We start from the raw sequence: 72,089 nt of genomic DNA on the forward strand, positions 1-72,089 counted from the left end.
AATTATCCTAGCTGTGTGGCCTTGGGCAAGCCACTTAACCCCATTACCTAGCAAAAAAACTGAAAGAAAGAAAGAAAGAAAGAAAGAAAGAAAGAAAGAAAGAAAGAAAGAAAGAAAGAAAGAAAGAACACCATCTTTGATTGGTTCAAATCATAGGTTCTGATAGACTGCAGTCCAGGAACTCAACAGATCTGATGACCTGAGCTACTATTAGAGATCTTTGAAATAATATGGATGATGAGAGAGGTGGTACAGGACTAGAGAATGGCAGATATCATCCTGACTTGCAGAGAAGGGATGAGAGTTGAGTCTACAAACTGTCAGCCATCTCATCTGACCTTAATTTCTGATGGAATTCCAGAATGTATTTTTAAGCCATTTTCTAAATTATTAAAGCTATTTTCCAGAATGGGTTTTTAAATCTGTTTTCTCTACTTCTCACCTCCTCTCCTTAAATGAAAAGAGAAAGGCAAACAAAAGCAGAACCCTGGTAGCAAGTAAATATATGTATCCATCCATCCATATATATATACATATATATATATATGCATAAACATACACACATTCATATATACATCAAGTAGTCAAACAACACAAATCCTGGCACTATTGAGTTCTTTTTCAGTCATATCTGACTCATTCTGACTCAATTTGGTATTTTCTTGGCAAAGGTATTGGAGTGGTTTACTATTTCCTTCTCTAACTCTTTTTACAGATGAGGAAACTGAGGTACACAGAGTGAAGAGACATGTTTAGGGTCACACAACTAGTAAATGTCCCCTCACTGGCCGAGTTCAAAAAACATACTTCTTCATCTGTCTCTGGGGTCCATCATGGCTCTATTAAGTGATACATAACATGTTTCTTCATGAATTCTCTGGAATCAGGATTAATTATTGTCTTGATGAGCTTCTTCATGAGATTTCTTCCATAAAGCCAGAACTATTTGGCTTTCCAATATTGTTGCTATTTTGCAGAATGTATTGCAAAACTTCAGTATGACTTCTAGAAAGACAGGTCATGCTAAGCTCATTTCATGATCTTCTCTTCATAGGAACCTATTAGATTTAGTATTAGGGTGAGTATAAACCCTATGTTAGTCCTATATAAAATGTCTATGTATTATATGGGTACCATATGGTACATTTAAAATACAAAAATATTTTAAGGATGATTTCCCATAGGTTTTAGCAAAGAATTTGACAAATTTTCTGATGCTTTTCTTATAAGTAACATGAATATAAGTGGTCTAGATAATATGGTAGATTGTGAACTATTGCCTAACCAAATGCATTAATTCATTATTTTTGCTTAAGATTTGATATCGTAAACCTTAAACAATTAAGGTTAAAATAAAATGACATAAAATACAGGTTATAAGTGAAGTTTTATTCTCTAGAATTTACCATGAAACTTACAGGTAGAGGCCTTGGAGGTCTCTCAATTAGTTTGCATAGTATTAGGTTAACACAATTGCTTATCAAAATACTAGCATATGGGCAGTTAGGTAGTGCAGTGGATAGAGCACTGGCCCTGGAGTTAGGAGGACCTGAGTTCAAATATGACCTCAGACCCTTAAATAATTATCTAGTTGTGTGACCTTGGGCAAGGCATTTAACCCATTGCCTTTAAAAAGGGGGAAACTAGGTGACACAGTGGATAGAGCACCAGCCCTGGAGTCAGGAGTACCTGAGTTCAAATCCAGCCTCAGACACTTAACAATTATCTATTTGTGTGACTTTTGGCAAGTCACTTAACCCCCTTGCCTTGCAAAAACTTAAAAAAAAAGACTATCATACTTATAAAATACTGTCTGATGAATTGTTATCTCTTCCTGAATTTGAAGTGTAATGAAGGTAGGGTAAATTTTTCAGTTTTTCTAATCATTTGTCTTCTTGAGTTTGTAATTAATATAGGAGGAGATGAGATTTTAATCAGGAATATAGTTTGAAATATTTACTAAACTTCCTGATTTCCCCCATTTTGATCAAAGATGATGTCATAATGTCAACTGTAGATCAACTAAAGAGGTGTAGGAAAAAAAAGAGTATCATATTGGAGGGAGAAATAGCTTCTTTTAGAGACATAGGACTGCTAGAAAAATGGAGTGGTGACATTAAAGTCTGTCTATGATGAGCATATGTATGGATGACACATTTACAGGGTCAAAGGGGCATGTTACAAAGATCAAAAAAGGAGCAGTCCCCTTTGATTAAATTACCAGTATAAAGAAGAAGCACCAGAGGGAGAAAGTAAGCAATAATATAAAATTCTGGTCCATGTCTTTTTCTTCTGGAGACATCAGAGATCCTTCTATATCTCCAGGTTCTATCAAAGACCACCTAAAATTTAGGTTATTTGCAGGTATCTTCCTTTTTTGTTAAAATAAATATCTCAATAGAAATCAGGTCAAAATTTAAAATATTGGAATCTCTTAAACCATGGAAATTACAGTTTGATTTGCCAATTGTCACACAGAGAACTTGCTTACAAATAGAAAATTTGAAAACCAAACCAGTTTTTTATAAACCGATTTTATATTTGACATTATTAATTTGTTTCCTTCATTTGGAGGATGCTGTTTCGCTAACAAAATAGGTTCCATAATAATGATTCCACTACAAAAGTTAAAAACATTTTCCTAAACATTTTGAGTTTGTAGTGTACACATTTGATAATCATTTTAGAACAGTGTGCATCTGAGGAGGTCAATGAAGTTCAGTGAAGTACCTTACCCCTGTCAAGGACTAAGCTAACCCTAGTCCTGGCCTGAAAGGATTAAGACTTTGAGCTAAAGCACCTACTCCCATCCCATTGTCAACCTTACAGATACCACTTGAAGACACTAAATTGACTCCAGGATGGTAGTTACACATTCTTTAAATCCTCTCCTGCACTACCCTACTCCTCCCTCATCCCTTTCTCAGCACATACCCAATATAAAACCCTGGCCTTATCCCCAGGTAACTGCTGATTCAGCCTGATTGTCTTACTAGTGGCTGCCATTATCAGCCAGGTTACAATGGCCTTGCAACTCTCCTTTATCTCCCTCAGCTTTGCTACTTTCTCAGGGAACTCAAACAATTTTCTTATGAAACATTGCTCATGTTATTGTTCAATTTCCTTGTTACTTTAATATCCACAGTAATGCATAAATAAATTTCTTTTGTCCCTAAATTCTTCTGGGTCAGAATTGATCTTTTAAGTGAATTCTTTCACATTGCTTGAACCCCTGAAACCTTTGCTGATCATGTTTTCCAGCAACATATTAGTGGGTGATTTATAAAAAAAAAAGTTTTAGCCTTTTTTGTCCATATTTAAGAAGTATCGAAAAATATCTTAGCTGAAAATGAAATTCTCATTAATTTTTTTTTTTTAGGTTTTTGCAAGGCAAACAGGGTTAAGTGGCTTGCCCAAGGCCACACAGCTAGGTAATTATTAAGTGTCTGAGGTCAGATTTGAACCCAGGTACTCCTGACTCCAGGGCCGGTGCTTTATCCACTATGCCACCAAGCCGCCCCTCATTAATTTTTTTTTAATAGACCACAGGTCACTCTTCTTTGGAAATACTTAGTAAATTAGTGTTTTCTTTCCCTTAAATAGAAATTGAGATAGTTATGATCTAGAATTATATTGTGATGTCACAAAAATCTTTATCATATTTGCTTAAATTATTCCTTAGCATTTTGAAAAGTTAGGAGATCTTAATTCTCACAGGAACATGTAACTGATAACAGATACCAAGGTTATACACTGGTCTACCTGGATATTAGAATTTACATTAAAATGGAATAAATGAACATTATTTTTCTACTGATTATCTGATGTGATTATAGTAATTTACCATAAGGAACAGGAACATAAGAAAGGAAAATTTTCCTTTTTATTTAGATGTCAGTTTCCAGTTAAGATTATGTGAATGATCAAATGCCTTGAACTAAATGCCATATCTGCCAGGTGACACATTTCCAGTTGGGTTTAAAAATCCATCCTATTCTACAGGGAAAGAGTTAGGGGTGGTGAGGAGAGGAGAGAAAGGGAATGAAAAGGGAAGAAGGGCCTGATAAAAGAGAAGGCTAGGGTATAAGTGAAAATAAATTGAAAGTTAAAATTTAAAAGTTAAAGGGGAAAGGAAGCAAAACATTGGTGAGGAGGAATAAGAGGAATGGAAAGACAAAAGTACAAACAGAGAAAGACCACATGAAAGGAAATAAAGAATTGATAACCTTAAGTGTAAATGTGAATGGAATGAACTTTCCCATAAAATGGAAGTGGATAGCAGAATGGATTAAAATGGATTAAAAGCCAGAATCCTACAATCTGTTGTTTTCAAGAAACACGTCTGAAGCAGAAAGATACACATAGTTTAAAGGTAAAAGGCTAGAGTAAGATATATTATGCTTCAGCAGAAGTAAAAAAGATAAGGGGTAGTGATACTGATCTCAGGCAAAGCAGAAACAAAAATAGATCTCATTAAAAGGCTTAACGAAGGACATAGGCAATGAAGTTATATTAAACGTATATGCACCTATATGCATCCAAATTCTTAGAGGAGAAGTTGAGTGAATTACAAAGGGAGATAGCAAAACTATAATAATGGGGGACCTCAACCTCCCTCTTTCAGAACTAGATAAATCTAACCACAGAAACTTAAGAAGATGAATAAAATTTTAGAAAACTTAGATATGATAGACCCCTGCGGAAAACTGAATGGGGATAGAAAAGAATATACCTTTTTCTCTGCAGTACATGACACCTATACCAAAATTGACCAAAGACTAGGGCATAAAAACCTTACAATCAAATGCAGAAAGGCAGAAATAGAAAATACATACTTTTCAGATCATGATGAAATAAAAATTATATATAATAAGCACCATGGAACTATAAACCAAAAATTAATATGAAACTAAATAAACTTAATTTTAAAGAATGAGTGGATCAAACAACAAATTGTAGAAATAATCAACCATTTCATCCAAGAAAATGACAACAATGAGCTGACATATCAAAATATATGTAGCCAAAGCTGTTTTTAGGGGAAATTTTATATCTCTAAATGCTTTTATGAATAAAATACAAAAAAAGAGGAGATCAATGAATTGGACATGCAGCTAAAAAAGCTAGAAAAAGAATAAATTAAAAATCTTCAATTAAAATACTAAATTAGAGATTCTGAAAATCAAGGGAGATAATAATAAAACTGAAAGCAAAAAAAAACCATTGATCTAATAAATAAAATGAAGATTTTTATGAAAAAAATCAATAAAATATATAAACTTTTAGTGAATCTTATTTTTAAAAAATTAAGATGAAAACCAAGTAACAAGTATCAAAAATGAAAAAGTGAACTCACTTTCAATGAGGAGGAAATTAAAGAGATAAATAATTCAAAGCTATTTTGTCCAATAAATTTGATAACCTGAGTGAAATGGATGATCATTTACAAAAATATAAACTGCCCAAATTAATAAAAGAGAAAATAAAATACTTAAATAATCCCATTTCAGAAAAAGAAATTGAAAAAACCATCAATAAACTCCCTAAGAAAAAGACTCTGGATCCAGATGGATTTACAAATGAATTCTACCAAACATTTAAGGAGCAATTAATTCCAATTCCACATAAACTATTTTAAAAATAGAAGAAAAAGTTCTGCCAAATTCCTTTTATGACACCAATATGATGCTGGTACTTAAACCAGGATGAACTAAAAAAAAGAAAATTACAGATCAATCTCCCTAATTGATGCAAAAATATTAAATAAAATTTTAGCAAAGAGATTTTTAGCAAGTTGTTACTAGGACAATAACCATGACCAGGTAGGATTTATACCAGGTAAGCAGGGAAAACACTCAACATAAAATAACAAACCCAACAGAAATCATAAGATTATCTCAACAGATGCTGTAAAAGCCTTTGACAAAATGCAACATTCATTCCTATTAAAAACTAACAAAGTAATAGCAACTGTGGGGAAAAATATTGAAGCAACTTCTTTGGTGAACTTATGATAAAGAAAGCAACTCATCCCAGAGATAGAGCCATTGGAATCTAAACACAGATTGAAGTGCATTTTTTTATTTTTTTCTCTCTCACTATTATTGAGGTTTCTCACCTTCTGGGGGGGGGTTATGTTTACTCTCATAGCAAGATTATTGTAATAGTATAAAATAAATAAGCCAAGAAAAGAAAAAAGAAAAAAAGCATTGAACCATATAAATGCTGAAAATTTTAAGGGATTTAAATGAAACTGTAATTCAAGAATACAAAAAACCCTAGCAAGTATAGGAACAAATGGAGTTTCCTTACAACAATAAGCAGTATCTATCTTAAATTATCAGCAAATATTATATGTAATGAGGATAAACTAGGAGCATTCCTAAAAAGGTCAAGGATGAAACAAGGATGTCTATTATCATCATTACTATTCAATATAGGATAGAAATGTTAGCTTTAGCAAGAAGTAAGAAAAGAACAAGAAATAGAAGGAATCAGAATTGGCAATGAAGAAGCAAAGCTTTCATTCTTTGCAGATGATATGATGGTATGCATAGAGAATTGGAGAAAAGTCATGCAAGAAACAACCTGAAACAATTAACAAATTCAGCAAAGTAGCAGGATATAAAATAAACTTACATAAATCATCAGTATTTTTATATATGAACAACAAAGACCAAGAGAAAGAGATAGAAAAAGAAATTCCATTTAAAGTAACTGCAGACAACATTAAATACATGGAATCTACCTCCCATGACAAACCCAGAAACTGTATGAACACAATTACAAAGCAGTTTTCACACAAATAAAGTCAGATCTAAACAACTGGAAAAATGTCAGTTGCTCATGGTTACATTGAGCTAATATAATAAAAATGGCAATTCTATTCAAATTAAATAGCTTATTCAGTGCCATACCAATCAAACAGCCAAATAGTTATTTTACTGAGCTAGAAAAAATAGTAACAAAATTCAACTGGACCAAAAAAGGTCAAAAATATCAAGGGAACTAATGAAAAAAATCTATCTTGCTCTATGATCTAAAACCACATTGTAAAGTGGCAGTCATCAAAACTGCCTGATTCTGGTTATGAAATAGAGTAATGGACCAATGGATGAGGATAGGAATAAAAGAAATAGTAGTAAATCATTATTGTAATCTATTGTTTGACAGACTCAAAGATATTAGTATCTGGGATAAGAACTCACTATCTGACAAAAAATTGTTTGACAAAACTAGAAAATAGTATGGCAAAAATTAGGCATAAATCCACATCTCATACCCTATATCAAAATAAGGTCAAAATGGATACAAGAATTAGACATATAAGGTGATACTATAGACCAAATAATAGATCAAGAAATACTCTGTCAGATCTATGGAAAATAGAGAAATTTATGACCAAAATTATAAATTGCAAAAATGAATGATTTTGACTATCCAATGCTGCCAAGATAATAAGGAAAACAGAAAACTGGTAACAATTTTCACAGTTAGGAGTTCTAACAAAAGTATCATTTCTAAAATATATAGAGAGTTGAATCAGATTTATAAGACCCCAGTTGATAAATGATCAAAGGAAGTTTTCAAATGAAGAAATTAAAGATATATATATATATATATATAACCATATGAAAAAATGCTCTAAATCATTACTGATTAGAGAAATTCAAATTAAAACAATTATGAAGTACCACCTAACACCTATCAGATTGGCTAAGGTGACAAAAAAAAGAAAATGATCTATGTTAGAGAGGTTATAGGAGGATTGGGACATTAATGCACTGTTGGTGGAGTTGTGAATTAATCCCACCATTCTGAAGAGCAAAATGGAGCTTTGCTCAAAGAGCAATAAAATTGATCATACTCTTTGACCCAGTGATACCAATACTAGTCCTATATCCAGAAGAAATCCTAAAAAATGGGAAAAGTCCCATATGTTCCAAAATATTCATAGCAGCTCTTTATGTAGTGACAAAGAATTGGATATTGAGGGAATGCCCATCAATTGGGAAATGACTGAACAAGTTATGTTATATGAATGTTATGGAATATTATTGTTCTATAAGAAACCATGAATGGTTGAACTCTAGAGAAGCATGGAAAGATTTACAGGAACTGATGCTGAGCGAAGGGAGCAGAACCAAGAGAAGGTTGAACACATTAACAACATTGTGAGCTAATCACCTTTGATGGATGCAGCTCCTCTCAGCAGATCAGAGAGCTAAGACAACCCTGTAAGATCAGTTATGGACAATGCTATTTCATCCAGAGGAAGAAAAACAAAACAAAACAAAACAAAAAACCCTACAGAATCTAAATGAGCAAGACATTTATTTTTTTAATTTCTCATATATTTCTTTCCTATCTCATAATTTTCTTTCTTTTCCCTTAGTCCTAACTCCTCATACAGAAAATGACTAATCTGTAAACATGTTAAACACAAATATATATGTACAATGTTTACCAGACTGTTTGCTGCTTAGAGGGGGAGGGTAGGAAGGAAATTATGTAACTTGAAATATGCATATGGATGAATGTTGAAAAACCTTCATGGGCAGCTAGGTGGCACAGTGGATAGAGCACCAGCCCTGAGTTCAAATCCAGTCTCAGACACTTCATAATGACCTAGCTGTGTGGTCTTAGGCAAGCCACTTAACCCCATTGCTTTGCAAAAAAAAAAAAAAAAAAAAAAAAAACTAAAAAAAAAAGAGAAGAAAAAGAAAAACTTTCATAACATGTCATTGGAATTTGGAGAAAAAAAAGATTTGGGGCACCTAGGTGGTACAGTGGATAGAGCACTGGCCCTGGATTCAGGGAGACCTGAGTTCAAATGTGACTTTAGACATTTAATACTTACTTAGCTGAGTGATCTTGGGCAAGTCACTTAACCTCATTGCCTTGCAAAAAACAAAAACAAAAAAAGGCTATTACAAAAAGTCAGCATGGCTTCTACAAGGACAGATCATGCCAAACCCATTTCATGGTATTCTTCCCAGGATTACCAGAGTAGAAGAAGCCTATTACATTTAGGAGCAGCTAGATGGTACAGTGGCTAGAGCACTGGCCCTGTAGTCAGGAGGGACCAGAGTTCAAATTCAGCCTCAGACACTTACTGCTTGCTTAGCTGTGTGCCCTTCAACAAGTCACTTAACTCCATTGCCTAGGGAAAAAAAACAAAAAAAAAACTATTACATTTAGCATTAGGATTACTGGTAGATTATTAAAATGTTTAGAGATAATTTCACTTAGGTTTTAGCAAAGAGTTTGACAAATTCTTTATGATATTCTTTTTTATTTTATTTATAATTACTTAATCTTATTGCAACTATTTATTAAAACCAACTGAAAAATTATCACTCTAATTATTTTCTTTTAACTATTTTAGTTGCTCATCCTTCCCCTCAGAATTGAGATTTTGCTAAGTAACAGAGCACTTTTTTAAAAATTTAATACCTAATGTACAACTGAATTCATTTAAAAGTTGTCATAATTATTGCAATTGTCAGAAAAAGTTCTGGGATGGGATATATAAATACACTGAGTAATCAGTTTCAATGTAGAGCAGATCAAATAAATTATTTATAATAAAACATGCTTGACTTTCAAAACATTCTCAAAATTAAGGTGGTAAAAAAATAACCCGATATAAAGTTGTTTTTTTCTTATTTTGGTTGTATTAGATATCCTTTCATTCTTCTTTCTTTTTTGTTTTTTAACTAAAATTGAAAATATTTCTATTTTAGACTTAAAGTTCTAATCCAATTTTGAAAATTGTATCACAACTACTAATTATATTATAATGAAATAATGCTAGGGTAGTTTCTTATAAACTAAATGAATACAACACATTCAATTTTGAATAATGGGTATCATGGAAACAAAAAATAAATGAAATAAATAACTCACCAATTATAAAACTTTATGGTGTCTTTTATTTTGATCCCAATGACAATTTCAAATAATCCCTCACTATACTAGCATGTATAACTTAATCAAATATCACCAATAGGGTTCATCTTCTTTGACACTTGCCCTTATCAATGGATTGTGCCACAAGAGGAAAGAGACAGGGATATAACTGCATTAGATCTGTTTGGTTTCGTCATTAGCAGTCAACTTTATGGCAGGATGCAATAGCCTCCCTCAGAATGACAAGGTGGGAAATGTTCTTAGTTAACAAGATGGGGTACCTTCACCTTTGAAAGGTCATCCTTTCTACTTTCCCAAGGACAACATGCAGGGTCAAGATTCTTGTACCTGGATTCAAGACAGAATAGAACCCAATTGAAGTCCCAAGAGACTCTTCCTCCAATAGCAAAATTTCACTAATTACCATTTAGAACCAGATCATTTTATTACCTTTTTCATATTAAAATCTCCTCTAGGATTTTTTAACTACTCACAAAGTTCATCTATTAACAACTATCAACCACCATCACCCCCATTCCTTGGTTTGCAGATAACCAAAGGGCAGAACATCAGATTATTTCTAGAATACAATGGGATGAGAATGCTATGAGATTCTCCTAGCAGAATCCATTTAGATAAAGTGGTCATAAGTGGAGACAATTTCCTTGATGAAAGTTACAGTATAAGAGAGAGTTGTGGCTTTAAAACTAGGAAGTAGTTCAGCCTTGTTCAAGGACTAATTTGTGCACAATAATCTTTTTTTTTTTTTTGGTAAGTGCTCAAAGTGGGATGCAAGTTAGCAGATGCCTAGAAGTAAATGTGACTTGAAAGGGAAGTTGACAAGAGGCTGTCATGATCTGATATTATTCTTAGAGATCAGATGAATATATGTGAATTAGAAAATATGGTTGATTTTGCATTGGCTGACCAACCAAATCCATCAATTCTCTAAAATTATTTATTAAAGTTTATTTGTTAATGGTTTGGATACCAACTTGCAAAGAGATCACCAGTGGCATGCCCTGGGAATTGATGCTTGGGGATATTGTAACATTTTCATCAATGACATTTAAAAAAAAAAATATTCACCAATCTGTGTATAAAAAAAAGTGGATGGGGGGTGGCTAGGTGGCACAGTGGATAAAGCACTGGCCCTGCAGTCAGGAGTACCTGGGTTCAAATCCGGTCTCAGACATTTAATAATTCCCTAGCTGTGTGGTCCTGGGTAAGCCACTTAATACCATTGTCTTGCAAAAAAAAAAAAAAAACCCTAAAAAAAAAGTGGAAGGTGTAACTGCCACTTTAGATGAAGATTTCAGGATTCAAAATTCCAGTAAGGCAAACTAATTAGTGAGAAATGTAAAGTCTTACATTTGGTTCAAAAAACAAATATCCACATTTTTAAGATGAGAGGGACCTTACCAGACATCTAGTTAACCTAAAAAAATATCTAACAGATTTGAAAGGCACTTGTTAGGACATACAGTGGATAGAGCATTGAGTCTGAAATGAGGGACACCTGAGTTCAAATCTTGCTTCCAGTATTTACCAACGGGATGACCCTGGCCAAGTCTCTTAACCTCTATTTGCTTCATCTTCCTGATCAGTTAAATGGCAATAATAATATTATCACTTACAATCCAGGGCTGTTATGAGACTAAAGTAAGATATTTATTAAAGACTTCACAAACCTCAAAGGACCGTCATTATAAATTTGGGTGTGATGGGGGGTCAAAAAAAGCTCCTGTAATCTGGTCTATTCAGAGGGGTTCGTTTTCTAGGAGTCTAGAGGTGATTATCCATTGCATTGATAAAGAAGAGAATGTCCAGAGAGTGGTTGGTGGCCATGGTGGATGGTGATAGGATCATGTGATAAGGGGATTTGGGAAAGAAAATTAGGGTGTTTAGCCTGCTGATGAGAAGATTGAGAAAGATCGATAAATGCAGCAAGCTTTGATAAATGTCTGTTTCTTTATAGATTGATGTTACCTAATTTTGCCCAGGTTCTCTCCTAGGCTACTCCATAATCCTTTTAGTCATATCTTCTTAACTAGCTGTCATATTCAGAGAATCATCAGAATTAAAAGATGAAAAAAAGGAGCCCTTCCCCTCCCTTGCCCTGAGAAATCGAGTGTGGATGGGACACAGAGGGCAACTGTTTATATAGCAAAAGAAAAAAGTGAAAGATGAGGGGGCAGATTTTGAAAAATCACACTACTAGAGACTGTGACCAATAGGAAATTAAATCCCCAGCTCCTCACTGGACTTATTTTTCTCTCCCTAACTGTCCAGGGTCAGAGAAGGTAAAACCACCCAATTAGTCTTGACTGGTAAACTGAGGATTGCATTCTGGACCAGTGATTTGTTGTTCAGTTGTTTCGGTCGTGTCTAACTCTTTATTTGGTGTTTTCTTGGCAAAGATACTGGAGTAGTTTGCCATTTCCTTCTTCACTTCATTTGACAGATGAGGAAACTGAGTCAATCAAGGTGAAATGACTTGCCTAGGCTAATAAGTACCTGAGGTAAGATTTGAACTCAGGAAGATGAGTCTTTCTGACTCCCATCTACCACAGTGCCCAGTTGCCCCCAGGTCTGTGATACACAAGGAGAATGCAAGTGCTAAGGAGTGGGTCTGTGTTTGTCTTCCATGATCTTCGGGGTAACTAACTCACCATCTAGTTCTCTCCTCCTTCCCTGATAGCCATCCTCCTAACTCCTGATTCACATCTCCTTCTGTCTCATTAGAGATTGCTTGTTTCAATATCAAACCCTTCCCCCTGATGCACCTTCCCTCTCTGGCCTTGAAGTTTCTCTTCTGTATAATTCAGAGGTTGGGCCAGAATCACAGAATGCTGAAACCAGAAAGATACAGTAAAACTATATTAGGTGAGGGGTGGCTGGTGCAGTGGATAGAGCACTGGCCCTGAGTTCAAATGCGACCTCCGACACTTAATAATTCCCTAGCTGTGTGGCCCTGGGCAAGCCACTTAATACCATTGTCTTGCAAAAAAAAAAAAAAAAAAAACTATATTAGGTGGACAGAGCACTGGCCCTGGAGTCAGGAGAACCCGAGTTCAAATTTGACTTCAGACACTTAATAATTAGCTAGCTGTGTGACAGTGGGCAAGTCACTTAATCCCTTTGCCTTGCCCCCCTCCACCAAAAAAAAAAACCTATGGTCCAACCTTCTCATTTCTAAGGGGAAAATGAGTTCCAGAGAAGTAGTCATTTGCCTAAGTTTACATAACTGGCCAATGGCAGAGCCTGGCTGAGGGTCTACTCTAAATTCTTCCTGTGTCTCAGATTATCCTCCTCCAGTACCATCCTGGCTTCCCTCAGAAGATGGTGGATGCTTGATAAATCCAGTGATCCTGCCTCACCTCCATCCCCTCTGGCAGTGTGGGGATAGAAAAGTCCTCTGAACTTGCAATCAGGCAGGAAGGAGGGAGAAAGTAGGAGAGAAGAGAAGGGAGTGGTTGGGTGGAGCTCTGTTGGGACTGGTCCATATATACTCCTACTCAGTTTAGCCCTAATCAAAGATTTCTGGATAAGAACTGAGACAAACATGTGGTGTTGGACCAGAACCTGGACTCGCCCCTTTGGAAGACCCAGATGCCATCAGTACTTTCCCAGGATCTAAGCAAGTCCTTCTCAACCTCCTCTCTGACACAGGTCATGTACAGAAGCAATGGTCCCAGGTAAGTCAAAAAAACTCTTTACCTCCACCAACCTGCTCCTTCCTGACCCTGACCCTCTCTTCCTGTAGCTTCCCCTGCCCTGGGAGCTTAGGAATTTCCAAATCCCTTCTCCACATATGTAAACCCAAGGGCATGGGTCTTTGAAAGTCTGTGTCAATGAATACTCATCTCCTCTTAATTTATCCCTACAAGTGCCCACTCTGAGGCACCCTCCTTACCCTACTCTCCTCTCTCCTCTCCCTGACCAGGACAGTACCGCTCTCCTATAAGCTGCTGGAAGGCCAAAACACCCACCCACCCCTGGTCTTCCTCCATGGGCTCTTTGGCAGCAAAGTTATCTTTGAATCTTAAGCCAGAGCCCTGGCAGAGCAGACAGGCAGGAAGGTTAAAAAAAAAAAAAATACTAAGTAATTGGAACCAGGTAAAAAGCTGTGAAGAGAGACAAAGGTTGGGAGGGAATAGAAAGGGGGAAAGAAGAGATGTGAGGAAGGGATTGAAATAAAAGATTGTGTCCAGGAAAAATTGGTCCTCGTTCATTGGGTGTGATGTGATAAATGCTAAGAAAGGGGAAAGGCTAGCTTGGGAAGTAATGAGTCCTCCCACACCAAAGTCTTCAAGTTGAAGCTAAAATAGGAGAAATCCAGTTCTTATCTATCCCTGCAAAGGGATAAGATTGGTCTTCCTGAAATTCTGGGAAGATGCCTGCTTACAACACAGGTGTCTTATATACTACATCATCACAGTGGTCAGTTTATCCCAATTAGAACTACAGCAACGAGGCATCTAGGTGGCGCAGTGGATAGAGCACAAGCCCTGGAGTTGGGAGGACCTGAATTCAAATGCAGCCTCAGACACTTGGCAATTGCCTAGCTGTGTGGCCTTGAGCAAGCCACTTAACCCCATTGCCTTGCAAAAACCAAAAAAAAGAACTACAGCAACTGTGTTGTGGGTCACAGTGTAGATGGGGGCACAGGCACTTTCATTTCTGACCCCAGGAACCCTGTCAGAAGGGCAAGGGTGAGTGATTTGCCCAGGGCCACAGAACCATTAGGAGTAGAACCAGATCATCGAAGTCCTAAGCTAGTCCTATTTCCATTCCACAATGGTTCCCACATGAGGTTTCAAGATGTTTGTACTAAAAATTATTTAATAACACAGAAAGCAGAAAATGATTGCTAGTGTATAGTATGAGTAATCAATTAAATTACCCTTGGGCTCCACAAGACATTTTTTTGACTGAAAGGGATCAGTTGAACAAAAATCATCAGGAACCATTATGATAGAATAACAGAGACAATGACCCATAGAACAACCAGTTTGTTTAAGGTTTGTTGTTGAGTTGTGGAAGTCATGTCCAACTTTCTTTTTCCTGTTTGGTTTTTGCAAGGCAATGGAGTTAAGTGACTTGCCCAGGGTCACACAGCTAGGTAATTATTAAGTGTCTGAGGCTGGATTTGAACTCAGGTCCTCCCGACTCCAGGGCTTTATCCACTAGACTAGGGCTAGGTATCATCTAGCTACCCCAATATGAATTTTTCTTGACAGAGATACTGGATCCATTTTCCATTTCCTTGTCCAATTCATGTGACAGATGAGGAAACAGGCAAACAGGGTGAAGTGACTTGTCCAGGGTCATACAACTAACTAGGACACCAATTTGAATCCAAGTTCTCCAGACTCCAGGTCTGTCTTTCTGTGTGTTCTGTCACGCCATTTAGCCTCTTGATTGATGTGTTTCTGAGAGAAACTTGGGGGGCAGCTAGATGGTGCAGTGAATAGAACACCAGCCCTGGAGTCAGGAGGTCCTGAGTTCAAATCCAGCCTCAGACACTTAATAATTACCTAGATGTGTGATCTTGGGCAAGTCACTTAACCCCATTGCCTTGCCAAAAAAAAAAAAAGAACAGAGTGAAATTTGGAAGACCTCAGGAAAGTTCCTGGCTTCTAGTCTCCATCTTTGCTCCACCCCACCAGGATGCTATTAAGAGTCTGCTTCTGTCTTTGAAGCTCCAGGCTAGGGAGAAGGGGAAGAGTCTGGGAGACTAACAACTTTACATCCCCACCCCCTCAGGTGCTGACAACGGATGCCCGAAACCACAGGGAGAGTCCTTCAAGCCCAGATTGTAGCTATGAGGCCATGAGCGCAGACCTGGAGGCCCTCCTGTTAAAACTTGGACTCACACCCTGTATCCTCATTGGACACAGTATGGGGGGCAAGACAGCCATGGTCCTGGCACTACAGAAGGTGAGGATGCCCCACTAAGAAGGTTACTCCAAGATGGTGGTATTCCATATTTCCAAAATTTGTGGCAGGGATCCCTCTTACCCAGAGGGCAAGTTGGGGAGTTGGGATAGAGTTAGATTGTGAGTGAGCAGTGGGATTGGCGTTAGAGAATTTGATTCTGGTGGGATAGAGAAGGGTTCCTTCAAACAGTTTACACATACATCCACACAGAAACACAGACATACATACAAAACTGCATACACACAAAACTGTGATGGATTAGGCAAAAAATTGTGGCTGCAAACTGTGTGACACTAAATGTCATCACCATAGACAACCCTGCATACAAGAATAGAAGGATGGCAACCACAACTACACAAAAGCCATCAGGTAGATAGCTTCGGATATCTAAGTCATGAATTCTCCATTTTTGTCCTGCATTGCCCCTCAAAACCATTTCAGAACCATTTCACACTCATTCAGCCATATTGCCATCTCTGAGAGCACCTCAAGTCACCCTACGATGGGTTTCCTCCTCAGCCTGAGCTTGTGGAATGCCTAGTTGTGTTGGATATCAGCCCAACTCTGACCACAGAATTCCCAGAAGTTTGGACCTGCATAAAAGTCATGAAGTCACTAAACATTCCCAAGGAGCTGAATTTCTCCAAAGCCCAAAAAGTAGCTGATGAGCAGCTCAGTCAAATCATCAAGGTAATTTCCTCTTCCTCTCCTCCAGGGATCCACGTAGGAAAATGAGATGCAAGAGTTATGAAACAACTATTTGAGTTTGGAGTCTCTAAAAAATGGGGGGGGGCAGGGGAGAGATGTCAGGGAATTCAAGGGGCAAGATTTAGGGGAAATGAATGTCAAGAGAAGTAGCAATAGGGGTTCCAGATGTCGATTAGGGTAAGATAAGAAGACAAAAAGAGGGGATAAGATAGGTGTCTGAAACTGGCCTGGGATGGGATGAGATGGTATATGATGAGACAGAATGGGATTGGATAGGATGGGATGGAATGAAAGAGGATATATTGGCATGAGATGGAGTGGGAAAGGATGGGGTGAGATAAGATAGGGAATGACTATACCTGGATGTACTCTGGAAAATGGAAAGGAAGACATGGAGTTCAGAGGGTGCTTAAATTGAGCCCACATTCTCTTGCAGAATCCAATTATTCGACAATATATGCTCAACAATTTCACAATAGTCAATGGACAATACATGTGGAAGGTCAATAGTGAAGCCTTGGACCAGCAGATGGACAAGATCATGGACTTTCCCCAGATCCAAGGATCTTACTCTGGCCCCACACTCTTCCTCAAGGGGTCTAACTCACCCTTAATTCAGTAAGGCAGAGGCAGGGGATGAGGAGGACACACCTAACCTTATAGATTCTTCTCTTTTGGATACTAGTTGGATTCTCCACCATCATTGTTTTGAGCAATGGGGGTTGAGGTTATACTTGGGAATCATAAAAAATAATCTCCCTTCTGATCTTGTTGGACAGCAAGTCTGTTAGCTCATCCAGAGTTCTCTCTCTGTGCCCCCCCCTTCCTAAGCTCCCAATCTATTCGCAACTATCCATTCATATCACATGACCAGTGTTCATACCTGCTTCTGATTCATCTTTAATATTTGCTTTTTCTCCTCTGTTTATCCTCACAGGCCTCGACACTACCCAAAGATCAAACATCTTTTTCCTCATGCTCAGATTCTATCTGTTCTAATGGCGGGTCATTGGATCCATGTTGCTCAACCCCAAGTCTTCCTGACCAGTATCCAAAATTTCCTGTCCTGGAAATTGGCATCTCTGCCAGTTCTCCAACTATGAAAGCCCTGGGAAATGACCAGAATCTGTCTCAACCAGGCCAAGGACAACAGTGAGGGTGATGCAGGGAAAGATGAAGATTATTGTGAACTAACAGAAACAAAATTTGTAATCTTAAAGACTGTAAATCGTGTCAAATTGGGTGGAGATCCCTATTCTTGAGGTGTTTCATTGTTTACTGTAAAATTTGTATCCCGACTTCTTTAGACTTCAACCTTCTACCTAATTCCAGGTCCAATAAGGGGAAGGGGATCAACCTTTTGCCCTCTGGATAAGGACAAAACTATAAAAATCTAGGTGAGACCTCTCCTTGAGGTCAGTCTTCTCTGACTGGTTGGCCCAGTCATGCCTGCTTGACTACTCTTTTTTCTCTGTCTTTATCTACCATTTTCTGTGTTGTAATTTCTTTTAATAAATTTTTGCTTTCTTTCCACCCTTGCTTTCCCCTAGTCTGAATAATGATTCCTCATAGACGGAACCAAACTCAAGTAGCCAGCGACTACAAGGGGAGGGAATTATTATAGGATGGGACTCTCCCACAGGTGAAGAAGTCAAGACTCTGACCTTCCTTCCCTTCAGAGTGGACACCAAAGCTAAGGTTTTGGAGTTTAAGCACTTCTGCCAGCATTACCTAAGTTCTCTCACTTCCATTTGCCATAGAGAAAATGAGTGATTGGACCACACTGGGGTCTGATCAGTGGGTCAACAAACATATTTAATGGCTACTTTGTACCTTTGCTCATCTTCCCAGATTCCATGCTTTTTATTGGTATAGTTTATTTAATCAATGGGGACTGCCCCTTGTGGATCTCTGCAACTTGCCCCTTTGACTATGTAAATGCATGTGACATCCTTATATCCACTCAGAGACCACTATGTTTTGCCTATGCTTTCTTCTAGCAACCCTAGGTCTCCAAGAAATGCTATTTTTCCCTCCAATATTCCCCTCATTTTTTTCTATGCCTCTTTCGTTGATCTTCAGTTTACATAATGACATCATCTTTGAATAAAATGGAGGAAATGAGAACATTTAATAAGTACTCCAAATTATATTTCTGGTAAAAAAATCTGGTTTTTTTTCTGCTGTAAGAAATGTAATGTTGGGGCAGCTAGATGGCATAGTGGATAAAGCACCAGCCCTGGAGTCAGGAGTACCTGGGTTCAAATCCAGTCTCAGACACTTAATAATTAGCTGTGTGGCCTTGGGCAAGCCACTTAACCCCATTTGCCTTGCAAAAACCTAAAAAAAAAAAAATGTAATGTTTATCTCTATGTCTATGTTAATTACAAACTCAGGAAAACAAACTTGTCCTGCCTTTATTTATTGGACTTCAAATTCAGGAAGAGATAACAATTCTCCAGATAATTATTGTATAAGGATGATAGTTTTTGACAAGCAACTAATATTACACATAGACAGGCCTCCAATGATTTCCCTTATCCTTTGTTTTCAAATAAATACTCCTCTCTCTTTCTACTTCCTGTGGTCATTCCCATAATGGGCTCTACCAATGAGTTTCATAGTAAATCTTAGAGAATCAAACTTCATGTCTAACCTGTATTTTCTATCATTTTATTTTAACACTAAAATTTCAAGCTTTTAAAACCTTGGACTAAAAGCTACCAGAATGTAGGACCTGCATTTTTCCTTCATTAGTTCATTAGTTTATTGGTTCAATGGAGATATTTAGTGCTTATTCAAATCTCTGATTGATTGATTCATTTAAGACGTCCAGAAGAAACTTCATTCATCCTTACTATGCATTTGCTAGAACATTTTCTATTGCCATCTTTACTGGAATTTCCTTTATAATCTAATGCTACCTGAAGCCAGGCATTTCTATAAAAAAAAAAAAATTTTTTTTGACTAGTCTAATGGTGCATGTCCTTCAAAAGACAGAGGAAACAATGTGGATAGCTGTTATCCTTAACCTGGTTCTCACCAACAGGGAAGATTGTTGTTTACTAAAGTAAAAATTATTGAGACCTGAGAGGGAAATGAACTGATCGTTCCATGTGAGAAATTTGGGGAACAAGATAGGAAATATGAACCTAATGTGACATACCACCATTGTTCTGGGAGATCAGGTTTTAAAAGCTACCCACCTATGGGTGGGTCCCATGACATAAATTCTACAGGAGTTAACTATTGTAAGAGAACAGTTCTCAAGAATGAATCCTGAAGTCACAAAGGAAAACAATTCTGAAGAAGAAAGACAAGTAGTTGTCTACAGATATAAATGTGGATGCACAGGGAACTCGTGGACCAATTTAGATGTTTCAAAATCAAGTAAAGAAGGTGACAGAGTTCTCTAATAGCAGTGTCAAAAAAGTTAATAGGGAGAATGAACTGAACTCAGCAAGGCATCCTAAAGGCCACCCCCACCCCCAGATTCTTTAAGTCCCAACTAAAATCTCACCTAGGCAAGAAGCCTTCCTTGATCCCTTTTTTTAATTTTGTTTTTTTTTTATTTAAGGCAATGGGGTTAAGTGACTTGCCCAAGGTCACAGAGCTAGGTAATTATTAAGTGTCTGAGGCTGGATTTGAACTCAGGTCCTCTTGACTCCAGGGCTGGTGCTCTATCCACTGCACCAGCTAGCTGCAACTTCAAACATTCTTAAATCCAGTGCTTTCCCACCATTAAATATTTCCTTTTTATTCTGAATATAATTTACTTTGTACATCTTTGTTTATATGTTGTCTCTCCCATTAGACTGGAAACTCTTTGAAGGCAGAAGCTATCTTTTGCCTCTTTTTACATTTCCAGTGCTTCTCCCAGTGCCTGATATATTTAATAATCAATGTTAATAAGCATTGATTGATTGAGCTATCTTTTGCCTCTTTTTACATTTCCAGTGCTTCTCCCAGTGCCTGATATATTTAATAATCAATGTCAATAAACATTGATTGATTGATCTTTTAGCTTTTGGGAGAAATGAGAAGGATAAAAGAGAGAATAAATGTCAAGTGTCTGAGGCTAGATTCAAACTCCCATTCTCCTGACTCCAAGACCAGTGCTTTATTCATTGTGTCACCTAGCTGCCCTCAGACTGGGGTTTGATGAATTGAAGATTTGGTTTTTGCACATTCCTCATTGACCCTGGAGTCACTGCTGTTGTCCAAAGCTCTATGTCTGTGCCTTGAAAGGAACTCTACTTTCTTTTTTTTTTTTGCAAGGCAATTGGGGTTAAGTGACTTGCCCAAGGTCACACAGCTAGGTAATCATTAAGTGTCGGAGGCTGGATTTGAAGGTCCTCCTGACTCCAGGGCTGGATCCACCGTGCTGTAACTCCATTTTCAAACCTATGTAATGAAGTAAATGTGTCACTGATTTTCTTCCCCTTCTGTTTGAGGCGTAAATGCATCTTCTTTTGAGCCATCCCACTATTCTCTGAAATGTTGATTTAGTCCCAGAAGTAGCAATAAGAAAAATGCAATATGGTAGGTGAGGAAACAAGTCACTGAAATAAGTGATCTCAGACCTGAGACACACTTTAGCTTTTTCTTCCTTGTATGAGAGGAAGCATCTCCACCAGCCAACTGTTCAGAATCATGTTGTTACTAGATTACAGCTAATGTCATGGAATCTTTGTTCAGGAATCCATTTAGCAGAGTCAAAAATGCTAGGAGGTAAGAATGGGTGCAAGATAGTCAGGAATCAAAATGTCACCAACCTAGAAACATCAGATAGAATGATGGGTGGAAGTTGTCAATCCAAAGAAATACCAAAGAAACAACACCCACAATGAGAGGTAGGAACCAGGCTCTTTTCCCATGGAAGGATCAGCCCCCAGCATCATTTCTTCTCATGCTTGTACCTTCCAGGCTGACATTTTCTGCGGTCAGTAAGCTTATGCTGCTTGTCCCCCTCCACCATTAGTGCCCTTGAGTCTCATGGCAGCACCACCAATACCTTCTGTTTTTGTTTTGTTTTGTTTTTACAGGGCAATGGGGTTAAGTGACTTGCCCAAGGCCACACAGCTAGGCAATTATTAAGTGTCTAAAGCTGCATTTGAACTCAGGTACTCCTGACTCCAGGACCAGTGCTCTATTCACTGCACTACCTAGCCACCCCCACCAATACCTTCTGAAAGAAATTCCTCGAGAACTGTTATAGGAGACCTTCATCCTATGTCTGTCTTATTTGTACATAATGATTTTCATGTTGTCTCCCCATTTAGACCGTGAGCTTCTAGAGGACAGGACCTCTCTTTGGTCTTTCTTTACATCTCCAGAGCTTGGCAGCGTACATGGCTATGGGAGGAGCTTAATAAATGTTTGGTAACTAATTCCTTTTGCTTGTTTTTATAGAATTATTTGTCTTTCCAGGCAAAATGATCCATTGACTGGAAAGACAGACCAAAAATGGCTCATTGGGAGCTAAGGCCTAACATTAGTGAGCCAAAATAAGAGAATACCATCTTTGATTAGTTCCCAGTTCCCAGTTCCCGGACTTCTGGCCAAGATGGCAGAGAGAAGACAGGCCCAGTTCTAAAGTCTCCTGATCTTTCCCCATCTATGGTATGAAACAAACCTCTTAACAGAAATCCGACCCACAAGACCCAGAAAGAAAAGCCAGGAGAAAGAACATCTACCTCAGGATTTGTCTCCCTCAGCGGCATCGGACAAATTTGGGCAAGTGAGTCTGGGCCTGGAGGGCAGATCAACCCTGGATCAGCCAGTTTGGCAGCTGAATTGGAGCTGGAAGTCTGGGGGCCTAAGAGCTGGACCTGCTGGATCAGCAGTGGGGCTGGATGATGGGGACTTGAGTCAACTAGAGAGCAGAGGCACGCTAACCCTCTGGAGCTTGCCAACAGGGCTGGGGGGGAGAGTTCCGGTACAGGAGAGCTGAGGACACCATCCCTGGGCTCCTGTGGTCTGAGGAACTCGGAGTCTACGCCTCCATTTTGGCTGAGGCCTCTTCCCAGAACAAACAATAGCAGACTACTTCTGCCTCAGGCGCGGATGAGTGAGCAGAAGAAGCAGCCCAGCTGACAATAGGGAGAGGAATGACCTCAAGCCAGGGCAAAGCCCACCATTGGTTGAAGGCAAAAGGATTCATTAGCTCCAACCCCCCCCCCCCCCTTCAAGCTAAGGGAGAAGGCCTCAATCAAGGTCACAGACACTCCAGAGAAAGCAACCAAATCCCAGTTCCAGACAGACTACTGCCCATGTAGGACTCAAAGGATCTTATTGTTTGAGTCACTATCAGAGTTCTTTAAAACAATATGGATAATGAGAGAGAGGTGTCAGAGGACTAGAGAGTGATAGATATTATCCTGACTATCAGAAAAGAAGTGAGAGTAGAATTTACAAACTGTCAGTCAGAGCATTTGACTTGGATTCCTGACAAAACTCCAGAATGCTTTTTAAAGCTATTTTCTAAAATTTGAAATCTATTTTAACCTATTATTTCTAACTTAACAACTCATCTCCCCATTTAAAAAGAGAAGAAAAAACAAAACAAAATCCTGGTATCAAATAAATAAATGTGTGTTTAAATATACATACTTAAATATACATGTAAAATACATGAACATGTACATACACATGCATATGTCTATATTAAGTGAGCAAAATAAATCCTATCATTGTTCAGTTCTTTTTCAATTATGTCTCACTCATCCTAAACCAATTTGGTGTTTTCTTTGCATAGGTCCTGGAGTAGTTTTGCTATTTCCTTTTCCAACTCATTTTTTTCTTTTTTTTTTTTTTAAGGTTTTTGCAAGGCAGCGGGGTCAAGTGGCTTGCCCAAGGCCACACAGCTAGGTATTAAGTGTCTGAGGCTGGATTTGAACTCAGGTACTCCTGACTCCAGGGCCGGTGCTCTATCCACTGCGCCACCTAGCCCCCCCAAAAGAATTATTTATAATGAACCATGGTAAACTTTCAAGATATGCTCAACATTTTCAGATGGTAAAATAAACACATAAAGTTGACTTTTCCCATTTTGGTAGCATTAGATATTGTATCATTCTTCTTTCTCTTTTTTAAAACTAAATCTGAAGATATTTCTATTTTAGGCTTAAAATTCTCAATCTAATTTTGAAGATTGCATCATATCTCTTATTAATTATATTATGATAAAAGAATGTTATAGGCCAGTCTCTTATAAACTAAATAACTCACTAGTTTTTAAGCTTCATGGTCTCTATTGTTTTGATCCAAATGACAATTTCAAATGATCACTCACTATACTAGCATGTGTAACTTAATCTAAAACCACTAAGAGGGTTCATCATCTTTTACCCTTGCCATTATCAATGGATGATACCATATGAGGAGAAAGGCAAGGATATAGCTACATTAGATCTGTTTGATTTCATCAGTGGCAGCCAATTTTATAGCAAAATGCCATAGACAGCCTCAGAATTACCCAGGTGAAAAAGTTTCTTAGTTGACAAGATGCAGATAAATGAAGAAAACCTTACCTTCCTTCACCTTTGCAAGGTCACTGTCTCTACTTTCCCAGGGACAACATTGACCTGTGGCAGGCCGGACTGCAAAGGCATGTGGCATTTCCTTTGAATGATGAACTAACCATCTTTTGCAGGATCAAGATTCTTATACCTGGATTCAAGACTTAGAATAACAGGCAACTTAAGTTCCAAGAGACTCTTCCTCAAACTGCAAAATTTCACTAATTACAGCTTAGAATTAATTTTTTTTTTCATATATTAGCCTCAGTTTTTTACCTACTCACAAATTTCATCTATTAACAACAACCAACCCCCCTGACCCTTTGGTCTGAAGGTATGAGCAAAAGAAGAATATCAGATCTTTCTAGAATACAAAGAGATGAGAATGCGATGAGGCTTCCACAGCAGAGTCCATGTAGACAAGTGAGTCAAAGGGGGCCCAATTTTCTCGGTGAAAGCTCTGGTATAAGAGGGAACTGTGGGGCGGCTAGGTGGCGCAGTGGAAAAGAGCACCGGCCTTGGAGTCAGGAGGACCTGAGTTCAAATCCCACCTCAGACATTTAATGATTACCTCCCTGTATGGCCTTGGGCAAACCACTTAACCCCATTGTCTTGCAAAAAAACTAACCAAAAAAAAAAGAGGGAACTGTGGCTTTAGAACTAAGGAGTAGTTCAAACTTGGTCAAGGACTAACTTGAGTACAATAATAATCTTTTTTTTTCCCCTAAATATCCAAAGGGGTGCAAGTTAGCAGATGTCCATGAGTGAAAGTTACTTGAAAGGCAAGCTGATTAAAAACTACATAAATTGAATAAGTGACTGTCATGATCTGATGCTCTTCTTACAGATCAGATGGATCTATGGGGGTTAGAGTATGTGGCAGATGTTTAGCAAACACATTAATTCGCTATTTTTATTTATCCATTATTCATTCATTCATTCATTCATTTATTAATGGGCTGTATCAATTAGCAAGAAGGTCACCAGTACCATGCCCTGCGAATTGATGCCAGGAGACATTGTAACATTTTTATCAATGACTTTTTGAAAAAGTATTCAAACATTTGCATATGCTAAGAGCTGGATAGTGAAGCTCTCACTTCAGATGAAAGGTTCAGCATCTAAAATTCAAATAAAACAAATCTAATCATTGATAAACATAAAATCTAACAGTTGATTCAAAAAATAAACATTTTTCTGATGAGAGGGATTGTATCAGACAGCTAGTTAGCCTAATAGGAGCTACAGATTTTAACAGGTTACAAAAGCAGTCATTTGGGGGTACAGTGGAGAGAGCATTGGGCTGTAGACAGGGAGACCTGAATTCAGATCCTGACTCAGACACTTACCATTTGGGTGACCCCTGGCCAAGTCACTTAACCTCTGTTTATCTCATGATCCTGATCAGTAAAATGGGGATAAAGAGATCATTCACACTCCAAGATGGTTGTGGGACAAAAATAAGATATGTATAAAGCACCTTGCAGACCGTAAAGGGCTACCATTATTATTGAGTTCAATAATCCCCCTCAGGGCCGTGATAGAGGGGTCAAAAAAAAAATTTCTGCAGTCTGAGGTTATAATCAGAGAGGTTTGTTTTCTAGGAATTTCTGGAGTTTCATTGCAGTGAAGAAGTGGAGAATGTCCAGAGGGTGGTGGATGATCCTGGTGGAGAGTGATAGGATCGTGTGATAAGGGAATCTGGGAGGAAAATTAAGTTATTTAAGACATGATGGTTGTGGGGTGACTAGGTGGCACAGTGGATAAAGCACTGGCCTTGGAGTCAGGAGGATCTGAGTTCAAATCCGGTCTCAGACACTTAATTACCTAGCTGTGTGGCCTTGGGCAAGCCACTTAACCCCATTTACCTTGTGAAAACCTAAAAAAAAAAAAAAGACATGATGGTTGAACACAGCAAATCCTTAATAAATGCCATTCATCAATAGACCTGTTTCCTATCAAATCAGACCAAGTTCTAGAAAAGGTAAGTGAAAAAGATATCTTTACATAACCTGCCCCTTACTAGGGGCCACGATTAATTTGGTTGGCATGTCCTTCTAAACTGAAGGACAAATATTAATGGTACACCTAATCTTGCCTTGGTTTTCTCCTGCTGCTGCTTTGAGTCACATCTTATTAACTAACTGTCATATTCAGAGAATCATCAGCATTAAAAGATGAAAAAGAAGCCCTTCCCCTCCCATAATCCTGAGAAGCCTAGTGTGAATGGGACATAGAAGGTAACTGTTTAAATGACAAAAGAAAAAAGTGGATAATAAAGGGGCAGATTATGAAAAATCATGCTGCTGGAGATGGTGACCAGTAGGAAATTAAATTCACAACTCCTCACTGTGTTTATCTTCTCTCCCTCGCACTGACCAGCAGCGTGAGAAGATAAACCCACCAAATTAGTTTTGACTGGTAAACTGAGGGCAGCTTTCTAGGTCAGTGATTTATTGTTCAGTTGTTTCAATCCTGTGTGACTCTTAGATGCCACATTTCGCGTTTTCTTGGTAACGATCCTGGAGTTGTTTACTGTTTTCTTCTTGACTTCATTTGACCGATGAGGAAACTGAGACAAACATGGTGAAGTGACTTGCCCAGGGTCACACAACTAGTAAGTATCTGAGCAGATCTGAACTCAGAATGAATTCTTCCTGTCTCCAGACCTGGTGCTTTAGCCACTATATCACCCAGGTGTCCCCAGGACAGTGATTAGAGAGAGAAAACAAAATTGGTAAGTCTCAGGGGTGTTTGTTTTCCCCAATCTGCCCAGTGTCAAGATAAAAGAATTTTGATCATGTTACAATTATGACATAGATATTTTACAAACACAGAGACAGAGGCAGAGAGAAAATGACAAGACAAATACAAACAACAAAGAATTCTGGCAAAGCAGTCCATACCAGCATCTGTATTTACCAGTTTAACAGAGGCAACAGATCAGAGGGGAAAGCAATTAAACAAACCAAAGGCTTATTCAATATGCAAATTTAACTGAGACCTGCAGCAAATAAAAAAACGGAGCTTACAGAAAATGCCAAGTAATAGAGGTGTGCTACTCAGAGAGGGCTCCCTTACCAGAGAGACCCAGAATGAACCAGATCAAGAAAAGGGGTCCTGCTCAGAGGCAGAGCATGGCTGAGGGTCTGCCTCTATGCTCTTCCTATGGCTTAGTTTATCCTCAAATGCCTCCATGTCCTCCTGGTACTATCCTGGTTTCCCTAAGAAGATGGTGTTCATCTCCACTAGAAGTGTGAGACATGAAAGCCCTCTGGATTTGGAAATCAAAGGGTCACTGAGGAAGGAGGAAGAAAGAAGAGAAGAGGAGGCCAGGAGAAGGGAGAGGTTTGGGTAGGGCTCTGTAGGACCTGTGCACATATATACTTCTGCTCTATTTCACTTTGATCATAGACTTCTGGACAAGAACTGAGACAAGCATGTGGTGCTGGACCAGAACCTGGACTCGCCCCCTTCGGGAGACTGGGACATCTCTATTCCCCTTCCAGGGTCTAAGGATGGCTTTCTCAGGTTCCTCTCTGACTCAGGTCACAAATAGTAGCAATGGTCCTAGGTAAGTCAAGAAAACTCTTTACCCCCCCTCCAACCTGCTCCTCCTTGGCACTGACCCTCTTTTCCCTGTGGCTTCCCTGCTCTGGCCTCAGTCCTGTTCTTCCTCCAACACAGAGGTTTCCAAACCCCTGCCTCACATGTAGACTCAAGAGAATGAGTTTAAGAAAATCTGTGGAAATGAACACTCAGCTCCTCTCAATTCATCCCTACAGGTGCCCACTCTGAGTCAGCCAACCCTTCCTATTCCACTCACCCTCCTCTCTCCTTTTCCTAACCAGGACAGTACCACTCTCCTACACTCTGCTGGAAGGTCAGAACACCCACCCACCTTTGGTCTTCCTACATGGGCTCTTTGGTAGCAAAACCATCTTTGCGTCTGAGGCCAAGGCTCTGGCAGAGCAAACAGGCAGGAAGGTAAAAAAAAATTCCAAATAACTGGAGCCAGGTAAAAATAAAAAAACAAGAGACAAATTGGGAGGGAACAGAATGGGGGAAGGAAAGGATTGTGAGGTAGGGGCTGAAATAAGAGGTCGTATCCAGGAACATTTGGTCCCCATTCCTTGGGTATGATGTGATTGGCACCAAGAAGGGGGACGAGCTATCTTGGGAGGTGGTAGGTCCTCCAACACCAGAAGTCTTTAAGTTGAAGCTAAAATCAAGGAGATTAGATCGGCTTTTCTGGAAATCTGGGAAGATATCTATGTACAACATAAGTGCCTTATTGATGACTCAGTCAAAATTACATAATTACTTCATCATTCAGGAGTCCGTTTATTCTATTTAGAACTGTAGAAGCACCTGAAGGGGCCCAGGCTCTTTCACCCCCAAACCCAGGGAGCACTGAGGAAGTGACTTGTCTAAGGTCACAGGATGATAAGAGGTAGAACCAGATCATCTAAGTTCAAAGCTGATCTTTCCACTCTGCAGTGGTTCCCATATGGGTATTCATGAGAAAATAATTGCCTACAATTATTGTGACTAATCTATTAAATTATCCTGGGGGGGTTGCAACCCAATTTTTTGGTTGAATGAGATTCATGGAATAAAAATCTTTCAGAACCACTGGGCTATGATCATGGTGAGACAATGACTCAGAAGAACTAGTTAGCTAAGGGTTTGACATTGTTATTTAAGTCATGTTTGACTCTTTATGGTTCCATTTGGGGTTTCCTTGATAAAAAGATACTATTTTTAGATTTACCATTTCCTTATCTGACTCATTTTTCAGATGCGGAAACTGAAGCAAACAGGTAAAATGACTTGTCCAAAGACATACAGTCAGAAAGTATCTGAAACTGGAATTGAATTCAGGTTCTCCTTACTCCAGGACTGGAAATCCTGGTTATTGTCACTATTAGGAAGTATTTTTGTACCTAATGGTCTTAGTCGGTATCACAACTTTGCCCTCACGTCCTCCCTTTTCTCTAGTTCCTTCTTTCCATCGCCATTGCCACCATCTACCCTGTGTACCGACTTTGGAGGTAGATGATGCCCCTGTGTTCTTGACTCCCTGTGTTAACTTGGATAAGTCACTTAACTACCCAGGGTCTCAGTTTCCTCATTTGAAAAATCCCTGCGACAATGATCAATAAACCTTCGATGCCATTGAGAGTCTGCTTCTGTCTCTGAAGCTCCAGGCTAGAGAGAAGGGGAGGAATTTGGGAGATGACAGCTTCATATTCCCACCCACTCAGGTGCTGACAATGGATGCCCGGAACCACGGGGATAGTCCTTCAAGCCCAGATTGCAGCTATGAGGCCATGAGCGCAGACCTGGAGGCCCTCCTGTTAAAACTTGGACTCACACCCTGTGTCCTCATTGGATACTGCATGGGAGGCAAGACAGCCATGGTCCTGGCATTACAGAAGGTGAGGTTGCCCCACTATGAGTGTCATCTTACTCCAAGATGATGGCATTCTATATTTCCAAAATGGATGACAGGGATCCCTCTTACTTAGAGGGCAAGCTGTGGAATTGGAAGAGTCAAACTGTTAGTGGGCAGCGGGATTAGAGTCAAAGAATTTGACTCCAGAGGATAGTTCCTTCATACAGTTTACACACACACACACACACACACACACACACACACACACACACACACACACACACATTCTGATACACTGAGAGAGAAATTGTGGTTTCAAACTGTCCCCACTAAATGGTAACACCATGACCAACCCTACAAACAAGAACAGGAGAGGCGGTATCCATAAACCCTCAAAAGCCATCAGTGGATTTCTTCTGATATCTGAGCCCTGAATTCTCCATTTTGGACCTGTATTGCTCCTCAACACCCTTTCAGAATCCTACCCATTCACTCTGCCATATTGCCATCTCTGAGATCATCCCAAGTCACCCTGTGATGGGTTTCCTCCTCAGCCTGAGCTTGTGGAACGCCTAGTTGTGTTGGATATCAGTCCAACCCTGACCACAGCCTTCCCAGAGGTTTGGACCTACATAAAAGCCATGAAGTCACTAAAGATTCCCAAGGAGCTGTATTTCTCTGAGGCCCAAAAATTAGCTGATGAGCAGCTCAGCCAATATATTAAGGTAATTTCCTGTTCTTCCCCCTCAGGTGTGGAAATGAACTACTGAAGCAACAGAACAAGTTGGGCTTGAGGTCCCCAGAAGTGTAGTGGGGAGATGTCAGGGGAATTACAAAGGGCAAGTTTTAGGGGGAATGAGTCCCTGGCAATAGGTGTCCCAGGTGTGGGTATAGGGTAAGTTCAGAAACCAAATTGAGGGGGGCAATTAGATGGTGCAGTGGGTAGAATGCTGACCCTAAAGGCAGAAGGACCTGAGTTCAAATCCAGCCCCAGACACTTAATACTTACTTAGTTGAGTGACCTTGGGCAAGTCATTTAACCTCATTGTCTTACCAAAAAAAAAATGAAGGACAAACATCATCATCAGAAGTTGGCCTGAGATAGAATGGGATTAAAAAAGGGTATACCTGGGTATAGTCTGAAAGTTCAAGGGAGGCCACAAACTGATCCCACTTTCTCCTACAGAATCCAGGTGTTCGACAATATATGCTCAATAGCCTGAGGATGATCAATGGACAATACATTTGGAACATCAGTAGTGAAGCCTTGAGTCAGCAGATGGACAAGATCGTAGACTTCCCCCAGATCCAGGGAAACTACTCTGGCCCCACCCTCTTCCTCAGAGGGGCTAACTCCAATTTTGTTCAGTAAGACAATAAGAGGGGATGAGGGGGACAGACCTAACCTTGTAGATTCTTCTTTCAATGCCAGTTGGCCATGGTTTTGAAATTCGTGGCAGGTTCAGGTTATGCCCGGGATTGTAAAACGAGGTTCCCTCTTCTAAGTTCCTAATAGATTCTCAATCCTCTTATCACCCATATCCCATGGCTCAGTCCTCACGCCTGCTTCTGACTCATCTTCATTATCTGTCTTTCCCTTCACAGGCCTGATGACCACCCTAAGATCAAACATCTTTTCCCTCAAGCTCAGATTCTGTCTGTCCCAAAGGCTGGCCACTTGATCCATACTGACCAACCCCAAGCCTTCCTGACCAGTATCCAAAATTTCCTGTCCTAGAAAATGTTGCCTCCACCAGCTCTCCAACTTTGAGAGCCCTGGAAATCAGCCAGACCAAGGACACCAGTGAGGGGAGGGAAATGCCATGGGGTGGGACTCTCCTGCAGAGGAAGGGGAAAAGTCAGGACTCCGACTATCATTCCCTTCTGAGTGGACACCAAAGCTAAGGTTTTGCATTTTAATGAATAAAGCTACTTCCAGACCCTCTGCCAGCATTAGCTGTGTTTTCTCACCTCCATTTGTCATAGGGAAAGGTGATTGCACCACACTGGGGTCTTAAGTTTGATCCATCAGTCAACGAACATTTATTATATACCTCCTATACGCCAGCCACTGTACTAAAGCCTGGGGATATAAACACACAAAGAAAGACAATTTTTTACCTCAAGGAACTTACAATCTAATAACAGTGGACAGCATAGAAGAGGAAGTTGAAAATCAAGAGGAGAAGGAGCTGTTGTTACTATAGTTTAAAGATGAATAAAGGAGAGAAGGAAAGGGTTCTAGGTATGGGGTGGAAGAGAGGACAGGGAAAGGATAATGAAGAAATCTAAGTCCCAGGTGGGTCATGAAGAAATGGTAGGTCTAGGTCTTTTCTTTCCATAAAGGTGTTGGAACCCCTCATGGCACCATCCATCAGAGGGAAAAGGGGCTGATGAAGGACCAGGGTGGGTTTCTCCCAGGGGCCACTTCCTTCTCTCTACATCTGGCTTTAATCTACTGGTTGTACATCTTCCTGAGGAAGAAAGGGAAGCAATAGGTTGAATAAAAGGTCTACCAGGGGGTGGTAGCAAAAAGCCCTAGTTGTAGGCACTCTAGAGTGAAGCTGCTATGCCCTGCTATAACATCTCACACACACACACACACACACACACACACACACACACACACACACACACACACACACTTATACAGACCTACTCTCAGCCTTGTCCTCTCCTACCTTCCAGGCATCCACTTCCTCCATCATCATCAGATTATCATTCACCACCTCCAGCATGGCTTGGCTCTGCAGTTGACCAGCTCATCATTTTTCACCAACTTTCCTTTATCGGGAAATAACCAGGCCTCAATCCTATCATGGTCCATAGGGCTTTTCTCTCACACCCTGGTAAAAGAAAATGGAGCAGTTCTGCTAGGATCCAGCTGTGGGTTGAAGCCACCTTCCAGATGTGGAATTGAGGCTTAAAGTCTATGGAACTGAAAGGGACCTGAAAGTCCATCTGGATATTCCCCTCATTTAACAGATGAGGAAAATAAGGAGCAGGGAAGGAACAGGACCTGATCAAAGATCTTTATTCTATTGAATTTCAAGTTACCCATTAGTCAGACAATCAGCTAGGTGGCGCAATGGATAGAGTACCAACCCTGGAGTCAGGACTTGAATTCAAATCTGATTTCAGACTCTAGACACTACTAGCTGTGTGACCTTGAGTAAGTCACTTTACCCTTATTGCCACACATTCAGGATCATCTCCTGTTGCTCTGATTCCTATCTGGCCACTGGATCCAGATGGTTCTAGAGGAGAAAGAGGCCCAGGGACTTAGCACAGCACCACCTCACTCAGATACAAGCCATGTATATGTCGTGGCATCACCTCCCCCAATATCATGGTCTTCTTCAAAAATGATCCACAACAATAATATTAAGTGCCTAGATTATATAGAGGATTGATGCCTGTCCTTCTTTCTCCAAGAAGACCACGCCATCAGGAAGGTGAGGCCATGACATGCACATGAATTGGATTTGAATGGGAGGAATGGAGGGGCTGTGCTAAATCACCAGCCTCACTTTCTCCTCCAGGCATTTAAGTCCAATGGTCAGATATGGATCAGGATGACTGGAGGTGGCTCTGGATGTGAGGTAATCAGTGTTCAGTGACCTGTCCAAGGTCACATGGCAGGATTCCTTATATATATGCCCACCTCTCTAATGTGACCAAGGTCTTGGATCTGAGGAGTCTTGAGGATCCATTAGTCTCTATCTGATTAGATAAAACTCAGTCCCGTTTAGTGAGGAAACTGGGACATGTTGTAGTTGTGGCCAGGATAAAAATGGGCTAGTTTGAGTGAAGAAAAGACTCTCCCTTAAGCCCTCCATGAAAAGTCCTGGAAAAGTGGGGAACAGATTCAGAATGTGGTCAGTTCTCTGGCTTAAGATTCAAGCCCAATGGGTTATATCATGAGAAGATGGAAGGGAAATTTGCCTCCAAATTGATTACAGGGTGGCTGAGAATCGCTGAGGAATTGGGGGTCTTACTTAGAGGAAAGACAGTATCCTCTGAGGCAACATGGCAAAGGATAAAGAGTTTGGTGGCAGAGGCTTTGAGTCCTGGTCATCCCTCAGATTTGTAATTCCCATGTAGTCTTGGGCAAGGTATTGCATTTCACTGGTAGGTTACTGACTCTGGAATCAGAGATCCTGAGTTCATATCTGGACTCTGTCACAGTGCATGTGTGACCTCAGAAAAGTATTTTCACTTCTACTTTCCTCATCTAGAAAATGAGAGGGAGGATTAGACAGTATGATCCAGAAGGTCCTTTGTAGCTCTAATGACTTGAATCAACAAATTTCTGACAAAATGAGGCTGAGAAGAGAGTTCAGTCCCTGAGCCCCAGACTCTGCTTGGTGTCCAAGTCCAAGTCCAGCTACCCTTCACCCACCCTTTTTTTTAGGTTTTTGTAAGGCAAATGGGGTTAAGCCACACAGCTAGGTAATTATTAAGTGTCTGAGACTGGATTTGAACTCAGGTCCTCCTGACTCCAGGGCCTGTGCTCTATCCACTGCACCACCTAGCCACCCCCCCCAATATTTCTTGCAAATATTATTGGAACTTGGAAATCTGCCTTCTACTCCCTTTCCCTCCCAATTTCTCCCCAATTCAGTCAACTGCTAAAATAATCTTCCTAGGGGCAGAGCCAAGATGGCAACAAGAGAGGATCCTGTCTTAGGCGTTCTCTCATAAAACTTTGATACTAAGGACTCTAACTAAATTTTTGAGAGATAGAACCCACAGAGGGACCCAGTGAGGCAGTTCTCCTACTCAAGGTAACCTGGAAAAGGCAGAAAGGTTCTGCTCCCCAGGGTCGGAGGGGCGGCCACCAGAGGGATGGCCAGCCAGAGCAAAAGAACTTCAGCCTCCCGGAGGCAGTCCCAGGGGCTGGGAGCTGTGGCTCACAGCAGCAGGGGAGTTTCCTGACCTACATGGCGGGGAGCACTGGGGCACAAATTGGGAGAACAGAGGAGGACCTCTGCCAGAGTGAGCACATGAAGCCCAGCCCTCAGAGCACACAGAATGCAGCTGCCCAGATCCAGGAAACAGAAGCAGGCAGAGCTGGTAAGCAGGAGCCCCCAGGACATGAGCCCATTGAACCTAGGGAGGGGAGTGAAGAGAAACTGCCGAGTTCTGTCCTCTATCCCTGGAGAAGGACACTGGGGTTCTGACCACATTCAGATCCTGATTGGAGTCTAGGCCCCCCCCCCATAGAACAGCAGGGCCCCCTCCACCTCAGCCCGGTGGCAGGGGGGGGCAAATATGGTCATTCACAGACCAGGAGGGAGGCCAGAGCCTCACATACTGAGACCCTTGTGGGAGTGTCCCAAAAACTCAGGAAGCACCCCCAAAATGGGCTAAGGCTGAGAAAATGAGCAAGCAGAGAAACAAGAGGAACCCCATTGAGAAATACTAGTTTGGGATGTGCTATCCCTGGAATAGGATTAGGAAAACTCTTCCAGCCTTGTGATTGGCTGGGCCATTCCCCCTTTGTAATGGATTCCCTAAGGGCTCCCCTCCACACCCTGTGAAGACCAACACCCTACATTTCTCACATCCAGTATGCCTGAATCTGAGTTCTCTGCCTCTTATCCTAGAATGTAAACTCCTTGAGGGCAGGAACTTTTTTTCCCTCTTTTGTCTTTGCATCCTTCATTTCTAGCACCATGCCTGGGACATAATATTTTCCTCCTGAAAATCAGGAAAACCCTCTCCTCAAGCAATATCCAGAGTCTTCAGGCCAAGATGGGAGAGAGAAGACAGGCACAGTTCTAAAGTCTCCTGTTCTTCCCTTATAAATAATATGACACAAACCTCTTAATAGAAATCCCATCAACAAAACCCAGACAGACAAACCAGGAGAAGAACATCCACCTCAGGATCTGTCTTCTGAGATCATGGGTGAGTCCAGGTGCAGAGGGTGGACTCTGTTGGGAGCATGGACTGATGAGAGCTTAGGAGCCTGATTAGCTGCAGGGCTGGAGCCCGGGAGCTGAGGGCCTGAGAACAGGATTGGCTTGATTCAGCTGTGGGGCTAGAGCCTGGTGGACCTCAGGGGCTTGGGTCAACTAGAGAGCAGAGGTTTTGGTGGTAGGGCTGGAGGGAGAGTTCCTGAGCAGGAGAGTTGCAGAGACATCCCTGAGCCCCTCTAGTTAGGAGGAACTCAGAGTCCACACCTCCATTTCAGCAGAAGCCACTTCCCAGAATAACTTCAATTACAGACCTTCTGCCCCAGGCAACAGAACACCTCAGCTGACAATAGGGAGAGTGATCACCTCACCCCAGGGTTATAACCCACCATGGATCAAAGACAAAAGTATTTGACAGCTTCAACCACTCCCTCCAGGTCAAGGGAGAAGGCCTTAATCAAGGCAACAGACACTCCAGAAAAAGCAACCAGCACCCCCAGCTAGAGATATTGCATTCAGTGAGCAAAACCTCTAGCACAACCTACTGGCCAGCTGGAGATATGGAAACCAGCCCCTCTCCAACACAAGGTCTAAGAATAATGAAGAAGGGCCAGCACAAAGAAGGTCCGTAGAAAAATTCTTGGTAGGAAAAGACACTAACTCAGAGAGACTTAGAACCTCTGAGGAGAATATGACCTGCTCTCCAACACAGAAAGACTTCCTTAAAGAAATAAGGAAGGAGAGGGGCAGCTAGGTGGCACAGTGGATAAAGCACTGGCCCTGGAGTCAGGAGTAGCTGGGTTCAAATCCAGTCTCAGACACTTAATAATTACCTAGCTGTGTGGCCTTGGCAAGCCACTTAACCCCATTTGCCTTGAAAAAAAAAAATAAGGAAGGAGTCTAAAAATCAATTGGAAAATTTGGGAGAGAAAATTAACACCTTGCAACAAGAAAACAAATCCTTGGAAAATACAATTAGACAAATGCAAAAAGAAAATAATTCTCTCAAAACCTCAATTGGTCAAATGGAAAACTCTTTCAAAAATAGAATTGACCAACTGGAAAAGGAGTTGCCAAAGGTAAATGAAGAAAATTCTTCCCTAAAAAAAAAAAAGAATGGAGTCTGTGGAAACTAATGACTTCATGAGACAGCAAGAGCCTGTTAAACAAAACCAAAAAATGGATAAAATAGAAGAAAATAGAAAAAGCAATATCCACCTCTGTTTTACAGTACTTCATCAAATGAGAGGGAAAAATTCAGAGGCAATTAAAGAGCCAAAGAACATGGTTTTTCATTTATATTTTAGAATTATTAACTAATTAATAAATAACAGTAATAGCGAGCATTTATTTAATATATAGCTTTAAGTTTTGGAAAGTACTTTCTAAATACTAACTCATTTTAGATTTTCTTCCCCTTCATATATTCCCTGGCCCCAATCAAACTGGCCTACTTTCTAGTCACAGCAATTAGCATGCCATTTCCCACCTCCAACCTAGAGGTAACAATGGTGATATAGGTGCATCCTTAGGGAAGATATGATTTAATAAAACTGTACTGGGTTGGACTAGATCAGATAGCTAATAGGAAGTTGAAATAGCACATGAATTAGGAGGCAGTTGGAAATTTTGCTAGTGACCCATTCAAATTATATCCTAGGGTACTAGACTGATGCGATTGATGATCCACTTGGGTGCCTATTATAATCTCTAGGTTCTAGGGTTCGATAAGATCAAACAATAACCCAAATTTAAATATATATTATATGTATTTTTAATTTTATTTATTTAATTTAAGGCAATGGGGTTAAGTGGCTTGCCCAAGGTCAGACAGCTAGGCAATTATTGTCTGAGGCCAAATTTGAATTCAGTTCCTTCTGACTCCAGGGCCAGTGCTCTATCCACTGTGTCACCTAGCTACCCCTAACCCAAATTTCAGATAACAGAAGAGAGTGGAGTCCCAGCAGAATTCCAGAATGTATTTTAAAGGGATGTTGAGTGGCTAGGAAGCTGTGATCACAAGGACCTAGCCAGTGAGACTCCAGTCAGAAGACATCATTCCAGGCTAAGCCAGTTTCCCCCACAGACAGTATTACTAAACTATTAGATGGAAAGATTGCTGAAGATAAAGTCTGCCTAAATTTTAGCAAAGATTTTGCAAAGTCTCTCATGCTATATGTGGAGAAGAAGGAGAGATAAGAACTAAGCATAGATAGATTCTACAATGGCAGGATACACACAAAAAAATCATTCAGGAAGGAGCTTTCCAGAGAAATGATTCAGGAATTTGGGCTTGATCCCTTGCTGTTTAACATTTGTATAAATGATTTGCATTTATAAAGGAATAAATAGCATACTTATCATATTGGTTTATGATATTTGTCCTTCTATCAAAGAAGACCACGACATCAAGGAAGGTGACGCCATGACAAACACATGAATTGGATTTGAGTGGAGAGGTGGGAGGGGAGTGCTGTGCTAAGTCACCAGGCTCACTTTCTACTCTGGAGCCATCTAGGTGCAATAGCCAGACATACATCAGGACAACTGGAGATGCCCTGGATTCGAGGCAACCAAGGTTAAGTGACTTGTCCAAGGTCACACAGCTAGTAAGTTATCAAGTATCTGAAGCTGGATTCAGACTTCCATTCTCCTGACCCCAAGGTCAGTGCTGTCTCCACTGTGCCACCTAGCTACCCTTTATTTGCTTATAGCATAAAATCAAGAGTGATAGCTATTCCAAAGGTTTTCCCAAACTATCACAATAGATATTGAATGAGATGACTAAATCAGGATCTAATAATCTAATGAAATGAATTGAAAATTGATCAGCTCTGTTTGTGGTAGCAAAAGAATGGAAACTGAGGGAATGTCCATCAATTGAGGAATGGCTTAACAAACTGTGGTATATGTATATGATGGAACACTATTGTTCTATTAGAACCCAGGAGGGATGGGAATTCAGGGAAGCCTGGAGGGATTTGCATGAATTGATGCTGAGTGAAGTGAGCAGATCAAGAAGAACATTGTACACCCTAACAGAAACATGGGGGTGATGGTCAACCTTGATGGACTTGCTCATACCAACAGGGCAACAATCAGGCACAATTTTGGGATATCTGTGACAGAGAATGCCATCTGTATCCAGAGAAAAAATTGTGGACCAAAGACCAAAGACTGTTACCTTTAATTTAAAAAAAAAATGTTGTCTTATTATGTAATTCTGCTATATCTCATACTATTTGTTTGTTCCTTAAGGATATGATTTCTCTCTCATCACATTCAAATTAGATCAATGCATACCTTGGGAATTATGTAAAGACTAACAAACTGCCTTCTGGCGGGGAAGGAAGATTGGGGGGAAAATGGTAAAACTCAAAATAAATAAAACCTTTCTAAAATTAAAAAAAGAAAAGAAAATTGATAAGGATATATCTTATTAAACAAATCAACTTCCAGATGAAAAAGTATGGCAAGGTAGAGTAAGAAAAAAACCTGGGGATCTTAGTGGACTGCAAACTCAATGTGAGTCACAAAATTACTGTTTGTGGGCAGCACTTCAAGAGGCATAATATCCTGAACTAGGAAGATGATAGGACTTCCATTCCTGGTCACTGATCAAACCATATCTAGAATTCTGGGTGCTACATTATTGGGATTTTTAAAAAATTTACTATATTGCTTAATTTTATTCTTATATCAGAGTCATTTATAGAAAGTTTAAAAAAAAAAACCATCCCCTCCTTCCTGATCAAGACTTCCCTTATGACTAAAAACATATAATTAAGGGCAAAAGATTCCTTCCATCTGAAAGGAAATCAGAGCATCACAGAGAATAGAACACTGGCCTTGGAGTCAAGAGGTCAAGAGTTCGAATTTGGCCTCAGACATTTGACTCTTACTAGCTGTGTGACCTTGAGCAAATCACTTAACCCAGATTGCCTCACATCCAGAACCATCTCCAGTCATCCTGATTTATATCTGGCCCCTGTACCAGATGACCCTGGAGGAGAAAGTAAGGCTGGTGACTTAGCACAGCTCCCCCTCACTCAAATCCAATTCACGTACTTGTCATGACAAGACCCCCCCCACCATGTTGTGGCCTTCTTCAAAAATGAAGGATAAACATTATAATTAAGGGACAGTCAGGTGGTACAGTGGATAGAACACGGGCCCTGGAGTCAGGAGGACCTGAGTTCAAATCCAGTCTCAGACACTTAATACTTACTTAACTGTGTGATTTTGGGCAAGTCACTTACCTCCATTGCCTTGCAAAAATCCCCCCCAAAAAACAAAAAACAAACATATAATTAAGTAAAAACATCCAATAAGTAACTACAATTGACAATGTATATATTATATACATACATATAATATATATATGAATATATATATATATATATATATATATATATATATATATATATATATATATATACAACATTCTGTCCTATTCCCCACTATTCTCTGCTGTGAAGACATCTCATTGGTTTTTCAGGTACTTCATGTTGAACACCCTTTCCATAATCTTTTCATTTCATTGTGGTCATAATATACATTGTCCTTTTAGTTCTGTTCATTTCAGCCTTCAATTTTTCCATGATTGTGTGGAAGTTCATGGTATGAAGGTTTCTGTAGTGTTAGAAAAACTAAGAATTAGTGTTCTAATTATCTTTTGGGTCTGTTATTCTTTGTCTCTCAAATCAAGAGCCTTGTCATGGTAGGGAATATTCTTAATTACTGGATGATTAATAGATCAGTAGCGGGAATAGTCTCAGTATTACTTGATGACTTCACTAGAACAAGGATTATCTTTTTTCCTAGAAGACAGATCTTCCTCAAGGGTGTGTCTGTATTACTATTGCTCTTTCTAATAAATAATTCAAAAACTCATAAAAAAAACATGTACTTTGGTTTTTTAATTGCTTCTGAATTCCTTTATCTCTCATTTTAGAAAATACCATAAAATTATTAGTTATATATCATTTGAGGGAGGGAAAGGCTTTTCCCAGTTTTCAAGAGGAAAATTCTTGGAACTTTTTTCCAAGCTAATATCTTATATATTAATAAAATATCTCTGACAAATTTTAACTAACTCTACAAAGTGCATTGCAATATAAATTCTTCATATTCATAGTTTCTCATATTTTCATTATATTCCTATATCATAATTTTAGTTATTCCCCCAATCAATAGGCACCCACTTTGTTTCCAATTGTTTGCCAACAGATGTTCTCACAAATATTTTCTATGTGTATTACATACATAAGTCATTCTATGTGAGTACATACATCCATATATGTCCTTATACATATATGCACCTGTGTGTGTGTGTATATATATATATGTATACACACACACACACACACACACACACACACACATATATATATATATATATAAAATAGCTTCATTTGACTTCCTTGGAAAATATACATAACAGTAAAATCATGACAACTAAGGTATGAGCCATTTGGTTACTTTCAAGCATTATTCCATTTTCATTTGGGGACAGGGGGAATTGTTATCTCTGCCAAATTGCCAAGCATAAGGAGAAACATCAAAGTTATTTTCTTTTGTATTTCTTTTATTATTAGTGACTTAGAACAAGTCTCTGAATAGTCCTTTATACTTTTCAATTCTTCTTTTGAAAATTGTTTGAGATTGTGGAAAAAAATTATAAAACTCAAAATAAAATCTTTAATTAAAAAAAGAAAATTGTTTGACTGTATGATCCTAGACAAGCCCCCAGTTGCTTAAAAAGTGAGGAAAAGAAACCAGCTCCAATCTTTTAACATTTTTCCCATGAGGTAATGACTCTTAGAATTAATATTTTTGTATTAAATACATATATACTTTAGATATTAGAGTTTTATCACTGACATAAAGATTTTTTCACTCTTTACACTCTCTCTTCTCTCCTATTTACATTGATTTTATTCATGTAAAAACATTTTAATTTTATGTTATCAAAATTATCTACTTTTTTCCCACTGTGATATCAGCTACCTCTAGCTTAGCTGGAAATGATCTTCCTAAAAATTCTTAACATCTCAAGGAGTAGAGATTATCACAAAAGATAACCTCAATGACATGAACAAAATCAATGCAATCAGAATATGAAAAGTGCAGTCAATGGGGAAAATACTTTTGCACCATATAGCTCTTATGAAGAGCTGCGATTCCAAATATATAGGGAAGTGGTAGACAAGAACTACAGCCATTCCTCAGTGTATATAAGTGGTCAGATGTTAAGAACAAACAGCTATCAAAAGAATTGCAGACTGTTAGCCACAATAACAATAATAATACAAGTCGAAACAACTTTCACTTCATATACATCAAATTAGCAATAATCTCAAAAGACAGGAATAGTCAATGTTAAAATGGCTTTTGTAAAAAAAAATTATACTAATATATTATTGGTTGAACTGTGAATTGATCCAAATATTCTGGAAATTGTTTTGGAATTTGCTAGAAAAGTGTCTAAAGTATTCAAACCCCTTGACCCAGAAGTCTCACTGTAAGAACAAAGAGGTTAAAAAGAAAGGAAACATTCATAGCTATGTGATGGGGGCGGGGCGGGGGGCGGGGTTTTAGTAGCAAAGGGCTAGAAACAAAGTAGAAACCCACTGATTGAGTGATAAATGAATTGTGGGCCATGAATACTACAAAGTATCTCTAAGTCAGAAGAAACAATTACAAATTGGGGGGAAAAAAGCAAAATCAGAAAAACAATAAATGCAATGACTGTAATAATGTATAAAAAGAGTAAAAGTAAAACTGTACAGCACGCTCTCCATTTTATTGGTTGATATGTGGATTAATTCTGACGCACTACTTTTTTCCCCTTTTCCTTTTTTATTTTTCAGTTAATCGATAAACATGTATTAAGCGCCTGCTATGTACCAATCACTCTGCTAATTATGAGGGATACAAAAAAGAAGCAAAAGACATTTTTTGTCCTAAAGGAGCTTACAGTCTAATAGGAAAAGCAACATGCAAACAAATAAATACAAAACAAGCTATACATATATAGGATAAACAGGAAATAATCAAAAGAGGGAAGGCTCTGAAATTAAGAAGGATTGGGAAATTTTCCCATTGAAGGAGAGATTTTAGTTGGTTTTCAAAGAAAGCCAGGAATATCAGTAGTTGGAGCAAAGGAGTAGAGTCAGCTGTTCTCAGGCATAGGGGACAGCTAGAGAAAAGAAATCCTCCATCAAGGAGAACGGATATATTGTGAGTTGAAAGCCATATAAAATATAAGGTACAAATAATTTTTTTTTAAAGTTATTCTTCTGGGGCGGCTAGGTGGCACAATGGATAGAGCACTGGCTCTGGAGTAAGGAGTACCTGAGTTCAAATCCGGCCTCAGACACTTAATAACTACCCAGTTTGGCCTTGGGCAAGCCACTTAACCCCATTGCCTTGCAAAAAAACCTAAAAAAAAAAAAAAGGAATTCTTTCCCCAACCATAATTATGAAAGCCTTCTCCTCATCATATTTTGATTTTCATGGGACATTTTTTATTCAGGTTGCTGGCCTATTTTAATAGGTCCTATATTTTAGAAAGAACTTTAATAGGCTGGCTGGAGAATATCCAGAAAAGGGGGCAAAATAATGGTAAAGGGTTCAAGATTGGGAAATGAGTGTCTTTAGTCTACAGAACTGAGATATGAGAGCTAATTTGGCCACCGGAGGGAGCCAATGTGGCATTAAGGAGAGAATATGGATTGGAAAGAGAACACTGACAGTGAAGGACCTTGAAGAAAGGAGTTATCCTTGGAGAACAGAACTGGATCATTGGCTAGAAAAAGTAAAGAGGAAAACTAAGGCTGGGTGGCCAGAATCACAGTGCAATGGGCTGTCTGGGGGGTTTCCCTTCATTGGCAGTTTTCAAACTGAGGCTAAAATACTAGGCAGGATTCCTTTTAAATATGGGTCAGATTAGAAACTGAGGCAGCTAGGTAGCTCCACAGTGCATAGAGGGCTGGGAATTTGGGAGAAATTAAAACCTGGGATCTACTGCTTGTGTGATCCTGAGGGAATCTGCCTCAGTTTCCTCATCTGCAAAATGAGCTGGAGAAGGAAAAAACAAAAGCACTCCAGTTTATATATGTGTGTATGTTTGGACATATGTATATATGTGTGTGTCTATGTGTCTGTGTTTACCAATATATAGTCCAAATATACATGTATATGTGTATATGTGTACATATGTGTGTGTTTATCAATATATAATCCATATATGTATATCTATGTATTGTATAGGTATATATGTGTGTGTATCTCCCATGTTGTATGTATCTACCATGTTGTATGTGTCTGCTTATTTTGTATCTACTATATTGCGTGTGTGCACTGTATTGCATGTATCCACTGTATTCATTGCATGTATCCACTTTATTGCATGTATCCACTGTATTACGCGTGTCCACTGTATTGTGTGTATCTACTGTATCTACATTACATATATATGTGTGTCTATATGTATAGTCCAAAAAGCCCCAAGGGGGGTACAAAGAGCAGACTACAAGTGAAGTAACCGACTAGCACCTGCAAATTAAAAAGCTCCTGCGCTCCCTTCAAAGTCTGAAATTCTTTGATTCTATAAAGACAAAGGTCTTGGGTTGACATTCTAGCTCTACTGCTTACTATCTGGGTGACCTTGCACCAGTCACTTGATCTCTGTGCCTCTATTTTCTTATCTGTCAAATAAGGGGACTAGACTGGATGACATCTAGGTTTCCTTCCATCTAAATCCCTGCAGGAGTAGCAAGGGGTAGAAATCATGAAGAGAAATATTTTGGCTTGATGTAAAGACAAGCTTTAACAATAACAATTGTTCAAAACTGGAGTAGGCTACAGGGTTAGGTAGGTGACTCCCCCTCACTCAAGAGACCAGATAGCCACTTTTCACTGATGCTGCAGAACAGTCTCTGTTCAGCTAAGAGTTGGGGTAAGTGGCCTCCGAGGTTCCTTCCAGTTCTGAGAGTCATGACTGTTAATCCAAGATCCTCTATCCTTGGATGCCTTGCCCTTCCCCTGTCCCAAAACCTGAATGAACTCCAGGATTTGCCATTTCTGATCCCAATTTTTAGAAGAGGTCAGAAGACCCAATCTCCCTGGACCTCAGTTTCCTAATCTGTAAAATGAAGGGTTTAGACTACTTGGCCTCTGAGTTTCCTTCCAACTCTAGATATATGAACTTATAAAATGTGCCCAACAGATCCACTATATTTCTCATGGTCTAACCTTAACTGTCTTCCCCACTGCACAGAAACATTTGATTCAGCTCTTATTAACTCAGAGAAAAAAGAGAAATACTTTCCCCTCTCCCACATACCCCACCTATCCCAGTTGTTTCTCAGGCTAAGAATATCTTATTATTGCTCTGTGTAGGTTAGGGAGATCTAGGTGTTTCTGTCACACACACACACACACACACACACACACACACACACACCCCTTCATTTGGAGAGAAGATCAAATTAGGGATTTGAGTCAATGTTCTGAGACAGGGAAGAGATGGGAAGAGGTTGTATAATGGAGAATAGTTATTATCAATCTTTTTTCCTGGAAAGGTCCTGGAGGGGTCATTCTGTTCATGAGAAACAACCAACCAATCAATCAATAATCATTTATTAAGCACATACCATCTGCTAGGCACTGTGGTAAATGCTGAGGATGCCACAAGAAAAAAAAAGCAAAAGATAATCCCTCTTCTCAAGAAATTCACAGTCTAATGAAGGAGACAACAAGTGTTTACAAGCAAATGATACACAAGAAAAATAGAGACTAACAGAGGGAATTAAAGAGGGTTGGGAAAGGTTTCACATTCATCCCCATAAAAGATTAGGAAAATAGACTTTAGGAAAGGATGGTTTAAAGTGCATCCAACTGTCCATTTCAGTCATTGTCTTGCCTTCCACCCTAATACTGCATCCTGCAGACTATGGGTCCTCCAGAGACCATGCCCTGAATGATTGAATCCATTTAGCTTTGGAACTCTTGACCTGAGGCTTAAACCATCCTGATTGGTAATGAGTGCAGAATTACTCAACCCACCACACTGAGTCATTTCCAAATGACGTTTTACATCCTATCTGGCCATCTTCTAGTGTCTATCCCAGGATTCTAAAACATTAATCAAATCAATGTACCACTGACTTTGAAAAGACCTATGGTTTCACCAGCCATTCCAGTTGTAAAGATGGGCCAGCACATGACCAGAGTCTCTAATGCTACTCCCCAAATGAATGAAGATGGAGGCCCTGCTTCTAGGAACATCATGATGATTTTAATGGAAATGCCATGGAAAGACTATGGAGCATGCATAATCCTTCTACAGGCCTCTTTGACTGGTTGCAGTTGTGGAACCAGAACCAAGGATGCCTTCAAAAGACTTTAATCAGACATGGTCTTCTCTATTAGTGAATCTCTTCCCAACTCATGGTTTGAGACAATGCAATAAAGAGAAAAGTCTTGAGCTCCAGTCCTTTCCCCGGAATGTATTTTTTTTTTTTTAGTTTTTGCAAGGCAATGGGGTTAAGTGGCTTGCCCAGGGCCACACAGTTAGGTGATTATTAAGTGACTGAGGCCGGATTTGAACTCAGGTACTCCTGACTCCAGGGCCAGTGCTTCTATCCACTGTACCACCTAGCCACCCCAAGAATGTATTTTTTTTTAATTTTATGTGACAGAGACAAATCTGGACCTTATGAGTTCAGAAAGATCAGAAGACTGAGCTTTCTGGAAGTCTGAGGAATCAAAGAGTTAAGTTTATTCAGGTTTTCCACAGTCAGCCCAGCATACTGCCCCATTTGACAAAAAAAAAAAAAAATGCTAGGGGCAGTAGCTAGGTGGCATAGTAGATAGAGCACTGGTCCTGGAGTCAGGAGGACCTGAGTTCAAATCCAACCTCAGACACTTAATAATCACCTAGCTGTGTGACCCTGGGCAAGTCACTTAACCCCATTGCTTTGCAGACACAAAAAACAAAAACCAAAAAAATGCTACATAGAAATTATGCTAAATTTGAGCCCACTCTTTCTAGAAACTAAGGTGGTACAGGGGAGAGTGTGCCCCCAAGGTGTTGGGGGAAAATGGTCATACTTTTGTTCTTGCTATATTTTCAAAATAAATATTTCTTTGTAATGCCTTTGCTAATAAATGTGAATTGGTTGGGGGGGGGGGGGAGCATGCTTAGCCCAGAGTCAAGCACATGGTGTTTAATATTTATTGATTGACTGGAATCGGGGCAGGAGTGAGTCACAATCAGCAATGCTGGGGAGAGCAAAACCAGGAAAGGCTCAAGGAGGAAGCTTTAGAGGACAGAGAGAGAGAGAGCCTGAAATACTGAGGGGGGGAGAGATGGAGCAGTCGATCTCTGATTGAGTGTCCTTGCTACATGGGTGGGATTGTCCAGATCCAAATTTCCTCCTTGACCATTCCTCCCCAATAAGTATTATCTCCCCAGGTTAAATGTGAAATGCATAAGGGAAAAGGCTGTCTCACATTTACAGTGCTTTCCCTAGGGCTTACAAGCAGTGCTGGTCTCAGAATAAACCCACGAGAAGGGTCTTTCATTCATTTATTCATTCATTTGTGCTGGAGGAAGGAAAGGGGTCAAAAGAGGAAAAGAGGATGACATTCCCTCTCACCCCCAGGTTCTTTCTTCATTCCCAAGGGATCTATGCAAAAGAAAGAGGGGGATGGAGGGAGGAAAGGAAAAAAGAGAAAGAAAGAGAAAGAGAGAGAGAAAGAAAGAGAGAAAGAGAAAGGAAGGAAGGAAAGATGAAAGGAAGAAAGAAAGGAAGAGAAAGAAAGAAAGAAAGAAAGAAAGAAAGAAAGAAAGAAAGAAAGAAAGAAAGAAAGAAAGAAAGAAAGAAAGAGACGGAGGGAGGGAGGGAGGGAGGAAGGAAGGAAGGAAGGAAGGAAGGAAGGAAGGAAGGAAGGAAGGAAGGAAGGAAGGAAGGAAGGAAGGAAGGCAAGAAGGAGAAAGGAAACTCCTCTTCTGTGGCTGGCTCTCTGCCCCAGTCCTCCTGGCTGCAGGCCCCATTTCCTACCACATAAGCTGGGGGATCTGCATGGCTCATCTCCATGACCTCCAAGAAGGTCCTTTATCCTTCATTACTTCTGTCCCTCCTACTCCAGACAGCCTTCTGTTTCCCATAAGACAAAGCAAAGAATGGGACTTGGGAGGAAGTGGAGTGAGGCTTAAGAAGGCATGAGGCCTCAGGTTGATTCTTCACCTAGATCTGTGCTCTTTCCTTCTAGAGACAGTCTAGAAAGCCTTCTGAAAAGCGAAATTTGTTGGAGAGCTTATTGGATCCCTGAGACCTGTTGAACAGACTTTAGGCAGCAAACTAAATGTACACTGGGCTCTCCCTGTCCCCCCACAACCTTCCCCATGAGCTGGACAACCTGTCTAGCCATAGAGGAGGTATTTTTTTTAGGTTTTTTTCAAGGCAATGGGGTTAAGTGGCTTGCCCAAGGTCACACAGCTAGGTAATTATTAAGTGTCTGAGACCAGATTTGAACCCAGGTCCTCCTGACTCCAGGGCCAGTGCTCTATCCACTGCGCCACCTAGCCACCCCGGAGGGATTCTTAAATTGGGATTCATGGACCTTCTAAGGGGCCCATGGATAGATTTCAGAAAAATCCTGAAATTGAATGGAGAAAAAAATTATATTTTTTGATAGAATTAGTTTTCTTGGCAATGTTATACTTTTATTTCATGCATTTAAAAGCATTATTCTGCGTAGAGGTTCATAGATAATAGAAGTCTTCTCACCAAAGGGTTTCTTGCCTCAAATAAATGTTCTAGGAACTCCTGCCTTAGAGCTGGTATAGAGTCAGAAGGGGCCTTAATCCAATACCCTCATTTTACAGAATGGGAAACTGAGAAGGAAAAGGAGTTGCCCAAACTCATGCAGTCAGTCAGTAGTGGATCAGTAACTAAAACCCAGCTTTTCAACCCCTGATTCTCAGCCTGGCATCTTTCCCAATCCTAACTATGCCCCATCAATAGACATGATGTGAAATGACTTTCTGCCAACCTAGAATATAAGGGATGCCAAAGGCAGGATGGGAGACCAGAAAATGACTTGACAGAAGAAACATGGGAATCCTGAAAACGCACCTGTTTTTGAGGGATGTGTAGGATGTATAGAAGAGTTGGGGGTCCAATCCAGGTTGTGGGACTGGATTTAGCCTTTAGGTACAGAGCCTAGATCAGCCTGGTTCCATTAAGTTTGTTTCAGGAAGTAGAGAGGATTACTTGCCATACCAAGTAATTTCCCTACCTCCTCTTTTCAACTTTCTGGTAGACTGTCCCAGAGGTCTGCATGTAGTCCTACCCATCTCTGAAATCCCATAGAATAGAATGAAATGGGTGCAGTTAGGTGGTGCCATGGATAGAGCACCAGCCCTGGAGTCAGAAGGACCTGAGTTCAAATCTAACCTCAGACACTTAATAATTGCCTAGCTGTGTGACTTTGGGCAAGTCCCTTAACCCCACTGCCTTAAATTAAAAAAAAAAAGAATAGAATGAAACGGAACCTCACAGAACATTCTAGCTCATCTGCAGTTTCCAGAAGAGGAAGGTGAAATATAAGGTTAAGTAATAAACCCATAATTGGATAGAGCACCATATGTGGAGTCTCGAAGACTCATCTCCCTGAATTCAAATCGATTAATTAGTTGTGCAACCCTGGGCAAGTCATTTTACCCTGTTTGCCTCAGTTTCTTAATCTGTAAAATGAGTTGGAGAAGAAAATGGCAAACCACTCCAGTATCTTTGCCAAGAAAATACCAAATTAGGTCAGGAAGAGTCAAACCATGTCTGAAAAATGATGTAAAATGTCCATGATCATACAACGAATCAAGAAGCCAGCTTTTATCAAGTGCATTCTGTTACCAGACATTGTGGTAAGAACTGGGAATTTTTAAAAATTAAAATTAAACAGTCTCTGCCCTCAAGGAGCTCACTTTTCAACAGGAGAAGCAACAGATTCATGCTTACAGGAATAAAAAAAAAATAAGTACCAGACACAAAGTGGGGAGAGATCGAGAAAGGTCATATAAGAAAATGATCAATGTGGGAGGGGATGTGGGAAAACTGGGACACTAATGCATTATTAGTGGAGTTGCAAACTGATCTGACTTCTCTGGAGAACAATCTGGGATTATGCTCAAAGGTCAATAAAAATGTGCATCCCCTTTGATTCAGCAATACTTGTACTGTGTTTGCATCCTGAAGAGATCTCCCACATGTACAAAAATCTTCAGAGCAGCTCTTTTTGTAGTGGCAAAGAATTGAAAATTGAGGGAATGCCCATCAATTGGGGAATGGCTGAGCAAATTTGGTATTTGTATATAATAGAATACTATTGTTGTATAAGAAATCATGAGGGACAGAACTTCAGAAAAGCCAGGAAAGACTTGTGTGAATTGATGCTGAGTGAAAGGAATAGAACCAGGAGAACATTCTACACACTAACAACATGGGGTGACGATCAACCATGATGGGCATGTTCATTTCAGTAGTATAGTAATCAAAGACAATATCCATATCCAGAGAAGGAACTGTGGAGTTTAAATGAAGAGCAAAGCTTATAATCTTAAGTTTTTAAAAGCTGTCTTATGTATTAGGCCATTTTTTTTCTCTCTGTTTTGTTTTCTTCCGTTTGGATCTGATTCTTCTTTTATAACATGATAAATATGGATCTATGTTTAGCTTGGTTATAAATGTGGAACCTATATCAGATTGCTTTCTGTCAGTGGGGGGCGGGGAGAGAGGGAGGGAGAAAAATGTAAAACTCAAAACTTTTCCCCAAAAGGGATTGGTAAAGACTACCATAGCAGAGAGCTGTAAAAAATAAAATATTTTTAAATTTTAAATGGTTTATAATGAAAAAAATAACAAATGGAAGGCAATCTCAGGGTGGCTTAGGGGAGGGAAGGCACCAATAGGGAGACAGGAAAGTCTACTTGCTTTGAAGGAAACTAGGTGTTCTAAGAGGTAGAAAGAACAAGAGAATGTGTTCCAGACATGAGGACAAGATGAAATATAAAAATGAGATGTACAGCATATGTTGGGAGTCACTAGCCTGGGCCCTGGGTCTGCAAAGGAGGTATAGTTGGGGACTTAAGGTTTCCACCAATGATGGAAAAAGTGGTTTCATTACATTATTTGTTGTTCAGCCATGTCCAAGTCTTCATGATCCCTTTCTGAGTTTTCTTGGCAAAGTTACTGCCATGTCCTTCTCCAGCTAATTTTATATATTAGAAAGCTGAGGCAAACAGGACTAGGTGACTTGCCTGGCGTCCCACAGCTGGTAAGCATCTGGTGCCAGGCTTGAATGCAAGTCCTCCTGTCTCCAAGACAACCTTGTATCACACATCAAAAGTAAGAGACAGAGTGGCTATGTAGGAAACAAGGTTAGCTAGGCCAGACCAGTGAAATAACTGAAGGGGGGCAAGGCCTAATGAGGCTGTCGGGGTAGGATGGAGCAAGGTGTAAAGGACTAAATGCCAAACAGAGGAGTTTCTGGGTGATCCCAGAAGCACTAGGAAGCTGCTCAAGTTTAGTGAGGGGAGTGGTCAGGTCTGGGCTTTAGGAAGGCCATTTTTGACAGCTGAGTAGAAGATGGATTGGAGAGAGCAGGGAGGCCATAAGAAAGTTATTGTGGAGGGGCGGCTAGGTGGTGCAGTGGATAGAGCACCAGCCCTGGAGTCAGGAGTACCTGGGTTCAAATCCGATCTCAGACACTTAATAATGACCTAGCTGTGTGGCCTTGGGCAAGACACTTAACCCCATTTTATGGTAATGACAGTCCAGGTGAGAGGTGAGTTAAGATAGCAATGAGTCAACATGACAGTTCAGGACTTCAGACTACACTGGGCTCTTTCTACTCCTCAACACTATCTTCCTACTTAGTTTATTAAATTCAGTCCCTACTAAGTCCCTAAAGAGCAAAATACCAAGGATATGAAGACACAAAGAGAGCCTTGCTAGAGTCAAAGAGATTATATTGTCTGGTCAGTGATGCCTATTCACATAGTTAAAGTAAATACAGATTACTTCAAGGACAGAAAAGCTATTTATGGGGGGGGGGGGGTCAGGGAGACTCTAAAGTAAGGCCATGGACAAGAAGCTGAGCCTTAGATAATGACCCTGAAAGAAGGCCAGGAGAAAAGCCTTCCACCTGGGGGAAAATGATTTAAATGACTACCCAGAGGTAGGAGATGGAATACTGAATCTGGGACACTTCAGCTGGAAAGTGAATGGGGAGTGTGGGAAATAAAGCTGGGAAACTAAGGAGAGTCAGAAGGGCATAAAAAAAAGATCCAAGGTAAGGAGCTTGTATTTAATTCTAAGAGAAACATTTGTTCCACCCCTACAATAGGAAAGATGCTGTCCAAGGTTCTGGGAGATACAAGACAGAGGGGAAGTCTCTATGGAGCCAGGGACTGAGTTAGTCAAACCAGTTACTTAGAAAGGTGCCCATTGGATAACACTTTGGTTTTTTGTTAGCTTCTCATTCACCCAGGTTCAGCCAGAATGAAGAAACTCAGCATCAACAGGGACCTCAGCACCCTGAAGCAGAGAATCCCCACAAGCATTTCCCAGAACCAATTGCACAGTAAAATTTTCTCAAGTTACATCAATAAGGTGCTATTGTCAATCACCCAATCTTAGGGGGTTTTTTTGCAAGGTAAATGGAGTTAAGTGGCTTGCCCAAGGCCACACAGCTAGGTAATTATTAAGTGTCTGAGACCGGATTTGAACCCAGGTACTCCTGACTCCAAGGCCGGTGCTTTATCCATTATGCCACCTAGCCGCCCCATCAATCACCCAATCTTAAGTAAATGACAGTAATAGAGTTGAACCAGAAATTCTCTTATCACCATGATCATACAATCCTTCCTTGGGGAGTCAATATGGTGGATTGGATAGAAAGTGCTGACTTTAGCACCAAGGACTTGAGTTTGAATTCTGCTTTTGATAGCCAACATTTTTTTCTTTTGGTGGGGGGGGCGGAATGGTCATTCTTGATGTCTTTGCCTCATATCTCTCTTACCTAATCTTAATGACTGAATGCATGTTGCCTCAGTCAAACTGAACTGGGAAAGACCTAGCTTTGAAAAACCAAGGTCTCCCACTACATCCAGGGTCCTCTCTAGTCCTCCTGACCCATCTCTGCCAACTGGTCGCAGATAGCTGTGGAGAAGAGATTGATAATTTAACCAGCCTCCCCTCATTCAAATCCAACTCTTTTGCATGCCAGGGTATCACCTCCCTGATGTCATGGCCTTCTTTGAGAATGAAGAACAAATAATAGCCACTGTCATGTGTGACATTTACCTGAGTCACAATTTCTTTCTCTATAAATGATGATGCAGATGGGTAGATAGATAAATGCCTAAAGTCACAAAGACTCATCCTCATGAACTCATAGCTTACTAGCTATGTGACCCTGGATAAGTCACTTAACCCTATTTGTCTTAGCTTCCTCAATTGTCAAATGAAAAGGAAATAGGAAATCATTTGAGAGTCTTTGCCAAGAAAATCCCAAATTGGGTCATGAAGTCAGACATGGAAAATGGCAACAAAAAGTCTCTTCCAACTCTATATTACAGATCCTACGAGCCTATAAGATTACTATGACATAGGCCATCTCCTCTTTGAGTCTCAATTTCCTCATCTGTAAAATGATGGAGTTGGTCTTGGTGGCTAAGCCACCTTGCACCCCATCATTCCATGAACTACATAATGGAATTGCTGCTCTGGTCTTGGACAGTTCTCACACAAGAAAGTTTTCCCTAAAACAAAAGCCTAAATTTGACCTTGTGTTATTTCTACCCATAGTTCCTAGATCCACCCTCCAGGGTCAAGAAAAACAATCCGAACTCCATTATGTACATGACAACTTTTCTAATACACGGGGACTTTCAGTACTGGACCAGCTCACATGGACCCATACATGCAAAGCTTCCTGAACAGCCCTATTTCACCTAAATCCAGAAAATCTCCCCTTCCCGAACCTCTGTTTGCAGAATCAAACTCATACCCCTTTCAAAAATAATAATAATAATTAATGATAATAGTAATAATAATAAATCTTGCCCGTGAGCTTTATAACCATGACTCAACTAACATCTTATGCCACTTCCTTTAGACTCTGAGGTGGTTCAAGTCTGAGTCTTCCCTGCTTCCCCAAGGTAGGAGGCAGGATATACTGTGATATCCTGCCCTGGGAGTCATCAGAGCTGGGGAGTCAGACTTGAAGTCTCGTTCTACCATCTGCTGTGAAAACATGTTGTGTGATCGAGAAATTTGATAAAGTAATTTTCTCTCTGGATTTATTTCCTCCTCTAAAGTAGAGGCTAGGACTAGAATCATAAACTGATAGAGCTGGAAGTGGGCTTAGAGATCAGCCAGTACAAGTGCCTCCTTTTAAAAGGAGATTTGCCCAAAGCCTTATGTTAACACTTTGATGGGTCTGCGATTTCATCTATGAGAGAATTCCCTCCAGTCTGGAGAGCCAGTCGTCCATCCATGCCTTCTCATTCAATGTCTCATATACATATCATCGCCTACATTCCCACAGTGGGTTCACCCAGTTTTATTTCTTGTCTTCCTCTGGTTCAAGACAGTATGTACAGTGGAAAGAGCCCTGATCCTGGTGGCTTAGATTGGGAGAGTCAAAATAGAAAGCTTCATATTGACTTAGAAAAGCACAAGTTGATATTATATTTTATTGTATTCTTTTTATTTTGTTTCACATGTTCCATTTTAATCTGGTCCAGATTCTCTGGGGAGTTTTGATGCATCTGGGTGGATGGCAGGAAGACTTGGATTTTGCCTCTGATGCTTGAGTTTATAACCATGACCCAGTCTCAGTTTCCTAATAGAAAAGGGGGAGGAGGGGTGGACTGGATGACTTCTAAAGTTTGATGACCTCACTAGATGGAATGTAAACCCTCTGCATGAAGGAATTGTTTCATTCCAGTCTTTGTTCTTTGATGTCTACCATGGTCCTTGATTCATAGTAGGTCTTGTTTTGTTGCATTGCAAGGCAATGAGGTTAAGTGACTTGCCCAAGGTCACATAGCTAAGTAATTATTAAGTGTCTGAGACCGGATTTGAATTCAGGTCCTCCTGACTCCAGGGCTGGTGCTCTATCCACTGTGCCACCTAGCTGCCCCTCATAGTAGGTCTTTAATGAATGCTTATCATTCACTGATCTAGATTCAAATCCTTCCTGTAACCTAGGTCACAGGGGTAGAAAGATGTTGTTTGTCCTTCCTTTTGGAAAAGGACCAGTGACATCACAGGGTGACAGCTTGACTTGCACTCAAATTGGATTTAAATGGAGGTTTCTAAGATTCCTTCCAGGTCTCATTTATGGTCTCAGGATCTCTTGGCCTTAGGTGGTGATTTTGCTTGGCCTAAGATCATTCTAGGAAGACCAGTTCTGTGACTTCATTAGCCTGGGGAAGACTTCAGGAGGAAATTCCTTCTGCTAATGCATATCTGAGCCTGTTCAGCCACATTTTATCTTCTCCAATTTTCTGGAGAGACTGAAGGATGACTTATCCAGAGTCACACAGCTAGTCTATCTCAGATGCAAAACAGGAATCCATTTCTTCCTGACTCAGAGGTCAGTTTTCCATGTGCTTCAGCCCACTGCCTTTCCTACAAAATAGACAGAGAATCAACACAGCGATTTCCCCTACTTAGACTCTAACCAATACAGACACAGCAGCTTTTACAAAATACTCATGTTCCCCAAGCCTTTAGGGCTTAATAATTACAAATTACAAGCAGTTTGTTGGTCCCACTCCGTGAACTAGAAGGAATGAGCATTATTATGCCCATTTCAAAGACAAGGAAATATAAGAATATTAGGTGACTTCTCAAAATCTCATATCTAGTCAAAGGAAAAGTTGTCTCAACCTCGGTTTATCATCTCTGAGGTCTTTTCTATCCTTTCTTTGATCCCATATAGGCAGCAAGCCATCTTTCCTAAGTTTCTGCTCTTGTCCCTATACTCCCCACAGACTCCCTCCCTTTTTTTTCTCCCTTTGTGAATGAGAAAAGAAAGAATGAACAAGGACCAGCTTCTTAGAGTCTTTATCCCTGAGCAAGGGAGCTCAGTTAGGAGCCAGATGTGTGGGAACTAGCTCTCACGGGAAACTACAGCAAGGAGGTATGGGAAGAGAGTGGGGTCTGTCCCTTAGGAGGTCCTCCCAACCCAGCCTCTTTCTATCTTGGGCATGCACAAGAACTGCAGCCCCAGGTCAGTCAAGGACACCACCAACCACCTCTCCTTCCCACCTAATATATCCTCTCTCAGTTTTGCTCCCCACCCCCATCTCTCCTCCCTTACGCCCATCCTTCTCTTCTACTCCCTGCTCACCTCAACCTCCTCCCTCCTCTCCTTATCCTCCTGCCTCCCTCCCTCCCTCCCTCCCTTCTAACTCATCCATCTAGAGTTCTGCATCCCTTTGGATGCCTCCCATAGTGGGAGGGGGGAGAATAGAACAGTGAACATCCAACAGAGGTTGGATGGTGGTACAGAAGTTTTTACTGGATTTAATGGTGGCCTCTGAGGCCCATTTTTAATCAGAGATTCTGTGAAGGTCCTCTGCCCCTCAATAATATCCCTGACAGAACACTGGAATTCCACTATTAGCTATCAATGTGGGGTATGTGGATTGGGTTTGACCACGACATCTCTTCTTTCTCCCTTTCAAAATGTCAGATGACCCTCACATTGTGTCATATGTTCAAGGCCTAAGAACTCACTCAGTGTGAATGAAGTTTTCAGATAATTTCCATTTTTACAAATGGGAGCAGAGATGGCAGAGTATAAAGGAATAGGGAATAGGAAAGGAGGAGGGGGAGAAAGAAGGAAACCAAAAATCAGAGAAAGAGGCAATAAGATATAGGATATAGACCATTAGATTCAGCGCCAGGGCCCCAGATTTCTACTATTTACTGCCCATATGACTTTGGACAAGTCACTTTAGTATAGAGGCAAGGTGGTATAGGAGAAGTGGACAGGATTTGAAGTAAGAGGTTTTAGTGCCATCTCTACCATATGAATACCTTGGACCAGTCCCTTAACCTCTCTGTGCCTCAGCTTCCTCATCGTAAAATGAGGGGGATTGGACCACAGAGGTCCCTTTCCAGTTCTAGCTCTATGGGAAGAAGTCAGTGATCCCAGAACTAGTACTTTTCAGCACCAACCTTGGCCATAGACTCTGTGGTGTTCTTGCTCTGCCATGATAGTCCCTGGGTTTACATTATCCTCTGCCTCTTTGAACTAGCTGTCTTCCAAATTTCCCCATTTCCAAAACAGGCACCACCATCCTTTCCGTCACCAAGGCTCATTCTCTCCCCTTCCATATATAATCAGTGGCCAAGGCTCATTCCATCCTCTGATCATAATCTCTCTCCCACATGTTTCCATTCACACTGTCTCTTAACTTTAGGAAAGTTAAAGATTCTTAGGTAATCATTCCCCTGCTCTCAGATTTATATAACCATAGAGTGGGGAGGCCAAGAACAAATATTTGAGTTTGAGGTCATGAGAAGGAGAAGAGAAATGCAAGGTCCAGGGTAGTGTACTGGAAAGTGGGAGATAAAAATAGTGGGAGGGCTGAAGGGAGGACACGTAATCCCAGGTAGAGATTTCAAAGCAGAACAGAGGTCTAGGAAGGAATTCAAAGCTTTACTAATCTGGACAGGAGCTCAGAAAGAGATGAAGCTGGAACTGGCTAAGAGAATGAAGGAGGGGCTCAGGGCACTGCAGTTGAGTCAGTATACCAACACCCTTCAACCCACCTAACTCTCCAGGACTCAGCTGTTCCTCTCCCTAATCTGGTAGAAGCTGACGGAATTTATAACAGTCAACACTGAAGTCCTGTCCAGCAAGGAGATAAAATGAAGGACTTCCTCCAGAAACACACTCCTGGCCTCACCTTCCTCCTGTATCCACTAAGCCTGGACCACAGAGTGGAGAAACACATCATCTCACAGATCTTGGATCCCAGGAGGGATCTCCATCAAGGTTTGGAGCAGTTAGGGTACCATTTGTTCTGGAGTTTGGGAAGGTATATGTAGCTTAACTCATTCTGACCTCCCCCAGCTTTCTGACTCATTTTCTTTCCCCACACCCACCCCTCTACCTACTATACTCTAGAATCTCCTTCTGTGTCTTTCCTCTGACTCTCTCCTCTTGTCCTCACAGACCTTGTGACCACCTTGAGAGCAAGAGTATGTTCCCCACTAACTCAGATCTCATCTGTTCTAAAGCCTGTCCATTAGATCTGTAATGATCAATCAAAAGATTTCACAGTCAGTATCTTGTAATTTCTTGCCTTAGAAGCTGTTCCCTCTCCCCACCCCACTCTTCAAACAATCAAAGAGGACTAAGGACCTTGGTGACCCAAGGAGCTTTCCAAAAGAGGTCTAATCAGCTTCAGCCTCTGGAGTGAGAGTTTGAAATTTGTTACTCTGGAAGAAGAAAGGGATAGGGAGCTGGGCAAAGGTGGATGGGGCTCCTCTGTGAGTGAAGATGGAAGTTCAGCCCCTGGCCCCGTGACCTTCGGATCACAATCTCTTTCTGTATGTCCTCTCCTTTGAATCAGAGTGGACACCATAGGTCAAAGTTTCCGAATTTATTGAATGAAGCTACTTCCAGACCCTCTACCAGCGTTAGCCGAGCTCTCTCACCTCTGCCATATCCACTGCCATTTGGAGAAGTGGGTGGTTAGACCAGGTTGGATTCTGGACTCTGATGCAGGGGCCCTGTCCCCCCAGGGGTCATTCCCTTCTCTCCGCATCTGGCTTTGAATCTGTCGCCTAACCAGCTCCTCTATATCATCCTGAGGAAGAAAGGGAGACAATAAATTGGGTAGAGGGTCTGCCTGGGGATGGGATTAGAAAGTCCTGGCCTGCGGGACACTGGAGTGAAGTCACTAACACTCTCTTAGCATCCATCTCTCTCTCTCTCTCTCTCTCTCTCACACACACACACACACACACACACACACACACACACACACACACACACAGACACACAGACACACACGCACACACACAGACACACACGCACAGACGCACACACATGCACACACACAGACACACACAGACACACACACTTCCTCTCTTACCTTCCAGGCCTCTACCTCCTCCATCAGCATCAGTTTTTCCTTCACCACCTCTAGCAGCTGTTCCTCTGTGGCTTGGAGTTTGGCTCTGCAGATACTTAGCTCAGCCTCTACTGCCAGCTTCCTTTAGGGGGAAGGAGAAAGCCAGGCCTCAGTCCCATCCTAAACCTTAGGGGTTTTTCCCTCTCTTAGAGGGTGGCAGGAGCAGGGGAGACAGATTGCTGCTCTCCCAAGGAGCCATCTTCCATCTCACAGTACCATTCAGATATGACAAGAGGTCCAAAAGAAATAGTCATCTACAGCCTCAGAGATCACCTACACCAATCGCTGTGTTTAACAGATAGGGAAAGTAAAGTCCAGAGAAGGGGAATTATTTCCTAAAAATCTTTAACTTTATGGTGAGTTACTAGCTGAATTTGATGCAGAACCTTCAGATACAAATTTCAAAAAGCCAATCCCAAACATTTGAATTTTTTCATTTTCTTTTGAATGGAAAGCAAGTAGAGGAAATCTTACTCATGTATGGTCAGAATTTATCTGGGAAAAGGAACTTTGAAATCAGGGAAGGTCTCCCTAACAGACAGATGAGGACAGCCAGTCTTAGGGTGTTGAAAGGTAATGGAGGGAGGTTTAGAAAGATAAGAGCATTTTTAATCATCTCGGTGCCCAGACCCCCTCCAAATTCACCAGGGCTCACTGCTCCCCCCTTACTTGGCTAGGGCATCATCCCGTTCCTGGGTGACCCGTTCCAGGGCAGTCTTTGCCTCGGCTTCCCCCAGGGCTCTGGCCCCCAGCAACTCTGGGCTCTGCTGCAAGGGGATGAGAGAAATATGGTTAGACAGGGGAATCATACAGGCTGAGGGGGTGGACAAGGCCAAAAGGGACCTGGGAAGGGGGAGAGTGTCTCAAGTTGGGGGAGCTCCTTACCTGACTCTGCCCTGGGGTCTTCCTCTCCTCCTGTTGTCCTATGTGTGCCACCAGTCTGCTGTCTTTCTCTTCCCAGGCTGTCTCAGTCTGCCAGCTAAGCTGGTTTCTAGAAGAGGGGGGTGTAGTCACCATGACCCTGTCCCTCCCATTCCTGGGGGAGGGAGAGATGTTCTTAGGCCATCTTCCGTTTCCTGACCACTTAGCACCCGGCTGGCACTGGAGCCCTCCCCAAGGGGGAAGGATACTTACACTTGTTTGAGTCAAGGTCAACTTAGGGGGGGGAGATCTTCTAGGACCTGAGGTTCCTGCTTTCAGGGTGGGGCTAAGGAAATACTTGGTCCTTTGACCTGGTGGAGTCACTAGGGCCCCACCCCTGCCCTCTCTGGCTCTACTCCACCCCAGTCTAGGCCAAGCCCCAGGGCTGGCCCTCCCTCAATCTCTCCTCCCCAGATGCACACCATGGCCCATTCTTTCAGCTCTTGGCTAGTGTTGGTTCCTCTTAGGGCTAAAGGTGTTGTAACTGGAAGCTCTTGGAAACCAGAATATCCGAGTCCAAGCAAAGACTCTCTCCTGGGGAGTTTCAGGTTGGTTGGAGGTAAGGGAGGAAGAGCACATTACTGTGAAGCAGCAAGCCCTGCACTGTGCTCCTCTTGTGCTTGGGACCCTGGGTGGAAGAACAGACATCCCATACGCTGACCCTCAGAGTTATATCTGCCCCTAAACGTGATTATGTCCTTCCCCTCTAAAAACTCTTGCCCCCACTAAGGAACTAAACCCTTTAGTTAGACTCGGGAACCTCCATTTCCTTGTCTTTATAACAAAGGGATCGGATTGGTTGACTTGCAGACTTTCTTCTAGTTCTAAATCAGCCTATATTGCTAAATCGCCACCTCTCTTTGGATCTCTTTGGGCCTAAATTTCCAACTTTAAAATGAGTCATTGAGGACCATTTAAGCTCTACAGCTAAGATCCTATGGTCTCTTCCCAGGCTTTCAGAATTATGAAACTATGTGGGATTTAGGACTGGGAAAGTCTAGAAGTCATTTAATCCACCACCACCACCCCCCTTTTTTTTGCAAGGCAGTGGGGTTAAGTGGCTTGCTCAAGGGCACACAGCTAGGTCATTATTAAGTGTCTGAGGCTGGATTTGAACTCCTGTACTCCTGACTCCAGGGGCCCTTTTATCAGAGGATAGAGAAGACTCATCTGCCCTGGGGCAGGTTTGCTTCCCTTCAAAGTCTCTTTACTGGACCTCAAAACTCTCAGACACCTTTGGCCACAGAAAGACATTAGTAAAACTGGCCTGAAACAGCAGGGAATTTTTTTTTTAATGACTCATGGATTTTGGCACTTTCATGAAGTCTATGGACCCCCTCTCAAAATGCTGTTCTTAAATGCATAAAATAAAACACATTGGATTACAAAGAAAATCAATTAAACACAGTTATCAAAAGGCAGCTATATGGTGCAGTAATTGGAGCTCCAGACCTGAAGTCAGGAAGTCTCCTCTCCCTGAATTCAAATCTGACCTCAGGTACTGCTGTGAGACCCTAAACAAGTCACTTAACCCTGTTTGCCTCAGTTTCTTCATCTGGAAGATGATCTAGAGAAGGAAATGACAAATCATTTCAGTATCTTTGCCAATAAAACTCCAAATGTGATCACAAAGAGTTGGACCCAAGTGAACAACAGTGATCAAGTTTATTAAGTTCACTCACCCCAGATTAGAAACCTCTGCCTTAAAGAATGATGGCTTTCTAGGAGAGGGAGGAGGCCGGGAATAGATTAGGAAATATAAACAATGTAAAAATGAAAGATATCAAGAAAAAATTTCAAGTTTTTTTTTAAATAAATTCTTTAGGAGCAGCTAGATAGCACAGTGAATAGAACATGGGCCCTGGAGTCAGGAGGACCTGAGTTCAAATGTGACCCCAGACACTTAACAATTACCTAGCTGTGTTTGACCTTGGGCAAGTCACTTAACCCCATTGCCTTGCAAAAAAACCTAATAAATAAATAAATGGATGAATGAATGAATGAATGAATGAATGAATGAATTCTTTGGTGGGAAAAAAATAGTTGAGTTGTTAAAACTATACAACAACAAAAAAATTTTTTAATTAAAAAAAAAGGGGGCAGCTAGGTGGTATAGTGGATAAAGCACAGGCCTTGGCGTCAGGAGTACCTGGGTTCAAATCCAGTCTCAGACACTTAATAATGACCTAGCTGTGTGGCCTTGGGCAAGCCACTTAACTCCATTTGCCTTGCAAAAACCTAAAAAAACAAACAAAAAAAAAACTATACAACAGTGAATTGTAAACTTAATCAGTAGTTTGTTAAATTTTTAGTTTGAACATTTGTGCTTTAGAAATGGGCAAGTGTTACCACATATCACAACTGGATTTACTACTATTATTTTTTGCAAGGCAATGGGGTTAAGTGACCTGCCCAAGGTAATCATTCATTGTCTGAGGCTACATTTGAATTCAGGTCTTCTTCACTCCAGAGCCCGTGCTCTATCCACTGTACCACCTAGCTGCCCCTTGATTTACTATTTTGTTTATTCTTGGATTAAGAAAAGGAGACAGAAAATGTTTAAATTTAAAAATATGTCACTTGCACTTTTTCCCCCAGGGAGCAGATTGTCAAACATTGACCAGCACAATCCTTCCTAGAAACCTGTCCTGACAGGCAGAACTTTTCCTCAAACTAGTGAAATAATCAAAATAAGACTTTGTCCCTTCAGTCCTCTTCTGGAACCTTCACCTCATTCCCACAGGGCTTTCCTCCCCACTTCCACCATGACTCCACTCGGTATGTTAACCAATAAGGGTTTAAGGTGTTTATCTTTTACAGAGAATGTTTGCTCGATGCAAGAGAACACTGAAAATAAAAAAAAAAAAAACCTCTTAATGGCCCTAAGAAATGAAACAGCCTTGGAATTCAGTTCAGCATGCCTTTACTTGGCCCCCATATCATCCGAAGCTCCAGAAGGATCTTCACTCTGTAACCCAGAAATTCTCGAATGTTTGGACCTCTAGCCCCTCATTAGAGACATGCCAAAGAACTTTTGTTTATATCAGTATTTAGAATTATTGCTAAAACAATTTTAACCTTGTATACCCTTAAAAGAGTCTTGGAGTCTCTGTACTACACTTAGGGAATTGGTGCTGGTCCAGCTCATTTATGCCCCCCTCCCTTCTTTCTTCTTTACCTTTATCCACCTCACTTCCTTTCCTTTTTTCCCCTCCTCCTTCCTTTTCTTTTTTGGTTTTTTGTTTTGTTTTGTTTTTGCAAGGCAATAGGGTTAAGTGGCTTGCCCAAGTAATTATTAAGTGTCTGAGATCAGATTTGAACTCAGGGACTTCTGACTCCAGGGCCAGTGTTCTATCCACTGCTCCACCTAGCCACCCCCTCCTTCCTTTTCTTAACTGATCTCCCCTCCCTTTCCCAACTCTCCATTCCTCAGCTCTTTTTTTCCATCTTTCCTACCCAGGACCCACTGAGCACCTGTCCACCTGCCAGCATCTCGCCCCATGCCTGTAACATAGATCCTTGGTAATTGGTCACTGAGGAGGACGGGGAGGCTGCCCTAGAACCAGAAAATCCCCTATCCTGGGAGGGCTAGAATTCCACTTGAAAGCTGACCTTATTTATCTTATCTCCTACTCACTCTCTTGGTATCTGATTTACTTTCTAAGTCATTACAAAGTCAACTGCCTTGCTTTTCATCAGGATCACCTTTGTCCAAAGGTGCTCTCTTGGACCTGGCTCTGCCTCCAAGGCTGGCCCAAGTCCAGATAACTCCTGGAATAGCAGGAACCTCCCCTCCCAGGTTCCTCTGGCAAGGGTGAGAAAGGAAGACATCTCACAAGGTCACAAAGAAAGACCACCATGGCTCTTACCGAGAAACCTGCAAGAGCTCTGAATCTTGGCTTCTTATCCTTTCATCACCATCCTTACCTCCCCAACCTGAGGGCAGGAATGGTTTTTTGACTCTTTTTGTAGCCCCAGGGCACCTGGTCGGACCCAAAGTAGGTGCCTAATCAGTGTTTATTGAATGAATGAACAATGACTGGAGTTCTGAACCTCAGTCTGAGGGACCAGAGTTAGGATCCTACCTTCAGCACTTGTTGATGGCAAAAATGTGGCCAGGTCTAGGTTTCAGGGGTTCCAGAAAATGTGAAAGAATTCATCTCCAACTCAGAAGAATTTGGGGCCAAAAAAAAAAGTATGTACTGCTCTGGTTAGCAGAAGCAAAGGGAGAAAGAGATTAGGGAATAATTAGTAAGTAAGGATAAAGGGGCATGAGAATTATCTGGGGGAATCACACTCCCCAAAGGAAGAAGAGCAACTCAAGTGAGCTTTTAAAGGGGAGGGAAAAGAGATAATTAGGGATATATTGATGGGAGAGCAGAGATGGTGGTAGCTCAAAGATTTAATCTTTTGAGGTTAGAGCGGGGATTCATTGTTTTGTTGATAGAGGTTTGTCTTGAGTCTGGGGAAAGGGATTTCTTTATGGAATTCTAGTCAGGGAGGTACCTTGATCCCATCTTGAAAGCTTGAACAATGGGATAGGCATCCGGGTGTAGAGGTCAGTCAGTGGCCTTGAGCAAGGGGATAGAGACCAGTGTTAAATCTAAGATGCAAGGTCAATGCAGAGGGAAGAGATGAATTGTAGAACATATTTCTCTTGAACATTTCCTCTCCTTCATTACCAGCCCTGTGACCCTGGGTAAGTCATAGTTTCCTTTGTTTGTTATTGTCTCAATGACTTCCAAGTTTTCTTCCAGCTTTAACTAATGATCCCCAAGCCTTTCCCTCCTTTTCCTTAGAAGACAGAAAATGTGGCATAATAGATTAAGGGCTAAACCTAGCATTAGGAAGACCACTGTTCCAAACGTGTAGGTGATACCAACCTTGTAAGTTTAGACAAATGTAGTCTTTCTCTGAGCCTCTTCTTCCTAATTAATAACACCTCAGAGGAGAACATAATTTGTTGCTGTTCCTCCTTCACTGGCAGAGGATCTAGGCCATCACAGGTGATATCTTGACTCTCTCACCTGAACTGAATTTTAAGTGAGGCAGAATAGTACAAAGTCATTAACCTCACTTTCTTCTCCAGAGTCATGGAAGACCAGAGACAAGACAAAAGTCAAGACAACGGGTCATGGCCAGTAGATGACCTTGGTCTTTCTAAATTCAGGTCTTTCTCTGGTCTCAGTTTACCTAAATCCACCCCATTCAAAGAATAAGGACTAGGTAAGAAGTGAAATAAGATAGCCCAATTTACTTTCATGAAGATATCTATTTGGAAGGGGAAGACCCACAGAGTTTCTAACCAGAACAGAAAATAATTTCTATTTATTCTGAGTCATCATAACCTAAACAATGAACCACTGAGGCTTGAGGCTTTGGGGTTGAGGCAGTTATTGGTTATTCAAAGAAAACCAGTTGGGTTTAAAGACCTAGTCAAGTTTCCATTTAAGATACAATATTCTTTTTTAAAAAACCTATTTATTCAGAGCTATTTTTCAAGAAATGATAAATGAAAACTGCAGGATAAGAATTAAACTATCTCAGCTTTTTGAAAAGAAAATAATTAACTAAAATAAAAATAAATCTAGTCCTCAAACCCCAAAATATTAATAAATGTAACTAGATTTGAGAATATGATCGCTAGGAATTATGGGAACCTGAGTAGTGTAGAGATACAGTGACTAGTGCTCTGGACCTGGAGTCAGAAGATTCAAATTCAACTGCAGCCCCAGACATCTACTGGTCATATGACCCTGAGCAGGTCACTTAATTTCTCTGTGCCTCAATTTCCTCATCTGTAAAGATGAGCACCTGCCTGTGAGGATTGCTATGAGGAACAAATGAGACCATATTTGGAAAGTGTTTTGCAAAGCTTAAAGCACTATGTAAAATGATGACTGAATTTGGAGATGCCTTTTGCTTGATTATACCTATTTGGTTTTATAAATTGTTTTCAAATTTATTTAAGGTAATGGGGTTAAGTGACTTGCCCAAATTCACCCAGCTAGGCAACAATGAAATGTCTGAGGAGATTTGAACTCAGGTCCTGCTGGCTCCTGGGCCTGTGCTCTATCCACTCCAAGACTATACCTATTTGTAACAGGCTCCTTCGTGCTTGGAAAGTCTGGATGTCTAGTTGTTGGGTCAGACTCTCACCACCCTGAAGTCTTGGTTGTTAACAGAGTTCTTCAGAAGCAGACCCACGACTCCCTTGAGCAGCTGAGGATGCAAGCGAACGCCAAGTTCAGATGAAATTTGGGTTCAGAGGAAAGAGAGATGCTGATGCGTGTTTGTCTCCTACTTGCTACTGGTGTTCAGTCATTTCAGTGGTGTCTGACTCTTTGTGACCTGACCTGGGGGTTTTGGGGCAGAGATACTAGAGCAGTTTGCCATTTCTTTCCCCAACTCATTTGACAGATGAGAAAACTGAGGCAAATATGGTAAAGTTGCTGCCAAAAAAAAATGCAGCTGGCTAAATGTTTCATGGGTTCAACCAAATATGAAAGAATTCACTTAAAAAATCAACTCTGACCCAGAAGAATTTAGGGACAAAATAGTTTACTTGATATTATTGTGGTTAACAGAAGTTAACTTCCCCCCTTCCCTCCTTCCCTCTTCCCCCTTCCCCCTTCCCTCCTTCCCCCTTCCCCCTTCCCCTTCCCTCCTTCCCCCTTCCCCCTTCCCCCTTCCCTCCTTCCCCCTTCCCTCCTTCCCCCCTTCCCTCCTTCCCTCCCCACCCAATAATCGTAGCTAGGATTATATAGGACTCTATTCTGATTTGAAAGACAGGAGATGTGGCAACTGCAGCCACCATGAGAGGAGAAGTGGAAGGAAAGGAATGGAGAATAAGGGCTTATTGGGGGGATCACACTCCTGAAGAGGGGACCGGCCTCCTAAAAGAAGAGCCACCAGGATATAAGCAATAGGGAAGACTGTAAGGGCAGGAGAATTTATCTGTGGGGTGATGGCCTCCTAAAGGAAGACAAGCCATCAAGGGGTAAGTTGTAAGGAAGGATGTAGGAACTAGAGAGTTTATCTGGGGGATGAGTGTGTACCCACGAGTAGGTTAGCTTCCCATAGGAAGACAAACAACTCAACTGAGTAGTACAGCTTTTAAAGGGGCTGGAAGAAGAGGTAATTAGGTGTATGTTGATGGGTGGACAGTAGTTCAGAGAGCAGAGATGAGGTAATTAGGTCTTCGTGGATGGGGGCTGTAACACAAAGACCTCAGATACTAACCCTGTGACCCTGGGCAAGTCACTTAATCCTGCTTGCCTCAGTTTCCTTATCTATCAAATGAACTGGAGAAGGAAATGGCAAACTACTCCAACTGAGGTCATGACTGAAACAAGGGCAAATATCCAATGTTCTGTGGATAGGAGCTTCTCTTGTGCCTAGGGGCAAGAATTTATCTGGTCCTTGCCCTAGGGGGCAAGGTACTTTAGTGAAATTTATTGATCTCATTGGCAAGAGATTTCACCAAAGTTCATGGCCATCACCTAAGTGACTTGCCCAGGGTCAGACAGCAGGTAAATGTCTAAGGTTGCATTTGAACTCAGGTCTTCCTGACTCTAGACTCAGGACTCTCTCTTCAATTCGAACTCCAAAAAAGGGTATCTGTTGTTGCCCTTTGAAGAGCAGAGAAAGGACAATGAAGACATAACTCTAGTTCCCTCCTTCCCCCACCCCCCTAATAATAACTAATATTTATGTAGCACTGGACTCTGATTTGAAAGACAAAATACCAGAAATGGGAAATTGCAGAATATTATTTTATTTTATAGGGCTGCGCATTTATCTATTGAGTCATAGTAGTGACCTATTCTCATCCCCTTTTGCCATAGCTGGAAGACAATTTTACATGATTTTTCCCCCAAAGCTATTTATTATTCTCAAGTTTTTTTGTTTAATATAAACTAAGATTGATCATAAATGCTTTGTGATTTAAATCTGTTAGCAAACTGCGCATGGAGGAAGCCAGTAACTAGTTTGGCATACACACAGATAATTGGGACAGAATTGTACTCCTCTGCCTTAAGGGTTTCCCCTCAATAAAGAGGAGAAAGAATTTTGAGGGTTTGATTTTCTTAATAACTTGAATAGTTCCTAAATAGCAGTGATGGAGTATACCACTGTGGGCCAGTCATAAGTCAAATTTAAGAAGCAGGAAGTGACAATGCCATCTCCTGGTCACATGTAAATCCAAACCTGCTTCCTTCCCCCCACCCCCTCACCCAGCCCTTGTGCCCACTTTGGGATTTTAGATGTTATTGGAATTTTTTAAAGCAGAATTTTTCTAGTTCATTCTTTGCATTTTAATGTCAAGGTTTCCTGAATTTTAACTTTAAAAATATTTTATATTAATTTATTTTCCTTCTAACTAAAATTTAGAATTAAAGTTAGCCTGGCCTTGACTTTTTTTGAAGAATATTATTGTGTATTAGAACTTTTCCTTTCATTTTACATTTGATAAATTTTTTCAACTTTGTTGTATAATTGTACAATTTGTTGTACAATTTATTTCCTCATGATACTTTAATTTCCTCCCCAACTAAAGTTAACCATTAGATTTTGCTTTGAATAATGTTTTGTTCTAGATTATTTTTTTCCAATTCTAGGTAAGTATAGCAGTTTTCACTATGTTCTGTCTACTAATCTCTTTATTATATCTGTATATTAATGTTTCTTATTAAATGCGGCCAAAGAGAACTCTAGCTGGTATATAATTACGTGGTGATGGGCAAGCAGAGTGCCATTGTTGTTACAACTGTTTGTCTGTGTGTTCCTCTTTGTAGTCATTTCCTATTGCTATTATTGCTGATAGTCACAGAGCAGTCATTGTTTTGAAACTTGGGTTACTTGTTTGCTCAGTTAATGGATAACACTTTTTATTCTTATTTAATGTTTCAGTCACGATCCCAGTTGGAATAGTTTGTCATTCCCTTCTCCAGCTCATTTGATAGATAAGGAAACTGAGGCAAGCAGGGTTAAGTGACTTGCCCAGGGTCACACAGTTAGTAAGTATCTGAGATCAAATTTGAACTCAGGTTTTCCTGACTCGAGGTAGCTGCTTACCACTCTTCCAATTCAAACTCCAGAAAAGAGTATATGTTGTTGCCTGGTTAAGAGCTGAGAAAGGACAGTGAAGACATAATTCTACTTCCTTCCTCCCCCCATAATTAATTGTTTGTCTTTCATTCTCAAAGAAGACCATGATATCAGGAAGGTGATGCCATGACAAGCACACGAATTGGATTGGAGTGAGGAGGGTTGTGCTAAGTCAATGGCCTCACTTTTTCCCTGGAGTCATCTGGATCCAGGGACCAGATATGAATCAGGAAGACTGGAGATGGCCCAGGATGCAAGGTAGTCAGGGTTAAGTGACTTGTCCATGGTCACACAGCTGGTAAGCGTCAAGTATCTGAGGCCAGATTCAAACTCCTATGCTCCTGACTCCAAGGTCAGTGCTCTATATATTATGCCACCTAGCTACCCCCACCCCCCATAATGATAGTAGGCCTTTATGTGGCATTCAACCTGGAAAGTAGGTGCTCTTATTATCCCCATTTTATAGTTGGGGAAACTGAGGCATGGAGGTGAAGTGATGTATCCAAAGTCTGAGGTCAGATTTGAACTCAGGAAGATAATTCTTCCTGAGTTCGAGCTCAGCACTTTATCCATTGCACTATCTAGCTGCCCTGGATAATCCTTTATTGATTGATCAAATTTTAGTATTAATCTTTTGATGAATGTCAGCATTCATATGAGACTGCTACTTGAAGGAGATTTTTGAAAGACAAAATGCAGGAGATGAGGAACTGCAGCATAACCTATTCTGAGATGAGATGAGGATAAGCCACACAGGTTTCAATTACTCAGACTCAACAGATCACTCAACCACATCTGGCAAAATCCAAATAAAGAGCCACACCTGGAAGTAGAAAAATCACAGCAATGCCAAGTATAGGAAATAAACATTTTAGTATATGCATGAGGTTTCTCACCAGACAGGAAGCTGAGACAAGATTCTTGCCATCAGAATCAGTCATCAGGTATGTGAATGAGGCGGACTCCAAATTGTTTTCTCTATGTCAGAAAGAGATAACTCATCTATGTGAAATGTGTTGGCTCATTTCCCTGAATCCTACAGAGCAACAATATTATTGTCTGTCAGGAGATGGAAAGAAATCTCTTCTATGGGCAGGTCTGGGATTAGCTATATATCATAGCAAATCTGTGATATAGATCTCCTAACCTTCTAGAGAATGACCTTGATGGGAAATTTGGATTATCCATTTTCCAAAGCCTTCATGGAATTGAAAAGCCTCTAACATATAATAGAGGCACAGAGTAATGGCGAGACTCGGAATGATTTAGAGACTCATGGAGGACTTGATGTCTATAGAACCTGACTAGCAGACTCATTTGCCAAAACCTGAGAAGCATTTTAGGGTTGGTGAAACATCAAGAACGTCTGTTAGAAACCAACAGACAGAATTGTTGGAATTAAGGCACAAAATGGGAAAAAATCTCAGATATGAAGAAGAATCCCCACTAGGAAACCCCACTTTGAAATATGCTGGGAGCATCTGTCAGTGCTTGCACTAAAGAAACTTCTAGAGATTCAAAGGTGAAGGCAGATGACCTCAGGAAACCTTTCGAAGGAAGGTACCAAGTACACAACTTATTCTCTCAGAAAAGTAGTGGGGCTATGAGAAAGGGAATAATAAGAATGTTTGTCCTTCGTTTTGGAAGAAGGCCACGATATCAGGGAGGTAATGCCATGACAAGTAAGCAAATTAGATTGGGGGGAGGGGGGCTGTGCTAAATTGTCAGCCTCACTTTCCCCTCTAGAGTCATCTGGGTCCAGTGGCCAAATATAAATCAGGATGAATAGAGATGACCCTAGATAGATGCGAGACAATCAGGATTAAGTGACTTACCCCAGGTCACACAGCTAGTAAGTGTCAGAGGCTGGATTCAAACTCCTGGGCTCCTGGCTCCAAAGCCACTGTACCACCTAGCTGCCCTTGGGAAAGGGATTAGAGAGAATTAATGAAATAATCTGTTAGAATCACAAAGAAGATGTTCCTATGCAGAAAAGAATATGGGTCTCAGAAGCCCCAGAAGTCATGGGGCCCTAGGATCAGCTTTAGAAAACAGGAGATAGGGGAGGCTAGGTGGTACAGTGGATAAAGCACCAGCCTTGGAGTCAGGAGTACCTGGGTTCAAATCCCACCTCAGACACACACCTAGCTGTGTGGCCTTGGGCAAGCCACTTGACCCCATTTGCCTTGAAAAATCTAAAAAAAAAAAAAAAAAAGGCGCTACAGCCAAGAAAGGAGATCCCCCAATACCTCCACCCAAATACTGAACACAGTCACTCCTCACCCAATTCCTATGTGTCTTTTTCATCTAGGATCATGGGTGGTGATAGTGAAGCCTGAGGTTAGAGATCACACTACTGCCTGGGCCCCTGAAACCCTAGAGAGCAATATATCTGATCATTTTAGGAGAGACATTTGAAGAAAATGCCTTTATAGCCTCTATAACAGGACTTCTTCATTTTTTTGTGTGTTGTAGACTCCTTCAGCAAGATGGCGAAACTTATGGCCCTCTTCTCAAAATCATGTTTTTATTTTTTAAAATAATTACATCTTATTTATTTTTAACATTCTTAAAATTTTTGAGTTCCCAGTTCTCTCTTACTCCAGATACCCCCCCCACCATTGAAAAGGCAAACAAAATGATATCAATCATTCATATGAAGTCATGCAAAATGGATTTCTGTGTTACCCATGCTGGGGTGAAAAAGGCAAGAAAAATAAAATGAAAAAAATTTGCTTCAGTCTGCACTTGGAGTATATCCGTTCTCTCTTTTTAACATTATTCTTTTAAATTTTGAGTTCCAAATTCTCTCCCACCATCCTTTCTCCCCCTCAGATTATATATATATATATATATATATATATATATATATATATCTGTAATCATGCAAAACATGTTTCCATATTAGTCATGTTTTGAAAAACTTAAATTTCCCCCCTTTCAAAAGACCAAGAAATACAGAGAAAGCAAAAAATAACCTATTTCAATCTGCACTCAGATTCTATCAGTTCTGTCTCTGGAGGTAGATGGCATTTTTCATCATCAGTCCTCTGGGATTTTCTTAGATCATTGTATTGCTGATAAAAATCTAAGTCATTCACAGTCAATCATCATACAATGGTGCTGTTACTATGTCCAATATTCTCCTGGTTCTGTTCACTTCACTCATGTAAGCCTTTCCTGGTTTTTCTGAAAGCACCCCATTGGTCGTGTCTTTTTTTTTTAAATTTTATTTATCTAAGGCAATAGGATTAAGTGATTTGCCAAAGGTCACACAGCTAGGCAATTATTAAGTGTCTGAGGACAGATTTGAACTCGGGTCCTCCTGACTCTAGGTCAATGCTCTATCCATTACACCAGCTGTTTTATTTATTTTTATTTTTTATTTATTATTTTTAGTTTTTAGTTTTTGCAAGGCAATT

General features: G+C 40.7%; 1 protein-coding gene and 1 pseudogene across 1 annotated transcript; both read left to right on the forward strand.

The window, feature by feature from the left end:
- Nucleotides 1-13,587: 13,587 nt before the first annotated feature.
- LOC141489530 (sn-1-specific diacylglycerol lipase ABHD11-like) lies at nucleotides 13,588-17,871 on the forward strand (annotated as a pseudogene).
- Nucleotides 17,872-27,279: 9,408 nt separating this feature from the next.
- LOC141489531 (sn-1-specific diacylglycerol lipase ABHD11-like) lies at nucleotides 27,280-31,219 on the forward strand. Its single transcript, XM_074190109.1, has 7 exons — nucleotides 27,280-27,339; nucleotides 27,593-27,657; nucleotides 27,935-28,070; nucleotides 29,351-29,524; nucleotides 30,036-30,206; nucleotides 30,668-30,849; nucleotides 31,087-31,219. The coding sequence occupies exons 1-7, from the start codon at nucleotides 27,280-27,282 to the stop codon at nucleotides 31,217-31,219; spliced, it is 921 nt and encodes a 306-aa protein (XP_074046210.1).
- Nucleotides 31,220-72,089: the final 40,870 nt, after the last annotated feature.

Source organism: Macrotis lagotis, chromosome 5, assembly GCF_037893015.1.
Source record: "Macrotis lagotis isolate mMagLag1 chromosome 5, bilby.v1.9.chrom.fasta, whole genome shotgun sequence".
Taxonomy (NCBI): Eukaryota; Metazoa; Chordata; class Mammalia; order Peramelemorphia; family Peramelidae; genus Macrotis; species Macrotis lagotis.

Excerpts from the sequence above, each read along its gene's own strand:
- LOC141489531 (XM_074190109.1), top strand. The coding sequence starts at position 27,280 with ATGTCCTCCTGGTACTATCCTGGTTTCCCTAAGAAGATGGTGTTCATC. Across the intron at positions 30,207-30,667 it reads AGCTCAGCCAATATATTAAG|AATCCAGGTGTTCGACAATA; the intron begins GTAATTTCCTGT and ends TTTCTCCTACAG. Across the intron at positions 30,850-31,086 it reads GCTAACTCCAATTTTGTTCA|GCCTGATGACCACCCTAAGA; the intron begins GTAAGACAATAA and ends TTCCCTTCACAG.